The sequence below is a fragment of the Sciurus carolinensis genome, chromosome X (assembly GCF_902686445.1).
Source record: "Sciurus carolinensis chromosome X, mSciCar1.2, whole genome shotgun sequence".
Classification (NCBI taxonomy): Eukaryota; Metazoa; Chordata; class Mammalia; order Rodentia; family Sciuridae; genus Sciurus; species Sciurus carolinensis.
The window spans coordinates 78,487,787-78,559,875 of NC_062232.1; the positions used below are offsets into that span (position 1 = coordinate 78,487,787).

The 72,089-nt window shown below is 36.2% G+C and overlaps 1 pseudogene; it reads left to right on the top strand.

The window, feature by feature from the left end:
- The first annotated feature begins 20,756 nt into the window (after nucleotides 1-20,756).
- Nucleotides 20,757-51,157, top strand: LOC124971553 (ferritin light chain-like; annotated as a pseudogene).
- The last annotated feature ends 20,932 nt before the right edge of the window (nucleotides 51,158-72,089 follow it).

Sequence of the window (72,089 nt, forward strand, 5' to 3'; positions counted from 1 at the left end):
TCTACCTTGGCAGTCAAGTTTAATCGTGCCAGATGTTGTTTTTGCAAAGCTCAATCCTTCTGCACAGATAATAGCCAGGCTGACCAATTCTTCCACTCAAAGAATCACCCTCCCTCAGCAAAGTGGTATGTTCAGGGGATACTATCTGATAATGAAGCAAACTAACCTGCTTTCAATCAATTTGTGGGTTGCTATTTTACCAAAATAATTTGATCGGCATCCTCCAAATAGTAATTGTTTTATGCTAGCTAGCCTAAAATGTTCTTAGTTTATTTCTCTGGTCTTATTATGTATATCTTTAACTATAGGATAATAATCCCTCCTATAGGGAATATAAATATGAATGGCAATTATAAGGCAATGAAAGAGATTTATGTGAATCCTAGGAAACCAATAACATTGCTTTTTTATATCAGTTCCATCTATATTGATTTTTTCTTCTTTCAAATACAGGAAAAGAAGTAATTGTTTACACCGCCAATGATTCATCTTCCCCCAATAGGGTATGCACTCAGGAAAAAGTCCTATTTCTACCAGGTACATATCCTTCTGCTCCTTGATGTCCTCCTTTCTTCTGTGTCTCTACTTCTGCACATAAATGCATCCCTTTCTCAAAAAGGCACACACAGTAACATGTCACTTATCTGAAGAACAGGTTTCTAGTAACCATCAGGAAAAAAAAATGCCAAAAACCTTTACAAAAGAGAAAAAAGGCTTCTGAGAGGCCAGTTGACAGAAAGCACATACTTATTTCATAAGAAGAAAACTCAAAATGATTTCTCCTTCCTCTGAGTTCAGTATTTTTCTCATGGCACTTACAATTTCTCATTATTCTATTTATTCATGTAAACATATTATCTCCCCTAACAACCTGGAAGATCTTTGTTGAAAGGATCCATGTCTAATTTATCTTAACCTCCACAATGCCCATTTCTCCATTTTTGTTCTAAAAGGAACCATTTCTCCCTCCTTTAAAGTCTCATGAAGGTTGCAGAAAGGTCAAAGTAATGAGGACCAGGAAAAGGCTATTTGATTTGTCCAGTTTTTCACTAGTGTCTGACACTTATCACATACTTTTATTATAGGTATTTTTATACACTTCTTATATTCCCAAGTGCACCAACTAAAAAGGAAGTTTTATAAGCTCATTGAAGGAAAGTTCCATATGTTGCTCGTCTTTGTAGCTCTCAAAGCTTTTAAATAGAATCTTGCACATAACAGATACACATATAAATGAATGAACATAAATCAGATTAGAAGGATAAATAGCAGACAACCATAAGATATGACAGCTGATGGCACAGAAAGGCATTGGAATATAAAAAGGCATTTTTTATTCATTAAACTTTTATTAAATGCCTACTATATACTAAGAATTGTGCCACGTACTTAGAGAAATAAGACATGCAATTTCCCTCAGAGAACTCATAATTTAGAGGGGTAACCAGGAATGAAGCCAATAATTATAGTCTAAAATTATACAAGATTGTGCCCTATTGATATCTCCATTCCTTGAACCTTATCCTAGTACATGACATACTGGAAAAAGGTTTTTTAAAATAAAAATCTAATTTAAACATATAACCTTGAAAACTAAATGAGGTAAGATTACATTAACTGGAACACATTCTAGATAAACACAGTAATAGTCACTATATTATCATCATTTCTTAAATTCTCATAATCTCAATTAGACTGCTTTTCTAATATTCTTTTGGTGCCAAATCCCAAACAATCATAGATATGGATAGTTATTTCATATAGATTATCATCTTTTAGGAGATCTTTTAAAATACAGTCATGTGCTGCACAATGACCTTTCAGTCAAATGACAGACAGCATATATGGCAGCAGTCCCATCAATAAGGCTGAAAAATTCCAATCACCGAGGAATGCCATAACCACTGCAACGTCATGGCACAATGCTTTATTCACAGGTTTATGGCAATACTGATATAAGCAAACCTATTGCACCACCAGTGATATAAAACTATAGCACATACAATTATGTATACTGCATAATACTTGATAATGATAATAAACAGCTTACTGGTTTATGTATTTACTATACTGTACTTTCTATGATTATTTTAGAGTGTACTCCTTCTACTTATTAAAAAATAAAAAGCTTATTGTATAAAACAGTATGTAATGTTATATCAGCAGCTGTTTCATACATCTGTTGTGTTTCTTGATTGCATTGAGAGACTATTTTAGTGATTGACCTATGCCATCTTGGTTTAAGTGTCGTTATGATTTGGGTATGAGATGTTCCCCAAAAACCCCTATGTTAATGCAGGAATATTTGGAGCTGAAAAGATTGGAGTGTGAGAGCTGTAGCCTAATCAGTCCATCCTAGAATGAACTGACTGGGTGGTAGCCATATGCAGGTACAGCATGGCTAGAGGAGGTGAGTCATTGGGGACTATGCCCTAGAAGGGTACATTTGTCCTGTGGCCCCTCCCCATCTCTGCTTCCTGACCCAGCTAACAGCAAAGCAGCTTTCCTCCTCCACTGGGCCCTTCCCCCATGTTGTGTTGCCTCACTTGGGCCCAAAATAATGAAGTTAGCTATCTATAGACTGAGACCTCTGAAACCAAGAGCCTCAAATAAAGTTTTCCATTTCTAAATTGTTCTTGTTGGATATTTTGGCCAGAGCAATGAAATAGATAACTAAAATAAGTACACTGTACAATATTCACACAACAATGAAATCACCTAACAACACATTACTCAGAATGTATCCCCATTGCTAAGCAGCACATGACTATGCACCTAAACGTGTGGATATTATTAATATTAAACACTTAAAATTTTCTCTAATTTCTTTTTTTTATAATGCAATATTTATAGAAAGTTGACTAAAACACTCCCAAATCTTATTTGGTATTCTATTCAAGCACAGTTAGACAATTTCCAGGTGCTCACAGAACCATCAGGAACTACCCCAATATTTGATAGATTATAGCAGGAGTACTAGTTGGTTATTGAAATATTCAAGCATAGCCTTTTGGAATAATTTTACTCAACTTTTAAGATTCAGTAATTTAGTCCACTATTATCCTCTCTTCTTTGGAAATGATTGGGATCCTAGCTGAGTACCTAATAAATTTAATTTCCTTTCCCATGGATAATTAAAAGATACAGTATCTGCACAAGGGAGAATTTTTCCACTCCTTACAGCCTTAGAGTGTTAATGGACTGAAAGCATTTAGCAGTATTATTCAAGCATTGTCCAAAAGAAGATGCACAAAGAGAAAATGTGCCTGACTTAGGAATCCTTTAGATGGTGCTGGATTATACAATAATTCAGCTGATCCTTTGTATTATAGTTGATAGTTGACTAAAATTAACAGTAAATGACAATGTGAAATTCAGGGTATAATCCACTGCAAATATATTAGACAAGGATTATACTAGCATTTTAGGAACAGATTTTTTTCCTGTGTTTAAAAGAAATACACATTCATTATAGAAAATTTTAGAATATCAGAATAGAAAAATATTATTCTAAAAAGCATTAATTATCCTGAAACTCAGAAATTACGAGTGTCAACATTTTTATGTAATTCCCTCCTGGATGTATATATCTGTGTGCATGTGTGTGTGCACACACTTTTTATGGTATATGTGGGTTTCAGTTCTGTGTATATATGTGGTATACATATACTTCAAAATGTACTGTGGAAATTATCACTTGCAGTAGGTATAGCTCTTATTTTAAATGGTTACATAGAATCCCATTGTGTAAATGGACAGAATATATTTACCATAGACCATTGTCTTACCATAGACCATTTAAGCTATTTACAGTTTTTCATTATTATAGCTAACTGCACAATAAACAAATATTTTTGTATAACTTTGTTCATTTTCATAGGATAAACTGCTAGAAGAGGAATTAGGCAAATGTTATGAACATTTTGAAATCTCAATAAATATTAGGGCTGGGGATGTAGCTCAATGGTAGAGCATTTGCCTCATACACACAAGGCCCTGGGTTTGATCCTCATCACCATAAGAAAATAAAAATAAATTTAAAAATTAATACTAAGTTGCTTTCACAAAGGTTTTATACTATGCTCAGAAGTGTATGTTTCTCCCTCACTAACATGGCCTTGGATTGGTGAATGGTTGGATGGATGGATGGACAGACTGACAGATAAGGACTACATGCATGCATGCATACATAGATTAGTACACATGCATAGATACATACACATATTTCATTGGCTTGTGTTAAAGAAGCCAAGTAGGATATCATTATTACTCTAATTTGTTCTTCTTGGTCATTGGTGAAGTATTTCTTTTCTGTGGATAGGAATTACATATTTGTAATTTTTTATATTTCTTCTTAAGTTGTGCCTATTTTTCTATTGATTACAGCAAGCTTATCACTGTAATGAACTGTAAGTGTTGCCTGAATACAAAAATATTAAAGTGCTATGTGCTTATCAGGGTTGCAATTGTATTATGAAATTATTAAGAAATATATAAAATTACAAAGAACAATAAAATGAGTATAATTACCCATCATTAAGAACTAATAAATAATCATAATATCATATTTGCTTGACAACTTGTCTGTTTTTGAAAATAAATGAAATATTAAAGAGTTGAGGCCCTTTGTATACTTCCTCAAACCAATTCTCTTCCCTCCCTACCCAGAGCCATCCATGATTATGAGCTTGGCATGTATCCTACCCATCATGTTCTCCTATGTTACCAGCATTTATCCGTGCAACATTTTACAGTATTGTTTGGGCTGCCTTAAATAAATATGCATCATTCTTCCACTTATTTTTGTTCGCTTGTTTTTGGGGTACAGGGTATTGAACCCAAGGATGCTTAAATTTCAGCCACATCCCCAACCCTTTTTAAAAAAGGGTTGAGAGAGGATCTCCCTATGTTGCTTAAGGCCTAACTAAAGTGCTGAGGCTGGCCATGAACTTGAGATCCTCCTGCCTTAGCCTCCTGTGCTGCTGGGATTACAGGCATATGCCAACTTAAGGTTTTTTACACAGCATTAAGTTTTTGATATCTCTCCATGTTTATACATACAAATCTAGCTCATTGATTTCCACCAATCTATAATGCCAATTATATAAAGATCTATTTCATTTTTACTACTATATAATATTGACCTTCCATCAAGAGGCCACCATTGATCATTTCACTATGATAAATATTTAAATTGCTTCCTATTTTTGGTATTGCAAAACTTGACTTAACAATCAACTTTGTGTACATGTGCATGAATTTTTCTGTCATATACCTAAATATGAAGTACTGAGTCATATGGTATGGCCAATTTTGATCTTATTAGACATTACCAAATTTTTCTCAATTTTCTAATGCTTTATTTAGAACTTTTGTATTCATGTTCAAAAAAGTACTATAGTTTTTTTTTCATTGTATTTTATTTATTGTTCAGTAATAAGTTATTAATAGTTTCATAAAGTGAGCTGGGGAACATACCCTTACTTTGTACACATTGAGAGAAGGATGTAATAGGGATTATGTATTTCTTGAAGGTGTGATTGATAAAAATCACATCTACTTGGACCTGATACTTTCAGAATGGTGTGGAAATAAAGTCAATACCATTTTTGTTTCTGTTTTGCTTTCAATTCAATTTCTTTGATGGTGCATTAGTCAGCCTTCAGTCATAGTGACAAAATATCTGAGATAATCAACTTATAAGGAGGAACCATTTATTTTGGCTCACAGTTTCAGAGGTTCATGGTCAATTGGCTCCACTGCTTTTAGGCCTTTGGCAAGGCACAACATCATGGTAGGGTGCACATGATGGAGCAAAACCACTAACCTCAGGGCAACAAGGAAGCAAAGACAAGAGAGAGAGAGAGAGGAAGGAACCAGGGATAAGATATACCCTTCAAGAGCATGCCCCTAGTGACCCACTTCCTCCAAACAGGTTCCATTTTCTAAAGTTTCCACTACCTCCCAGTAGCTCATTAAGATACGAATCCATAAATGGATGATCCATTTATGAAGTCAGAACCCTTATGATCCAATCACCTCCCAAAAGACCCAGCTCTGTACACTGCTGTATTGGGGACCAAGACTTCAACACATGAAATTTTGGGGACATTTAAGAGCCAAATCATAACAAATAGTAATCAGCCTGGTCAGTTTTCTACTTATGGCATTATTCTGGTCATTTATATTTGTCAGGAAGCAGACCATTTGTTTAACCATGGGATTCATCTCTGTGTGGTAAAGTTGGACCAAGGCTCATGTGCAGATAATATATTTGGAAAGTATGATCCCAGAGGATGTGCTTGGGGGACCGGAAAAGGAATGAAAGACAGAGGAAAAAAAAGTCTATTCAAGGATGCATTATTGAGCTGATCACTACTCTGGTCAACTGGAGCTGGATTCCATTAGGGACTTTAATGAGGAGCCATAGAGAATGTACCTCAGAGTTGTTCAGAATTAACTCAATGGCTCCATTTACTCATTGGTCAAGGATGGCCCTGTGAGCTATTAAATTCTTCCTATTTACAAATTCTATATGCATATGAGTGATATAGGTTCCTGTATCCCAAAAACTAAAATGAAGTGACGACAACTATTAGGTCACACCTGTGCAAAGCAATGTCTTGAGTCAAAAATGTTTGAATGCTACAAAGTGGAGGCAGGTGTTAAATATATCATTTCATCTTAGTTTTCAAAATCATTTGGTCACCTGATATTTTCTATCTATTCTTATGTTCCCTCTTCATTTCCAATGTTATTCATGTATTTTTTTTCTTTATTTCCTCTTCTCAAGGGTTTTTCTGAATTTTTAGTATTTTCAAAGAACTATTTATTGATTGCCTTTAATTCTTCATATTCATTAATTTCTACTTCTACTTATATTATCTCTTCCTTCAAGTTACTTTTAGGTATGACCATTAAATCAAACATTTTAGAATTTTATCAACCAAGTCTTCTAAAATGTGTTAATAGACTTTCCTTCTCTCTTCCCATAACTGCTCTTTGTTTTCCTGTGACAACCTCCTGTCATATGATTCTGATGAAATCAAATTTTGCTATGACTTTAGCCACATGTCTGGAACCATAAGAAGGTGTGATCAAATACAGCACTCAACTCCTTGCCCTCAAACATAGTTCAGGAATGGGCACAAAGACCCAGCAGAGCCATTTTTTTCCCCTTAGAACTGCTAATATGGATGTTAGTAGAGACAAAGACTGACTGTCTTTTGTGAGTTTTTAAACACTGTACAATTGTTATATAAATTGAATGCATTAATCATATACTTAAATGTTTGGTAGAGCAGTGGACTTACTAGGTACCAATTTATATTAATGCCCTCTTTCCCCCTTATCTGATACAGGCTAAATGCAGGTTAAATGTCTACGAAAAAAGAAAATCCTGTTTACTTCTACAAACTTATATACAGAAAGTGATGGTAAGAACATTACATCTGACCAGGGGTATGTGTTTTAACTAGCATTGAAAAGTTTTCTAGAGGGATTTTAACAGGTCATGATGAAATCTAAGGCACTTGTTTACTATATTTGGTACAGCATAAGATATCTAGATGACCAACTGCCCTTAAGGCTGATTCTGGCTGCTATGGTAAATGAGACAGCCAATTCTTATTTAATGTAAGGGAAATTATAAACCACAAGGCTTTCAGGAAACGTGTTTAAGATGGTTATGTTTTCTAAATTGCCTATGTATTTTCAGTCCATTTAGGCAAACACTGCTATCAAGAAATTACTGTGAAATTTATAAATAGAGAATCTGCATGCATTTCTAAAATAAACTGAGGGGTTATCATAAAATGCATTTGTGCCCATTTATTCAAGGACAATTTTAAATACAAGCCAAGATTTTGCTTGCTTCTCTGTAATTCAGAAATGCAGGACATTCAGTGGACTTATGAAATTTTTGAGGGTAAAAAACAAATATCCTGATAAAGTTTCAAATAAGAAGTATAAGTCTCATCTTTGCAATAGGAAAAGTTAGGAAGAGACCTATATTATTTTAAGCGTCTACTGGGCACAAACTACAGTAAGCATTAAAGTATTCATAAAATTATAACTATTCAAAGCTGAAATGCAAGTAGCCTACACTCATCACAGTGAAAAATACCCAGAACTTTATATTCTTATCAAATCATAGTAACAAAAATTTGATTCAGGATGATTGTAATAAGAAATGTGGACATTCAGTGATCAATCCTCTAGGCAGTATGAGAAAGAAATAATGGCTGATTTACTTGAAGAATCACTGAGGACCCATTAAAAGCATAATAAGAAGTCCAATAATACTTAGCACTATATTTGACTACAAATTTCTAGATTTAGCCTAAATTGGTCACTGTATGAACTTCTTTGAGCTAAATTAAATGCACTAGGCATACACATACTGGAAAATTATGCTATCTAAGTATCAGGCACTTTTAAAAATTGTGGTAAGAATATTTAACAGGAGATCTACCATATAAATATTTAATTGTATGTTACAGTATTAACTATAGATACAATGGGTCCCTAAAACTCATTCATCTTGAATGACTAAAATTTTATACTCACTGAATAGCAATTCTTTGTTTCCCCCTTCCCTCAGCCCCTGAAAACCACCATTCTGTTCTCTGCTTCTGAGTTAGACTATTTTAGATACTTCATCAAAGTGGAAACATGCAGTATTTGTCCCCTTTGACTGGCCTATTTCTTTCTTTTGTCAGGTTGACTAATATTCCATTATATTTATATACCACATTTTCTTTACACGTTCATTCATAAATAGGTATGTAGGTTTTCTTCACATTTTGGCTTCTGGGAATAATGCCATGTTGAAATTGGTTGTGCAGAATCTCCTCAAAATCCTGATTTCAATTGTTTTGGATAAATACCCAAATATGACATTACTGAATCATATGGTGGGTCTACTTTTACTTTTTTGAGCAACCTCCAAACTGGTTTCCATAGTTGGTACATCTTTTCACATTTCCAACAATTGTGTACAAGGGTTCCAATTTTTCCACATCCGTATGAACAACATTTAGTTTTTAAATAATAGTCATCCCCATAGTTCTGAGGTGATAACTCATTGTGGACTTTTTTTTAACTTTTTTCATTGTGGTTTTGATTTGCATTTCTCTGAATATTAGTGATGCTGAGCATTTTCCCATATATCTGATGGCAATTTATATGGGCTCATCTTTGACAAGAATTTCAAGGATACATCATGGGGAAATGAGAGTCTGGCACATCCTGTGGGTAAAACCAGATATCTGCATACAAAAGAGTGAAACAGGATTCCTTATGTTATGCCATATATAAACATCAATTCTAAATAGATCGAAGGTTTTAAAATGAGATTGGAAACTATAAACTCCTAGAAGAAAACATTAGGAAAAAACGTCATGGCATAGACCTCAGCAATGATTTCTTCAAAAAGGACACCAAAAGCACAGGAAACATAAGCAAACACTGACAAATGCAACTGCATCAAACTCTAAAGTTTCTGCACCACAATTTATAAATAAGCTTTATTATCTCAATATTATAAAATTAATAAAGTTTTAGCCTGAAAATGCAATACAAATTCAACTAAGAGAGTAACACAAACTCACCTGTACAGTATCTAGTATCTACTCTAGGGGGCAGGAATATAAGAAGATATTTGACAAATACACTCATCTACTTCCTTCTATGCTTACCTGTTGTGATTTTCAGGGGAGACGGAGGTACATTACAGTATATTGCTATGCATAGTGCTTCTAGAATGGGGCAGGTACTAAAACCCAGGCCACCCCATTCTAGAGGTATTGTACATGGATACCTGCTTCAATACTGACTGTGTAATTTTATATAACAATTTTATATATTGTTTACCTTTCTCAGGACTCAGTTCCTACTCTAAAAAATGGACACAAAAAGTGTGCCTCACTCCTCAGGTTGTTGTAAGGATTAAATTTTTTGATTGTTTTAATACACTTAACACAAGTGAAAAACATACTATAAACACTGAAATATGACTAATTATGTTATTGTAATGGTGTATTATTCAAAGTTCTCCAGAGAAGTAGCAAGAAGATTTACATGTCTACAAAAAGGAATTTATTATAAGGAATGGGCTCATTCAATCATGGAGTCTGGTAGATCCCAAGATCTATAAGTTGCAGACCCTGCAGAGCCAACAGTTTAGTTCCAGTTGAAGTCCAAAAGCCTAAGAACCAGTAGACCCAATGATGTAGTTCTAGTACAAAAGTTAACAGGCTTGAAATCCAGAAGAGCCAATGTTTTAGTTCAGGTTTACAGGTAAGAAAAAAAAAAAATCTGACGCCCCAGTCTAAAGCTGTCAGGCAGGAAGAATTTTTCTTACTCAGGGAATGCCAGCCTTTCTATTCTATGCACATCTTCAACTGATTGGATAAGATTCAGCTACATTGGGAAGAGGAATCAGTTCTACTCACTCCATCAATTCAAATGTTAATATAATCTCAAAATACTCCAAATAATATTTGATCAAATATCTGGGCAACATGTGGTCCAGTCAAGTTGACAAATAAAGTTAACCATTATAAATAGTAAAATGTCATACATATATGATGCTACCATAATTCATTAAAACTACAAAATTTTCAGATGTTTTTCAGTTTTCTTGTTTATTTGTTTTATGTGGCACTGGGGATTGAACCCAGGGCCTTGTGCATGCTATAAATTGTTTTATGTTTCTATGTAATACCAGCAAATGATTTGACTGAGGATTTTTGCGTGCAGACTTTTAGTTTAGTATTATTTGGCTTTGTTTTTTTTTTAAATACAGTTCCAAGTTATCTTAATAAATTAATTGTCCTGTTCTTCTAAATAGTCAGTTAGAGCTATGGCTAAATTAAGTGGAATTTTCATAGCCCAGTAATTTTTTGAAAAGGGTCAAAGCTCTCAAACACAGAAGGTCATCACTATACAGTAGTATATTAGAAAGTCTTTGAGCAATCTCTCCTGCTGTTAATCCTAAAATTGGGTTCAAGAGCATTGCCGAATGTATCAGGCAAATACAGCAATAAAATACTACCAATATAAAATTTTATTTTTATTTTCTTCAGTTCAAGTCAATGATTTAAAGCAAGATTTAAATGCATTAAAGAGAAAACAATTTACACAATGAAAAGTAGGTCAGAATTTTCAGAGGTACTGACAGTGGTAAGGAATGCATGACATAAAAATCACAGTGAAATGTTCTAAGCTTTAATTGCAATTAATATTGCCCAGCATACCAAAGCTGAAGTCAAATCATTTTCTTTTAATTGACCACACTGTGCTTTCTTACAAATTTTTCAACAAGTAGTCATGAGAAGCTAAATTTTGTATAGATGGTTGATTATTCTATAATGCCTAAAACATGATATTAAAGGGTCATTTTTAAAACAAGTGTAGTATTGAACAAAACCAAGAAAAATTATATACCTTTAAATCTAGAAAGTTGTTCTATACATGACAGAACACAAGATATTGCTTTTCCCTTGTTCTCAGTTCATTTGTTTGACAAATGAACATTTCGTAAAAATAAAGGGTTAAGAGCTGAGATTGTGGTTCAGTGGTGGAGCGATTGCTTAGCACATGTGAGCACTGGGTTCCATCCTCGGCACCACATACAAAACCAAATAGAATAAAGTTATTGAAAAATAAGAAAAAATAAATAAATAAAGGGTTAAGCAAATACCTAGAGAATGCCTGAACTCTGTTTCTGAGAGATTGAAAAACAATATTTTTGAAACAAATGTTTTTAGTTGTTCTATCTTTTAATGGAGAGAAATTTAATGGAGAATTTCTGGGAAGCTATCAAATATGTAAATAATAATTTTCAACAAATACTAGAGCAAAATCTAGAGGCCTTCATAAAATTTATAATCTAAGTTAATAAACAAATAATGGCTATCATTTGAGGTCTTACTATGTGATAAGCAATTTAGCAGTATTATCTCCAATTGTCAAAATCACAATATTCCTCCAAGATAGATATCAACTCTTCCCCCTTCCCCAACCCTTCGGTCACACACTCAGTCTTCCCCAACTCCAAATGAGGAATCTGAAACAAATAAGATATTAAGGGCTAAGGCCTAAGGCTACAAAGCAGTCTAGATTTGAAACTAGTTTCAAACAACACCGAAACTTATTATGCCATGTTACATCTAAAGAAATACAAGCATACAGTCTTTCTTTGCCAAAGTAGTATAGAAATTTTCTCTTTGGAAAACTTTTTTTTTCTTGATCTGTTCCTACTGTTTCTAATAAGTATTACACACATTCATTGTAGAACATTCTTAAAATATCCAGGCAACAAAAAAGAAAATAGAAATAATCCGTAATTATATCAGTAACATTACGGTGAATGTGGTAGATGCTGTACTGCATCACCCAATCTCCATTCAGAGATTAATTCCCAAAAGTATTAGAGAGTTTGTGGCTGCCAGCATTCTCCCTTTAGCACTCTTTGGGAATTTCCTTGACTGAAGACAGACATCTAGCCTAAAGTCACAGTCCCTTCCCAGGGGTGATATTCATATAATGACTAATTGCTGTGTCACTATAAAGTATTCCCCTCCTTCTCTCTCCCTGCTTCCTCAAACCTGAAAGACTAGGAAGGGCCATCCCTGCAGAGTTAGATGACTGCTCATTGTGGCCAATGTTGCAGCCTAACTTTTCCCTTGGCCCCATTATGTCTCTTTCCTTTCCTGTACAGGAATTGAACCTGAAATTTGATTGAATACATGCATCAAAGTACCATACTGAGCCGGGCCTGATGAAACACACCTGTTATCCCAGACACTGGAGAGGTGAAGGCAGCAGGATCACCAAATTGGAGGCCAACCTGAGCAAATTAGTGAGACCCTGTCTCAAAAATAAAAACATAATAAGGACTGGAGATATAGCTCAGTGGCAAAGTGCCCCAGGGTTCAATTCCAAGGACCACAACAAAAATTACCAATGTACCCCAAAAGTATATACAATCATTATATGCCATTTTTTTTTTCAAAAAAAGAGAGAGTATTCCTTAATAAACAACCCTTGTGTTTATATTCATTTCAGGATGCTTTCTGGGGAACCCAAATTGCAGCAGCGTCTATCTATACAGGCTTGGAGTACGATGCACTAAGATTTCAGAATTGCTTCAGTTGTATTCTCATCAAAAGTGCTTAATCTGAAACTGATGATGAGTAACATCACATGACCCCAAATGGAGAGACGTTCTACAAAAGTACAGGCCCATATCCTTCAAAAAATGCCAATGTTGTGAAATACACATAAAGGTTCAGGAAATTTTCTATGAAAAGAAATCCAAAAAGACATTCCAATGGAACGCAGTATATGATCTTGAACTTTCTTTTGTTATAAAGCACTTTATTAGGACAATTGACAAAAAGTCAGTAAGATCTGTACACTAGATAATAGCATATCAATGATAAGATATTGATAAGTGTGCTCTAATTATGTAAGAGAATTTTCATTCTTAGAAAATATATACTAAGATGTTTGGAGAGGAGGAAGAATCACATCTACAAGTCACTCTCAAAACAGTTTGGGAAAATTTTTGTGTGAGTTGCGTGTGTGAGTATAGAGGAGGGGAGAAGAAAGAGACAGAAAATAAAACTACAAAAAATATTGATATTTGGGTATCTGGGTGAAGAATAATGCAGGAATTCTGTGTGCTATCCTTAGAACTTTCATCTAAGACCAAAATCATTTTTAAACAGTATATCCTTTATCAATAGGTTGTGATTTTTTTCTAAGTGTGTAACTTGCATTTAATTTTGTCAATGTCAGTGATTTATGTGTGGAAGTTTTAATTTGTTTTATAGTCAAATCTACCAGTGATTTTCCTATATGGCATCTGACTTTGGTGTTATGCTCGGAAGGATCTTCTTCACCCTCTGATTATATAAATATTCACTTACACAATGTTCTAGCATATTTTTGTTCTTTTCCTCAATTTTAATGTATACTTAAGGGTGTTATTTGGGGACTTAATTTAAATTTTATTAGAGCTAGTCAGTAGTTTCAATAACAGGTGTTAATTACACCATCCTTTAGCCATTGGTTTGGAATATCATACATATCTCATTCTAATTTCTTTTACAGTTTTGTATCTAGGCTTTCTGTTCAATTCATGACACTATTTTCATAAAACACTTTAAGTGTTTTAGCTAATATCTTTAAATATTTTGAAGTATAAATTCACACTGCATTATCTAATTTTTTAAAATTATTTTAGCACAATAATTATGCATATTTATAGGGGACAGCATGATATTTCAATGCATGTATACAATGTGTGATGATTATATCAGGGTAATTAGCATATCCATCACCTCAAATATTTATCACTTCTTTGTGTTGGAAACATTCAAAATTCTTCTAGCTATTATCAAATATACAAAAATTACTGTTCACTTAAAATTTTTCACATATCAGGGATTATATTACCATTCTCATTTCTAATGTTATAAATCTGAATTTTACTTTTTTTTCCTATTTTAGTTTTCAGAAATTTCTCTTTTCAAAGAATTAGTTTCCAGACTCATTTCTTGAACCTATCATTTTCTAATTCATTCATTTGCATCTTCTACCATCATTAATTCCTTCCTTTTGCTTTATTTAGGGTTATTTTTGTTACTCTTCTCATAGGTTGATGGCTTGAATGCTTAGTTTATTTTTAATTCTTACTACTTAATAAAGAAATATTTCACTACTATGATTTCTTCTGAGCACAGCTTTGACCACTTCCCATAAGTTTTTACAAGTAATATAGTTCTCATTGCTGATTTCTAAATAACCTGAAATTCTAGTTTTCATTGCCCCTTTGACTCCACAGCTATGCACAGAGAAGTAATTTGAATTTCCAAGTAGTTTTATACTTGTTATTGATTATTCTGTTATTCATTTCTAACTTTAATTCATTGAGATCACAGAATAGGAATTGCATGATTTCTACTCTTTGGAATTAACTAAGGTTTGTTTTTATCAGTGCTTCAAAATAAATATTTAACATAATTGAAAATAATTTGTGACCACTTCGAGGGTATATATTAGTAAATCCTTCAATGTCACTATTTTTTAGTCTAATGGATCTGTCAAAAACTGAGAAGTGTTTCTCCCCCTATGATTTTTTGTTTTGTAAAAATCTATCCTCAAAGTTTTAACAATATTTGCTTTAAATAGTTTAATATATGTGGTGCACAAAGGTTCACCTTCATTGCAAATCATGCCCTTTCTTAATATAATATAGTTCCCAGAAACTGAAATCACCTATAAGTTATTTTAATTGTGTATATATATATATATATTGGGGGGTGGAGGTGGTTTACTGGGGATTGAACCCAGGAGTGCTCTACCGATGAGCTACCTCCCTAGACCTTCATTTTTTAAATTTTATTTTGAGACAGGTCTCACTAAATTATCCAAGTTGGCCTTAAACTTGCAAACCTCCTACCTCTATATCCTGAGTAGCTGGGATTAGTGGGAGTGGTTGGGATTATGGTATGCACCACCATTTGGGCTTTCTATAACAGTTTTCTGATGCTGCTATTTAGAATTAAAACGCAGCAGTGTTGTTTGCAAATTTCACAGCTTCTTTTCTCCCTTCTTGTATAGATTTTAATCACAAATGCAAATTTACTTAGAAGATATTTTTTAAAACCACATTTACAGAGAAATATTGGCAAAATTTAAGGCAGCCTCTTGCAAATGTTATTTTGTTGCCATTGCTTTACTCACTAAGGAGTAACACTATCATAAGTAATGAACAGAAAATATCTAAATTGTGAATCTTTAGCTAACATGGTAAAGAGCACCTTGGGGTATGGAGAAAATGGAATTTCTAAGGAGCCATGGAGTGTAGTGATAACGATGATGATGATGATGATAGAATGGGAGCTGAAAGAAGAAGAGGCAATGCTAACATTTGTTAGTTGCTTGCTCTATATTTAGCAGGCATTCTCCTAAGTGTTTTACATATAATATCTACATTTGTACTATGACTTTATGAGGTAGCCACACAATTTCTATCTCCACTTTGCCAATGGAAGTGCAAAGGAGTTAAGTAATTAGCCAAATCCTGGGCAAGGATTTAAACCCAATCAGACTGACTCCAGAGCTACCACTCTTACTGCTATCTATAAAGACCCTAATGAAAAGAGAAAATGGAAAGGAAAACTGTGTGTACTTTGGAAAAATTGCATAGGAGTTAAAAACACAGGTTTTTGAGCTAGAAGCCTAAAGACCCATTTAACCATTCACAAGGTCAGTGACCTTGGGTAATTTTCTCAACTCCTCTTTGCTTGAATTTCCTAGCTATAAAATGAGAGTAACAATAATGCCTCAGAATTGTGAAAATTCAGAAAGACAATGAATGCATAAAAAGCACTTAGGGCAGTGAGTATCCTTTAGGCCTTATCTACTATTATTATGTATCACAATATTAGAACTGTTAAAACAAATAACAATAAAAAGTGAATAAAGGCCTCTAATAGAAAGAGTGGAAAATAACCCCGTTATGATATATTGCCCAAATTTCCCAAGAATGTACTTTCATAAATTATAAAAGAGAGAATTGAATTTACTTTAAAATTGACAAAATACATAAAATATATGATCTTACCACTCAATAATATTACTACCCAAAAGTTTTCTTCTAAAATAGAAATCTGATTTCCAAATATGGAAAAACTTTTCTAATTTTCTTCTAAAACATGTGTAACTTCTCCATATGATACATGCATACCCATGTTTATAGTTGCACAATTCACAATAGCCAAACTGTGGAACCAGCCTAGGTATCCATCAATGGATGAATGGATAAAGAAAATGTTGCATATACACACAATGGAGTTTTATGCAGCCATAAAGAAAAATGAAATTATGGCATTTATAGGAAAATGGATGGAACTTAAAAGCATTATGCTAAATGAAATCAACCAAATTCAGAAAGTCAAGGGTCATGTTATCTCACATATGTGGAAGCTAGAAAAGTAAAAGGCAAAGAAAGGTGGAGGGATCTCATGAAAATTGAAAGGAAATCAGTAGAGAAAAGGGATGGGTCTCAGGGGGGAACTGGGGAATTATATAGGCCAAATTATATTGTTATATTATGTTCATGTATGAATGTGACAGGTCCCACCATGTAGTTGTACATATACAACTATAATGCACCAATTTTTAAAAAGTGAAAAAAATTAAAATGGAAAATACTTGACTTAAAAAAATATGAAATTACAAAGATATATTTATTTATTTTTAATTATTTTTTTATTTTTTACAGACTGCATTTTGATTCATTGTACACAAATGGGGTACATCATTTCATTTCTATGGTTGTACACGATGTAGATTCGTACCATTTGTGTAATCATACATGTACATAGGGTAATGATGTCTGTCTCATTCCACCATTTTTCATACCCCACTCCCTCTCATTTCCTTCTACATAATCTAAAGTTTTTCCATTCTTCTCTCACTGCCCCCCGCCACCCCCATTATATCATCCTCCACTTAACAGGGAAAACATTCAGCCTTTGGTTTTTGGGATTGGCTTATTTCACTTACCATGATATTCTCTAATTCCATCCATTTATTTGCAAATGCCATAATATTGTTCTTTGGAAAAAGGCAACTTTTACATTGCTGGTGGAGTTGCAAATTGGTGCAGCCCACTCTAGAAAGCAGTGTGGAGACTCCTCAGGAAACTCAGAATGGACCCACCTTTTGACCCAGTTATCCCACTCTTCAGTTAATACCCAAAGGACTTAAAATTAGCATACTACAGTAATGCAGCCACGTCAATGTTTATAGCAGCTCAATTCAATAGCTAGATTGTGGAACCAACCTAGATGCCCTTTAACAGATGAATGGATAAAGAAACTGTGGTATATACACACAATGGAATATTATTCAGCCATAAGAATATTACGGCATTTGCAAATACATATATTTATTAACAAAACTTACTTCATTTCTTTATCCCAGTGAACTGGACAAGTATAGTATAACAACTACCACAGGATGTTTTAATTCAATTTAACATTAATAGCCATTAGAAGTCAGGGGGGAAAAGTATTATTTCATAGCTTTTGACCTATTCGATATTTATATATTAACTTATTTAGCGGTAATTACAAATTGAACCCACGGTCCTTTACCATCGAGCTATATCCCAAGCCCTTTTTACTTTTCATTTTGAGACAGGGTCTCCCTAAGTTACTGAAGGCCTCACTAAGTTTCCAAGACAGGCCTTGAATTTGAGATCCTCCTGCCTCGGCCTCCAGAGTCACTGGGATTACAAGCAGGCATGACTGCACCTGGCTCTATTCAATATTTTAATATATTGATTTTATGTTATATCAAATGTAGCCCTCTTTATCACCAGATACATAAATATATAAATACTATTCAGGAGTTTCAAAATTTACTCACATATGTAGTGATAGATAAAAGACCAGAAGACTTTTCCAAAGGAAGAGGTTGTATAGTTTTAGCAGAACTGTTATGCAGTTTAGAGAATCTATAAACTTTAAAACTCATCTCCAACTTTCTTTTTGTTGTCATCTTTATAGTAGATTGATTAGATTGTTATAATTTTTTATAAATATTAAGCAAGGAAGACATGGTTTTACTTCTTGTCTAATTCGTAGACATCAAATTAGTAGATATTTCACCAGTTTTCACATTCATGGAGGACTAATTATATTTCTAAGGAGACCTTCCATTTACCTCACTTTTAAGTCAAGATTTTGAGCAACACAGTATAACAAAAAAAGAAGATAAAATTTACAGATGGAACACCTAGGTTCAGTCCTAACTCTGATACTTTATTTGTTCCTTGTTCTTTGGTAAGTCATAAAATCTCTCCAAACCTTGGATTCAACAGGATACCTCAAAGGGTTAATATGCAGTTTTAGTACAAATGCATATGAAAGTGCTTCATAAGCCATAAAGATTTATAGGAATATAAAGTGGTTTTATTACTTTGTTTAGAATATTTGCTTAAATAACTTAAGGGTCTACTTTTTGATGAAATACAAATATAAATTTATAAACAACCACATCCATGTAATTTCTATTTAAATACAGGAAGAATTAATTTTCTCTTTTAAAGGAATGTTCATTTAGTTAGAGTTATCAATTCCAAGTATAAATTCATATTTATGTTCAAAGAGACTTAGGTTAGCCTTTGTTCTATTTGTATTCTAAAAAGCATTTCTGTTCTTTTTCCACACACACTCCACCCTTCTCCCAGACTTACTACTTTTGAGTTGAAAATGAATTTAGAAAGAAAAATGTTCTCTATTTCATAAAGCCAGTTGTGTTTCAACCATCGGGGCTTAATACTCTTCTGTCCCTATAGAAACTTATTTTTAGATTTGAGGGAAAGCTAACATATAAGTCTATGCTTTGATTCTTGGTTTTGTCCACAACTACTTTCATTCTTGCTTTTTAACTTGAAGCATTGGATCTGTAAAGGGGAGAACACCTGTCTTTTTTCATTCTCATGTGTTGCAAGAGGAAAATAAATTCTTTCATCAACCTCTGTCCCATTCAAACATATAAAGTGATCTTTTATATTTTGGGGCAGCTGGACATCTAACCACAAGTCAGGTGTTAAGCTAAAGAACTGACAATCAAATAATTCATAACACATCCACATTAGCTTGCTCACGCCATTTCACTCTGAGGTTTATTTATTTGGGGGGGTTCAATCATGTTAGAGCCTAAGGTGCAAATTCAATACAGTGTGAGCATCTATTCATATGGGGCCATTTCAACACTCATCAGAACTTTCAGTGAATATATGATATGAATTTTTTGTTGTTGTTTTTTGGTATTATTTTTTCCAGTGTTGGGGAAGGAACCCAGGGCCTTGCACATGCTGGGCAAGCATTCCATCAGTGAGCTACATTCCCAGCATGATATGAAAACTATCTTAAAACAAAAGTTCTTAATTGTGTGGAACATTCCAATTGTCACACACATACCCAAATAAAAATTTATGCTGATTAGATCAAGTTATACCAGGCAGTCGTGTTTCATCTAGTAAAATCTCATGTGTTTTTTTTTTTTTCAGTGCTGGAGATAGAACCAGGGTTACCTACTTGCCTTATTCACTGTATTTTTTGCTTATTCTCTGCTCTCTGGTGTAAAGATATTGTTAAAAATGTCAAAAGGGACTCAAGATATGGCTAACAGTGATAAGAAAAAGAGAAAGTACTTATGTTTACCTATAGCACAGAAAGTCAAGTTGAGCATCTTACAGAAGAGTATGATATTGGAATGTCCACCAGGTATGACCTGAAGAAACAGAAGGATAAACTGTTGTAATTCTATGCTGAAAGTGATAAACTGAAGTAAATGAAAAGCAAAAAATCACTGTACAAAGGTAAAAATGAAGCTCTTGATCCTGTATTCAAAGAGCAGATTCATCAGCATCACACTGAACACATGCCACGTAATGGTATGCTAATCATTAAGCAGAGCTCTATCAGGATGAACCACAAATTGAAGGGAATTGTGAATATTCAACACACTGGCTGTAGGAGTATAAGAAAAATCATGGCATAATTTTTTTTAAGATTTATGATGACAAAATATTATTGGCTGATCATGAAGAAGCAAAGAAATCCATTAAGTTGTCCAAGGTTGTTGCTGATGAAAATATGACACCAGAACAAGTCTAAAATGCTGATGAAACATCACTAGTTTGGCATTATTGCTCCAGAAAGACAATGACTATAGTTGATAAGACAGTTCTCATAGGAATCAAGGATAACAAGAATAGAAAAACTGTGTTGGAATGTGCAAATGTAGCAGGTAAGTATATGTTTATACTTGCTGTAATAAGCAAAAGTTTCTTTTTATCCTTGTTGTTTTAAAGGAGTTAATTTCTTACCAGTCCACAAAAGGCACACAAAAAGGCATGGATCACCAGGGACATCTTTCTAGTTAGTTTCACAACACTGGACCAGGTAATGATGGTGAGATTTTGTTATTCCTTGACATTCATTCTGCTCATCCTCCAACCAAAATTCTAATAAAAAATATTTATGTATGTATTTTCCCCCAAATGTGGTTTCATTATTCCCCCAAATGGGGCTTAATTCAGCCATGTGACCAGGATATGTTTAGATCAATGAAGAGTAAAAACACTTTCTTAAACAGCATGTTAGCAGCAGTAAACAGAGGCATGGCGGTAAAGTTTTCAAAAGGAGGTTAGGGTGAAGGATACTGTACTTGCAGTTGCCAATGTCTGAACCACAGTGACTAAGACACAGTAATTCATGCCAAGCACAACCCCTGACCTACAACTATGTTCAGTGATAATGATGAACCAAGTGATAACTTTGAAGGATTCTATATGTTGAGTAAGGAGGAAAAGATCACATCTGATCTCCTTATATGTGCAAAAAATCTTACCTTTAAGTTCATCAGTAAGATATCGAACACATTTTTAACATTGATAATGAGGTTACAGTTGTTCTTTGACCAATAGTGAAATCATTGAACTGGTTCTAAATCAAGGAGTTCATAATAATACTGATGATTCAGATGACACTGTTAACGCTACACAAAAAAATGTGTAAAAACAATAGCAAAAATGTTTGGTGGACTTTTTGAAAGAAGAAAGCAGTGTGCATTCAAAACCAAGTAAGAAATCATGTCAGTTTATAAAATCGAAGAAAGACTCTAACACACACACACACGGATACACACACACACACACACAAAAAAAAAAAAAAAAAAAAAACCTTGCTAATTGGGCAGATGACTCTGGAAGAAACATTTCTAAAAGTCATCCAGAAAAATTCCTTCTCAACCCTATAAAACCCACTTCCTGGTCCCTCAACTGCTCGTGGTGTTTCTATTCACCCAGCTAAATAAAATACAGTATACAGTAGCCTTTTAATCAAACATAGCATCACAGACAAAGACTGAATGCTTCGATTGTTTGCTATTGTTTAAAAGCTCATTACAGATCTTCTGTTGATGTTACTATGATGCTTAATTCCCTTAAACAGAATTATTTTTTTACCTTTGTCTTGGTTAGCATTTTTGCCACTGTGACCAAAAGGCCTGACAAGAATAAGTAGAGGATGTAAAGTTTATTTGTTGTTCACAGTTTCAGAGGTCTCAGTCCATAGATGGCCAGCTCCATTGCTGTGGACCCGAAGTGAGGCAGAACATCATGGTGGAGAGAAGGAAAGCAGTTTAGGACATGGCATCAGGAAGCAGAGGAAGAACTCTGCTCACCAGGAACAAAATATATACCCAAAAGGCATGCTCCCAATGGCCCATCTCCTCCAACCACACCATACCTACCTATAGTTACCACTCAGTTAATCCATTCAAGTGGATTAATGCACTGATTAGGTTAATTCACATAACCCAATCATTTCACCTTTGAACCTTCTTGTATTGTCTCACACATGAGCTTTTGGGAGACACCTCACATCTAAACCATAAGAGTAGCATATAAATTTAGAATCAGGAATGATGGTGGTACCAAACAAGCACAGATTGTCCATGTGGGTGGCTGAAATAATGACACATTTGCTTTCTGATGGTTCAGTGAACACAAACCTTGTTTCATACACAAAATTATTAAAAATATTTTATACAATTACCCTCAGGCCATATGTATAAAGTACATACACACATAAGAATAGCATGTTTCAACTTGGGTTCCATCTCTCAAATATTTCACTATATAATGGCAAATATTCCAAAATTCAAAAAAATCAGAACTGAAATATTCTGGTTCCAAGTATTTCCCAATATGGTCCCAAGATAAGGGATATTTTGCCTCTTACACATACCTGGCATATTAATCAGTCTTAAAAAGAAATAAATTCTAATACATTCTGTTTCTGAATAAAGGTTGAAAACATGATAAGTAAAATGAAATAAGCCAGACACAAAAAGACAAATACTACAAATACTACATATGAATTTTACTTTTCTAAGTACAACATGATGAAAATTCATAGGGGCAGAAAGGAGAATAATAGTTAAGTAGTTACCAGAGGTAGAAGGGAGGAGGATATGGGGCATTACTGTTTAAGGGGTACAGAGTTTGTTTGAAATGATGAAAAAGTTGTGGGGATAGACAGTGTTGATGGTTGCACAAGAATGTCAAGGTACCTAACGCCACAAAATTGTACACTTGAAAGTTGTTAAAATGTTTACTGTTATATGTATTTTACCATAAGAAAACCATAGCAGGATATAAAATCAACACACGTAAATCTAAAGCATTTTTATACATAAGTGATGAAACATCTGAAAGAGAAATTAGGAAAACAACTCCATTTGCAATAGCCTCAAAAAAAAATAAAATACTTGGGAATCAATCTAACCAAAGAAGTGAAAGATCTCTACAATGAAAACTACAAAACATTGAATAAAGAAATTGAGGAAGACCTTAGAAGATGGAAAGATCTCCCATGTTCTTGGATAGGCAGAATTAATATTATCAAAATGGCCATACTTCCAAAGGTGCTATGCAGATTTAACACAATTCAAATTAAAATCCCTATGACAGAAAAAGCAATCATGAAATTCATCTGGAAGAACAAAAGACCCAGAATAGCCAAAGCAATCCGGGGCAGGAAGAGTAATGCAGAAGGTATCACTATACCAGAACTTAAAATTTACTATAGAGCAATAGTAACAAAAACGGCATGGTACTGGCAGCAAAATAGACAGGTAAATCAATGGTACAGGATAGAAGACAAGGAGACATATCCACATAAGTACAGTTATCTCATACTAGACAAAGGTGCCAAACACTTACAAAGGAGAAAAGATAGCCTGTTCAACAAATGGTGCTGGGAAAACTGGAAATCCATATGCAGTAAAACAAAATTAAACCCCTATCTCTCACCCTGTACAAAACTCAACTCGAAATAGATCAAGGATCTAGGAATTAGATCTGAGACCTTTCACCAAATAGAAGAAAAAGTAGGCCCAAATTTCTATCATGTAGGCTTAGGACCAGACTTCCTTAATAAGACTCCCATAGTGCAAGAAATAAAAGCAAGAATCAATAAATGGGATGGATTCAAACTAAAGTTTTTTCTCAGCACAGGAAACAATAATGTGAAAAGAGAGCCTACAGAGTGGGAGAAAATCTTTTCCACACACACTTCAGAGAGAGCACTCATCTCCAAAGTTTACAAAGAACTTAAAAAACTTTACACCCAAAATACAAAGAACCCAATAAATAAACAGGCTAAGGAAATGGGCAGACACTTCACAGAAGAAGATATACAGGTGATCAACAAATATATGAAAAAGTACTCATCATCCCTAGTAATAAGAGAAATGCAAATCAAAACCACCCTAAGATTCCATCTCACCCCAATTAGAATGGCGATTATCAAGAATACAAGCAACAACAGGTGTTGGCGAGGATGTGGGGAGAAAGGTACACTCATACATTGCTGGTGGGGCTGCAAATTAGTGCAGCCACTCTGGAAAGCAGTGTGGAGATTCCTTAGAAAACTTGGAATGGAACCACCATTTGACCCAGCTATCCCACTCCTTGGTCTATACCCAAAGAACTTAAAATCAGCATACTACAGTGATGCAGCCACATCAGTGTTCATAGCAGCTCAATTCACTATAGCTAGATTGTGGAACCAACCTAGATGCCCTTCAATTGATGAATGGATAAAGAAACTGTGGTATATATACACAATGGAATATTACTCAGCCATAAAGAAGAATAAAATTATGGCATTTGCTGGTAAATGAATGAAGTCGGAAAAAATCATGCTACATGAAATAGGCCAAGCCCAAAAAACCAAAGGCCAAATGTTTTCTCTGATAAGTGCATGACAATATATAACGAGGGGGGCGGCTGCTGGGAGGAAGAGAAGAATGAAGGAATTTTGGATGGTGTAGAGGAGAAAGGGGTGGGAGCAGGTGGGGATGGAAAAACAGTAGAATGAAACAGACAGTATTACCCTATATATATGTATGATTAGATGAATGATGTGAATCTACATTGTGTACAACCATAGAAATGAAAAGTTGTACCCCGTTTGTGTACAATGAATCAAAAAAAAAGAAAACCATATTTCCTGAGATCACTCACAGGTCCTGGGGTTTGGGGGGAACACCTCTAAATCTATGCAAGGCATGACATGAAAGAAGGTTGGGGAACTGCTCATTTTGTTGGTTCTCTACATTCATCCCGCTTTTATAGCATCTTTACATTTGTACAGCTGCTTATAAATGCATACAAGTATCCGCCCTTACAGTAGACTCAACTAACAAAGACAACACAAAATAAAATGCCTAGATAACCTAGGTATGAATGTTTGCAGTCGGTGGTTTTTGTTGTTATCTTTGATTTTGCCTGAATTTGCACACAAATATTTCAATCTTTGTTTTAACAATTTTAGATTTACAAAAATAGAAACACTCTTCTTTAGATCTAAAATAATGTTGTTTTCAGTTCATTTTGTATCCTCACAAACATACAAAGCAATAATCAACTTATTATATCACTCCTCCCTACCTTTCTTTTCCCATTATTATTGACCACTGCATGCATGGACTTGCACAGGTAATTAGCACAACTTGTGCAGGAAAAATTTGTCAATTGACTCTGTCACAGAGAAAACTAATTCTGCAGGTTTCTCCCAAAGATTACATTGTGCTCCCTTTCATTGTTATTTATTTTTGTGGTACTGGGGATTGAACCCAAGGGCACTTTATCACTGAGGTACATTCCTAGTTCTTTTTATCTTGAGACAGGGCCTCACTAAGTTGCTGAGGATGGCCTCAAACTTGTGATCCTCCTGCCTCAGCCTCACAAATTGTTGGGATTACAGGCAAGGACCACCATACCAGGCTTCTATCTTTATTTTAAAGTCTATTGATGTTACATATATGGAGATAATAACACAACCTATCTCATTAGATTGTGAGAACTTACAGACTAACATATCTGTACACAGTATAACAGAAAGCAATGTATTTATTATAGTGTCTAGAGTCTATTAAATAAATAATAGTTCCCTTCCCACCTGCTCAATTATGTCTATGATGGCCATATATCTTAGAATTTCTAGGATGGCTCCAATATTAGATATAATGCTCTAACTTTACCATCTATTTTTATACATCATAATCCTCAAGTCTGTATACAGAAAATAGAGTATATATTGATATGGTGCACACATCCTTTCAGTAATAATAATACTTAATAGATTTCGAATACTTAGTACATTAACTAAGTATGTGTTCTGCATACACTACAGCACTTAATTCTTCCAGGTTCCCTATGAGATGGATATTATCACTGCAATTTAACAGATTAAAAAAAAAAAAAAAACAGATCAATTAGGTTGGCCAAGGCCACAAACCTGGTTTATCAGTTTCCTCACTCCCTCTATGGTGCTTTTTCCAATCATTCAGAGACTCATAGTGTTAGCTATCCAACCTACATGAAAACACAAGCTTTTAAAATAGTGCTAAGATATTTGTTTAGTTGTTGTGCTCTGAACAAAGGAAGCCAGCAAGCTCCATGACAGAATCATTCTCACACAATAAACACATTGTTGTGCCTCAGTTTCCTTGTCTCTATGCTTTATCTCTTATGGTGGTAAAGACTGACTGGGAAAACTGTTGTAAAAAGCCTCCAAATTTAAGGTATATAAATCCTCAGAAACATAAATACAGATACAGAGCAAGGTATCCTGAATACTTGAGCTTATACTTTGAAGAGGAATTGACAAGAAAAAGCCTGATGTTGAAAATGGCTCAGTTATAATCAGTTGCTGAAGTTATTCTGACAATCAGGTACAATGCAGAAGGGCAGACATTCTCAGGAAAGGTTAAGGTTTCCTTGGCAACTATCAAATGCATTGTTAATATCCCCTAGGAAGTTTTTGGTCAATAATGACTGAAGTGCTATAAAACTATTTTTAAACTATCTTTTCAGTTAATTCTGTTCTCCTTTCAATATTCTTTTTTCTTTAAATTTACTTTAATTGCTTAATTAATGGTTATTTGGTGAAGGTTACTGAATACCCTGCTGAAGGAAAGGTTTTGACTCCTTCTGTCAAATTGAATTAAAGATGTCAATGAACAGGGAGCTGTTTTGAAAGTATTTGAGCAAACTCTAATGTAAAGGAGGAGTCAACCCATAAAATATTCACCTAAAGTTACAATTACAAGTGTCTATCTAAAATTATTATTAATATCAATTAGAGAATTTTCATATTTGCAAACGTTTTAGTAATTCATTTGTATTAGTTATTCTACATATCAATCCAACTAAGACCTTCAGTAACTATCCTCATTCAATGGATGAAAAACTTAAGACCAATTATAGATAGCCATCCTTTTTTTTTTTTTGGCCATTTATTTGCATGTAATCATCCATAATAAGTATGGATCAGAAACAAGAGTTGAAATATTTATTTATATCATTGTAATTGATATGTCATATTTTAAAGGCTCCTTGAGTTTTGATAGAGTTAAAAACCACCATATTTTAGCCAGGTGTGGTGGCTCATGCCTGCAATTCCAGCAGCTCAGGAGGCTGAGGTAGGAGAATAGCAAGTTCAAAGTCAGCTTCATCAACTTAATGAGATCCTGTATCAAAATAAAATATAAAAAAGGGCTGAGGATGTGGCTCAGTGGTCAAGCACCAGTGGGTTTAATCCCTGGTACCAAAAATAAAAAATTAATTTTTAAAAAAACACCATATTTTAAGTCAAAAATGTATTAATACACCTAACCTGCTCAACATGGCTTGGTCTAACTTACCTTCAATGGGCTCAAAATGCTTACATTAGCATACAGTCAGGCAAAATCTCTAACACAAAGCCTAATTTTTAATAAAGTGTTGAGTATCTCACATACACACACAGATGGGCATTTTGTAGATACAATGGAATGCAAAAACAAAAACCACAATATCCAAAAAATCCTGGCAATCTGTAGAGTATGGATTATTTACCCTTGTGATCACCTGGATGACTGGGAACTACAGCTCCCTGCTACTGCCCAGCATTGTGACAGAGTATCAAATCACACATTGCCAGGCTGAGAAAAAAAAATCAAAATTCAAAACTTTAAGCATGGTTTCTATTGAATACATACCACTTTGATACCAAAGTTGAAAAACCCAAAGCCAAATCATTATAACTCAAACCATGGTGTCAGGGACCATCTGTACTTGCCATTCAATCAAGTAATACTTGGTAAGATTGTTGGGAGAAATCCTAGTTCTTGGGTGGCAGCAATGAACGTCTCAAGTATGTAAGGAAAACCTGCAGGGAAGAGCATTCCTCTTCGGCTACCTAGGAAAGTAAACTGCCTCAAGTCGACTCAGTGTTACCAAGGGAACCCGTATAGGAACCTGGTGGTCTGATCCCCTATGGCACATTGTGATTGGGCAAGAAACCTATAAAATATATAGCTGTTCCTGCAATAAACGAGTTTGCAGGCTGCTCGCCACAAGCCTGCTTCCACCCAACTCTTGGAGTCTGGGTCTTGACCCCGTGCCCTTACCCCACGTATGAGCTAGCCTGGCACAAGAGAAACTATATAAGATTCTTGGTATATCCCAAGAAAATGGTAGTGCACATGATAAATCAATCAAGCATCTAGGAAGACTCAAGACAGGAGAATATTTAGAGACCACTGACATTAAAATTACTAATGACAGCTTCTTCGGTTGTTACCTTCAACTAAAGTCATGGGTATTTGTGGAGTCTGCTCTCAACTCTACCAAGAATGAGCAGTTATTTTAAAGTATCTCCTTCAAGAAATACACTTCTAGTCCAGATGTTTTCCTGACCAGTTGAAGACATTAAAAGTATGGCTAGTTTTGCTAAGCAGAATAACTATTTGGTAGCATGAATTGTATTATTAATTAACTATAACTGAATATTGCCAAGAACACTCTATTGATTTTTAAAACTTTCTAATACAAAGGTAATTATCTCAGAAAGGTAATTGAACAAGTAACTTCAATAATGCAATTCCAGGCTTACATCTACATCTTAGTGACAGACACAATAATACAGTAAGAAGAAAAATAGACAGAAATAAATATGGATATGAATTCTATAGTTATTTAAGAATAGCCTTGAGATAGATATTGTTTTACATATAAGTGGCCCCATCTCCATCCCCTTTTCTTTGTCTTACAAATCTATGTGAGAATGCCTACCTGCTTCCTGGTTTGGAGATTTTTTTTTCTTATTTTCTAAAAGTAAATTTTCTTTAACCAATTTCTAAGTCTGGAAATCAGCCCTTATAGGACTGTAAACAATCTTTTTAAATTGCAAGATTGGATGCTTTAATTACTTCAAAGTATAACTCTTCTAGAAAGTGCATGTTCATTTCAGCACCTGGTATATTCAAGATGTTAACAGAAACTAAATAATCAGAGAAGGTGGCAAGGAAAAGAACTATGCTAAGAATATTTACCTTGGCTTCTTTTCTTTCCTTCTTTATTGTTTTTTTTTTTAACAGGAATGAAAAATTCAGTGTTCAAAGTGACTGGGAAAGGGGTTAAAAGGAATATAATATTAACAGTATCATTCTGAATATATTTGGAAGGCTTTTAGGGAAAATAAATTCCATTTACAATTTAGCACTACAAACACAGATGACAACAAGAAAAATACTTCATCATCATAATCACAAAAAATAATATTTAAATGCCCAGTATGGGCATTTCATGCCTACAATGATGCCATTTTACTACCACACAAAGTACTTTGTATGGTTACTAAGTACATGTTAATTCTTTCTATACATACTAGTACACCTATAAGAACTTCCAGTTGTTGGACACAAATATGCACTTGTCATGTTTTGACCAAAAGAATACAAGTGATCATGATCAGAGTGGAAAATTAGAAAGTGTGGTGTGGTAGCTATTCATGGAATCTAGAGAGAAGGGAAGCTCCTGGTAAGCGGTTGGCTAGACTAATGGAGAGCTCATTGGCCAAATGAAAATAGAAAATGAAAGAGAAAGAAGCAGTGGAGGAAGAAGAAATCATGACACCATTGGAAGGATGGGTGCTTCCAAAGGAGGTCAAGGCTAGGTATCACATTTCCTGGTTTCCTAATATACTAAATAAGTTATGACACTGATATTCTAAAGCATCTGTGACATGCATTCATCTTTTGAACAAAACAGCCAAAAAAAGTATCCTCTAAACAAATCTCCACTTTTGTGTTATATGACATTGCAGCCTAGCCACATAGATTGAAGAAATTATGTAACTGACCTAAAGGCAGTTGGACTTGAGCAGATACCAGCAGCTTATGGCAAAGTGGCAAGAGAACTTGGCTCATTGGGAGTTTTGTTTTGGATAATGGCCCCATCTTAAGTATCTTCATGGTTCACATTTGTAAGGAAGCCATTTCCTTACCTGAAGATTTGAAACTCCCAACACCATGGAAACAGTTGAGAGAAAATAAAGACAGAAACTGAAAGATACATGAAGAAAAGGCTATAAGCAGAATCCATAAGGCAATGGAAAACCATGAAGTTGAGAGCTGAGAATCTTTACCAACAACAGAAACAGACAGAATTATGGTAGAAAGAAGTAAAAACAGAAGGTATAACCTGAATCAAGAGAATTTTTACTACTAGAGTTGCCTTTGGTGCACTAGAGGTTTATAGTATCCTAAATATGATCTTCTCAACCATCTGTGAGGACGGATTGCCCAAGTACTGAAATGGTTTCTTGTGCCTTCTTACTTTCTGACATATCTTTACAACAACCACATTGCCTGAGGAAAACTGAGATTGCTGCTATTTCTTGCAATATGAAGTTACCAACAAACACATCTAAGCACAGGGAAGTAACCACCTAGCCACTGTTTATATCTTCCTCAACACTGTTCCAGTGTTATCTGTCAGAGAAGGAGGGACATTGTAATTCAAGAGACCTGGGAGTTGTAGCAGGTTGCCTCTGGTTGCAAGTAACAGAAAACCCTACATAAATAAACCTTTAAATATAAGATGTTTGAAATCTCACATACTAAGAAATCCATATGTAGAGCAGGCACTGGTATAGTATGTCATGGTCCTATCTTTCCTACTTTGTGGTTCCCTGGTCTCTACCCTTCTCTATCTGTGGATTTCCCCCCCTCCCCAGGCTTGTAGCATGATGGTCAAGGGATGATCAGTTCCCAGAGAAGAATGAACACACATTATCCAGAAGTGTTTCCAAAACTGGAACTTATTCCTAAACCAAGCAATCTTTAGCAAGAAGAATGGGACTGTGACATACCCACTGTGGTCTATAATGGGATCCTCATCAAGGAAGACTGCAACATAGACAAAATCTGGGTTCTGTTCATGAAGAAGGAAAAAAGGAAGCACATGATGGGGTGAGCCATTAACAGTAACTGTTTCAGGAGCCACATCACACCATACTTGAAAGCAAAGACAAAGAGACCATTGGGTATACTTTTAGAATCTGAAACACACAGGGATACCTCCTGTTTTATTTCTACCAGTAACAAGTTTCTGGCAACAAAAGTCTATAATTAGAACACCTTTTCCTTGTTATCGACAGTCCTCAAATTATAGTATAACAGTTTCCAATGATCCATTTGCTATTCACATATTATTTAGGGCATTTAAAGCTAACAGGCACTAACCAGATTTATTAATCAAATATTGACTGAGTGCCTACTATATACTACCGTGCTAGGTACTAGAGATAGAGAAGCAAACAATTCACACTTTTACCCCTTATAAGCTAAAAGTATTTGTCTCAGTGTGCTTCCAGGGAGGCCCATATCTCCTCTATCCTTGCTAGGCATTAAGGGAGAAGTTTATTCACCCAGAACCCAATGCATGGTTGATATTAATTGTTAAAAGAATGAGAAATATAAAGGAATAATAAGGTGAATGGAGGGGATAAGAGACTTATCCTGTCACTATCCTGGTTTTACTGGGTTTGTGTTGCTGGCAAACTATCTCTAAATCAATTTAACAAAGGTTTAAAAAGTGCTTGAATTATGGCAATATCATTTTAAATGTTTATCTTTGCCCAGTGCAATTACTTTTAAGGGAAATACTTACTTAAATGTAGAAGTTATGGCACATTTGTCACCAATAAAGCATCGTTATGCTATTGTATTCAAACTTTAAGATTATTTCTAAAAAGGGAAAACAGTACTCTGTTGACAGTTACAATCTACCACTAACCAACATCATGTGGAACTTGTGCCTGTGATGGAAAAGCTTTCTTTTCTGTAGATTTGAGATCAAGCTCAGCTCTGTGTGCCTTTAGTGTGGCCAAGCCAAGGCTTTGAAGCTTTTTGACAGTGAGAAGCAGGAACAAGGTAAGGATCAAAGGATGAAAATTTCAGGGCAAATAGGTTTATTCATAAGATCTACCTTTGCATAATGTCAGGACATGAATGAAATGGCTGGTACTGATGAGGCAGCAGCTCAACTTAGCCTTTCTAAGGCAGCAGAACAGGCAAGAAATTGTTGGTTTCATGGCCATTTCCATTAGCGTAAAAAAATAAAAAACCAGACACCTCTATGACTGTCTTAGCCATACATACCCCCAAAATCTCCTTAAAAATGTCTACAAAAAACTTCCCAAGGCAGAACATCTGAATGAACCTATTCTAATGAAGATATTACTTCTAATTCTCATTTGTTTTATCATAAAAGTAAGGTGAAAATTATGAGGAGTAAGCCAAAAATTGTAATTTTATTACTAAACACAATTTTCTATATTATCGTGGTTGATCAATTTATATGCACTTTTAAATCTTTATAATATGCAGGTTTATAATTTTAATTAATGAAACACAGTGTCTGTGGTAATTTGCCCCCAAAAGTAGGAGCAGATCTTTAGTTAGGAAGGCCCCACTGTTTGATTAAAATGTCATATTTAACTTAAATAATTTTGATTTACAGACCATTTCAGGAATAAAATTTATCATAAGCCCAAGAGTTCCTGTATTACATGCTTTTGTTGCTACTGTTTTACTTTAAATTGGTACATAATGATTGCATATATTTATGGGATATATTATAATATTTCAATATATGTATACAATGCGTAGCGATCAAATAGGGATTATTAGCATATCCATCACCTCAAACATTTATCATTTCATTGTATTGAGAACACTCAATGTCTTCCCTTCTTGCTATTTTGAAATAGACAAATTATTATTAACTATGATTACCCTACTGTGCTAAAAAACACTGGAACTTATTCCTCCTATCTAACCGCAATCTTATACCTGTTAACCAACTGTATTGTCTTGAGGTTAAAATAAGGCCTTCAACATCTACAACCCACAAAACAAATAGTTTTAAAAAAAAGAAAATCCATTTGTATGTGGTTTTGTTTTTGTTTTTGTTTTTGGTATAGGGGTTGAACCCCGGGGGTCTTAACCACTGAGTCACACTCCAGTCCTTTTCAAAAAAATATTTTATTTAGAGAAAGGGTCTCTCTGAGTTGCTTAGGGCTTCACTAAGTTGCTGAAGCTGCTTTGAACTTGTGATCCTCCTGCCTCAGCCTCCCCAATCCTGGGATTACAGGCATATACCACCCAGCTGGGCCTGAAAATTCATTTGTTTGAAAAGTCTTGCTTTTACAACCAAAGTGATTTAGTTGTGTATTTAACACCCCTTTCCCTTCCATCCTCCCTCCTCATCACCATGCCAAACCTTGTCCACACCCCCACTTCTACCTCAGTTAACAGGATATGATAAAATACCCCTGACCAACATGCTCTTTGGCATCCCTGCTGATTTACTATATCTCTTCTCCTTTTCTAATCCACTGATTGAGGCCACCTCCATCTAATAGTCGACAGCTCTATTTGATTGCAGTCCTCTCCATTCAAGGGGAGACAGAGTATTCCTTAAATCACCTCTATCTTAATGAAAAAGAAGGACAGAAACATTTTGACCCTAATTTTGGAAGTAAAAAAGAGCCACTGGAGCCTGGAATTAATACCTTCCTTAGTATCTCTTCCTTCCTTTTTGTCCTTCCTGCTCTTCAAGTCATTCAATCATTCAACAATTTTTTTCACTGTTAAATGTGCCAAATAATATTCAAAACACCAGAACAACAATGAACATGACAGACAAAAATCCCTCCACTTATAGAACTTACATTCTAGTAAGTTACACATAGAATAAACATGTTACACACACAAACACACACACACACACACACACACATTCTACACAACTAAAGCAGGGAAGAAGAGATAAAATATGTGTGGGGAAGCTATATGTGTCAGGATAGGACAAGTTAAAAATTTAAATGGAATGGTCTACAAGACCTCAGTGTTAAGGTGACAGTAAGTAAATTCCTGATGGAGATGAGGAGAAAGTCAAACGATTGTTTTGGGAAAGGATTTCCTGAAAGAGAAAAGATTAAGTTGTGATCCTTTTTTAAAAAGCATAATTGATTGAGAAAAAGAGAAGTAGGAGCCAGGTGTGGTAGCACATATGCCTATAATCCCAGAAACCTGAGAGCCTGAGGCAGGAGGATTGCAAGTTGGAGGCCAGCCTGGGTAATTTAGTGAGATCCTGTCTCAAAATCAAAAATTTATAACAGGACTTGGAATGGGGATGTAGCTCAGTGATAATACACTCCTGAGTTCAAGCCCCAGTACCAAAATATAAGCAGTTACCAGACAAGAGGTGACATATTGCCAGGCATGGTGGTGTACACCAAGGGCTCAGGAGGCTGAAGCAGGAGGATTTCAAGTTCAAATCCATCCTCAGCCACAGCGAGGCACAAGGCAACTCAGTGAGACCCTGTCTGTAAATGAAATATGAAAAGGGATGTGGCTCAGTGGTTAAGCATCCCAGGTTCAATCCCTGGTACAAAAAATAAAAGGTGATATACTCCCCTAAAACCTATAATGATACAGGCCTATCTAAAGTTCTCCCACATTAATGGTAGCTCCTTGAAACCCATTATTAAAAGGAGTCATCCTTGCTCAAACACCCATAAAAACAAGTACTAAGAATCCCTATCTGCCATTCCACATTAACTATTAGTTTTCAGGTAGCATCTTTCAGTCTGCAATTTACTCTGTCACCTACAGGCTATGTGCTGTAGACAGCTGTGGATTAGACTTCTAATTTGCCACTTGTCCAAGGATGGAGTAAGTATCTAACAGGCTTGTATTCTCTGTCAAGTATTATTAAGTTGGGCCAGAAAGTTTCTCAAGATGAGAGAACTCAGCCACCCCTAAAATACAACTTGACAAAATGCTCAATTGGGTGGTTGTAGCTTAGGCATTAACACAGACTAATAATGGAACATATATGAATTCTTTATTGAAATGGCTGTCAATACACTGAAAAGTATACACATAAGAAAAATGTCAAGCATCAATCATATAAGCATTAAGGAAAATGATATGTGTCTAGAGTATAGAAATTTAAAAATAGCCCCCACTCCTTCATTGTTCTCAAAAAAGTTTTGTGATTGAAGAGATTCAGCCAATTATGGGGGTGTTTTCTCCCGGAAAAAAAATACCACTTCTAATTTGTATTATTCTTCCTCAATAAATATGTGGGTGTAATAATCTGTAACAAAATGTTGAAACTGTTGATTGTGTTCCCCACCAACCACAGAACTTCCATCTCTAATTATCTTGTGGTAATCAAATGTGAAATCACTATATTAAATGAAGAGGAGAATACATATTTAACTCTGAGGTAAATTTAGCAATGTACAATCAAATCCCACATAATTAATCTAAGAGTAGAAAATGAAATCACATACCTTATCCAAGATCACAGAAGAGACCCTGCCAAGGCAGAATATATCTGCAAGAGGGAACACAGAAGTTGCAGTTAACTGGGCCAACCATACATTGATAGTCTTTATCCTTGTCGTATGATTTTTATTTTATGTTTTCAAGCAGTGAAAAGATAGTCCTAACCTAGAATGGCTTCCCTCTTGAGTAGCACTGAACAGGTAGAAACTGCATTGCTTCAAACCTATGTCATGTCTCAAAAAGGTGCCATATTGTCTGCTCAAAGGCACTGAAATATAATGAAAACACAAATATATTCCATGTCACGTACTTGCAAAGGGATGAAATGAAACCACTGCTGCACTAGTATATGGATTAATGTTGCCTTTTGCTGTCAATTCCAGCAAACACTACATCAAATTTGTAGCTAGGACTGATTCATGTTATAACATTCACTCTCAGATTTTTGTCCCCAGAAAGCCTATTCCATAGTATATGAAGCTGGATAGACAAGAGTTATACATAACCTCAGAAAAGCTAAGGGGCATCACATTCACTGGTACGGATCAGTGGTCAAAGAGCTAATTATTTTCCTCACAGCAAAGAAGGAAGATTTTTTTCCATTTGAAGATTTTTATCCTATGTACAATAGATTTGGGAATGTGCAGTCTTGTCCATCACTTGGTTTAGAAAAGAAAACTACTAAAATGAAACTCTTAAAAACAGTCATTGTTAAGGCTTATTACATTGTTTTTAATCTTGCTAAAATTCTGTAAAAAAAGCCAGATAAAGTTCAGTTAAGAATAAATTCAAAATCCTTGGACTATGAATCATTAAACATGCATACATAATACCCAGACATCCCCTCAAAACACTGGGATTAAAGAGAAGAGGCTGTGATTTCTATAGAGAAATGTAAAATCAAAACACTGCCTTTTATCTGAAGTATAGACTACCAGAAGCACAGACTTAAGGGACTATAAAGCAGCATAAATCAGTCAGCAGACTGCAACCAACCACCTGACCTACCTGTCAGAACCAAAGCAGAAGGTACTGCCCAGGTCTATGGGGGAAGAGGAGGAGAGACATGCAGGGCCCTGGCCATGCAGCAGTAATTGCACTGTCATCCTGCTGGGCAGGACAGAGCTCAGGGAGACAGTAAAAGGTGTTTGGAGCTCACCCACTGAAGATCTAAGTAGCCAAATAGCTCTCTTCTTAGCCCTACAGCTGGCTCCATGCTACCAAGGAACACCATGGTTTCTATCAGTGTGATCAGGTTAAATCTTCCCTGTGAATAATCCAAGTTGCAGCTCACAGTAGCTGAACAGACTTTCAGAAACTTAGGACCCAGCTATAAACCTTTAAAACAGGTTAAAAATTATATATACGTATAATTAGAGTATTATGAATTATGCAAACATACGTATCTCCTACAAAGTGTTTGTGTTTAATTTTGTGGTGATTCCTACCTGTTTTGGCAGTAACAGTGCAGATAATGCAGTAGCCAAGAGATTTTGCTACCTTTCCACTAGGAGGAGCTACAGGAACACAAGGATCAAGACTTTAAATGCTAGAGCTCTGGTTGTCAGGCTGTAGTTTATGAGAAGTTTATCTTCCAATTTGCTTCAGGTAGGCACTGTTCAACATTATTTTGAAGCTCCACAAATACATTCCAATTAATTTCAACCAATACCATCTGAGCACCTACTATGAGCAAAGCTCACTGTCAGATGCAATGAGGGGCATTGAGCTAAGTAACACGCAACCCCTGTTAAGTGACTCACGAGTGAGTGATAGGGGGAGGAGGAATGAGGAACAGGTGAATAAAATATGTTCAGAACTGTTTATATTACAGCATATAACGTGATAAGCTACATAATGACAGATGTGAAAATAAAGTGATATCAATAGAGGAGATAAATCATACTTGGGTTGGAGAAGAAACCGAAATTAGGAAACAGTATTGGGGACAGTCTCAGCACTGTAACTGATAGGAAGCATGCCCCCGTTTACTACAGTGATCACAGGGATAGAAATCACTCAGGAGTTTAGGACCTACTTTGGTTGGATGGTTTCAAATGCCCAAAAGAGGAGCAGATGGTTGCCAACTAAAGAAACCTTCCATATGTCAGGCACCTAGCTCCAGTGGATTCACTGCCCCACACCAAGCTGATCCTCTATAGTAGAAAAGGGGAAACTATGATTTATATGATGTTTAATTTTATGCATCAACTTGGAGGGTGTTTTTGAGAGCTTGTTTAGAGGTTCCAGCAGGGGAGCTCAGCTATTTATATGTGCTTGACCAAATGATCCTCCTCTATCAAGGAAAGTCATATTCTTAAAAACAACACACAGCTTCAGGAGGGACACACGTGGAGTGGTATGGGAGGAAGGAGACACCCACCTAGCCAGCCAGATCAGCCGAATCAACACTAGTGATCAATGGAGGGACATGTCTCAGCCAGATCACCCTCACGTCCTAGAAGGTGATTTGGCATCATATAACATTTAAATTGGCAAACACTGAAAATTGCAGATTGCCCTCCATAATGTGGGTGAGCCTCCTCCAGTTAACTGAGGGCCTGAATATAACAAAAAAATTTGCTTACAGAGCCAAGGAGGAGTACCCCCTCCAACTACCTTTGGAATTGATCTGCATTATCAGCTCTCCTGGATGCAGAACTGCTCTCGACCTTACTTGCAAAGAAAGTCAAACTCAAGTTGGTTAAGTTATTAGATGACAATATCCTAGCCCATATCCTTTGAAAGACTGAAATCTACAAGATCCAAAGGAGCAAATTCTTCTACAGAGGAAATGTTGGTACTATGTCAAGCAATGGAGGGAGCAGAGGTCTTTACTAGCACACCTCAAATCAGATGGGGCGGCAGAGGATTTGCCTTCTTGTGAGGCTGGCCATGACCCAGAAGTTCAGAACTTGCTCAAGAGGGTTCATTAACATTGAGTTAGTTGCACTTGCTATCTCTTCTTCCATCCTGCAAAATACTAAGGAGGCAATGTGGAGAGTGACTTAATGAAATAATATTCTGAACTGGTAAGTTTGCCTGCAGCCAACTATGACTTCCTTAGAAAAGTAGAAGCCATGTCTAGCAGTATAAATTAACTGAATGAGACTGTGACCCATGTTCTGAACAGATGTCTCAGCATACTAAGGCACACTGACATTAATTCAGACAACTGAAACATACCACCTCACAAGTTAAACTCTTAATTAAGAGGAATTTTGTCCTTGAAAGGTGGATAGAGGGAAGTGAAGAAGACTGTGACATTTGTAATTTCTCATAGGGAAAAGTACCTCTAGGCCTGTTGGTGTGATATAAACAGGACTTTTAAACAGTGCATTTTAATGTAAACATGGGGTTTTCTTTGTGTTGGAAAAATGCTATCACTGAGAAAATGGAGGACAAAAAAAATTTGGAATTGAAAATAATGTGCTGTGATGCTTTAAGGAAAGGAATTAATTTGAAATGTATGGAAACTCACTGCTATTACTTAGACTTTGTTTGAAATTAGATGTGGGTCCCTATTCACATCAATAGAGAAAATGCATGGCGATGAGGGTAGCCAAAGGTGTCCATTACACTCTGAGCACCATGCCAGCACCCTAACATCTGAAATCTGATGAAATGGTGCAAATTTAACCATCTCAGTTTTAATATGTCTTATTGATGTGCCTTAACACCTCACAGACCTCAGCAAATTAAATTACATGATTTTTGCTCTACTTATTCTAAAGCACATCCAAATTTCCATATTCAAAAATAACATGACTACACAGTTAACAGTACTTATGCTTTAAATTTCATTCCTAGGGGCTGGGGGTGTGGCTCAGTGGCAGAGCACTTACTAGTATGTGTGAGGCACTGGGTTCTATCCTTAGCACCACATAAAAATAAACAAATAAAATAAAGGCATACTGTTCATCTATAACCACCAAAAAAAGTTAAAAATAAATAAATAAATTTCTATTAATTTGGCTATCTCTAAACTGCGCTCTATGGACACTGGTATTTGGCAAGATGTTACCAAAAAACTACCTTACCACACACACTTACAAACATTCAGACAGTAAATGATTGCTATGGTTTTGAGAGCAAAGACAGGAACTTTTGACTCAGTGTGGATAAAAATTGACTCCAAGCCAAGTAAGCGTGACCATTTGGGCAAAGTTTTATTTTTTGTTTGTGGTACTGGGGATTGAACCCAGTGGGGTTTAACCACTGAGCCACATCCCCAGTCAGTTTTTATTTTTTATTTTGAGACAGGGTCTCACTAAGTTTCTCAGGGCCTCGCTAAGTTGCTGAGGCTGGCTTTAAAACTTCCTATATCTAGCCTATGAGTCGCTGGGACCACAGGTGGCATGTCACCATACCAGGCCAGGCAAAGGTTTAATAGGAAAGAGAAAAAGGGGGAAAGGGACTTCAACTTGAAAAGAGAAACAAAACAAAGTGGACCATAGATCAGCACTGCCTGGAATAAAAGGATGAGTTAGCCTCTTATCAAAGGCTGGGAGTGGGGAAGGGTCTGGCATTTTCATGAAAATTATTTCAGGAAGTTTTCTTCTTCTTTTTTCTTTTCTTGTGGAGGAAACCAGTATCTCTTGGTATTACCCTATACCTGGTGTTTACGGTTGATCTGATTAAGAACAAGAGGGTATGAAAAGGCACATTCCATACATTGTAAAAGTAGGGGAGAGGGAAAAGACTTTTAGCAACAGAATATTATTAAGGCACTCCAAGAGTTTATCTGCCAATTTGTCCCCTGTCTGGTCCCTGTCTGTCTCAGTTTGGACATGATTTGAGTGTGTCCACCAAGTGTTTGTGTGCTGAAATTTAATCCAGTATGGGAGTTATCAAGAGGATGGAAACTGACTAAGTGTTCAGAGGTGGGGCCTTTGAAAAGTGATTATGATTAGATAAAGTCATGAGATTGCGTTACTGAAAGCAAGGTCCTTGTCCTGGATGCCAACTTAATAAAGGAGGATACAGTAGTGAGAAAAAGAAAAAAGAAGCTTTATTGCTTTGCTAGCAAAGGAGAAGCACAGGGGACTCCTATCCTGGAGGCTATGATTCTGCCCATCCCTGAGAACAGGGGGCTTTTAAAGAAGCTATTCAAAGACTCCCTTCCACTTGTTTCCCTTAGAGGGATTGTGATTCACTTGTTAATTTGATAGTCATTCCTAGATCTGGGGCCCTCTCTTTCCTGTAGGTGGTGTGTGCTCAAGGACAGATAACTAGAAAAGATAACCCTGTCTCTCTAATCCTATAAGGAAGGGGAAGAGGGAGAAGAGAGAAAAAAAATATTCCTTTTAAAATAAGCCTCAGAGCAGCAAGGACTATGTTCAAAAGGTAAAGTGGACCACTGTTACATTTGGAACCTTCAAATTGAATACTGGTGGCTTTGTAAGAGGAGAGAGACCAGAGACACAGAATGTCTCTTAATGTTGGGGACAGACAGATGAGGATGGGGGGAACACGAGGTTAAGAGAATAATTCTATAAAATGGGCCCACTGTGCCAACCCCCACCTGCTTTCTTTTCCAGGAAACGATTTACTTGCCTGGCCTAAGTGGACAGGATATGTCACATTCCTCAGCAAACTACCTTTTAATTGCAGGAGAAATGCAGGCCCAAAATAATGTTGATAAGAGGAACCCAAGTTACCCTGAAGAGACTTTTGTGACCAGATCCTGAAACTCTAGGAGATAAGGATAATACCTCTTAACCATAAAGTCTGTCAGAATTTACGAAGAGGAATCCAATTAGAACTTATCCACATGGGTCAAAGTAACCTAGAGTTGTCATGGCAGTGGGGAATTGAAAGTTCGATGTCATCTTGCTGTCAGTCAAAAGTCAAGAGATGGACATGGGTGGAACTCTCTGGAAACTTCACTGGGATCACCAATAAAACTGGAGTGCAGGAGAGGCATGTTGTCCCTCTCCTCTCTGAGAGGACCCACTCTCACCCTTGAGAGTGTCCCCTTTCCCTTTTCCTATACCTTCAATAAACTCATTCCTGTCACTCTGAGCAATATGTCTGAAATCTTTCTGACAAAAATCAGGGTTTGAAGGGGGTGGTTATTAGCATTGCCTCCATTTTCTGGAAGGTCCCAGGTCTGTAACATTGCCATGTAATGCCCTACACCAGCTAGGGACTCTGCTGTCAAGAAAACTATCACTAGATATAGGCCCTTGAAACTTCAGAACTAAATAAACCTCTTTTCTTTATAAAGTTACCAGTTTCAGGTATTTTATATTAGAATGAGGAACAGACTAACAGAATAATCAAATAAATTTTAGAAAGAGGATATAATCCTTCCCCATCTAGGAGTCACAGTTCCCCTTAGCATAGAAATACTACTACAACTTATGTAATAATCTATTTAGCTTCACTTCACATAGGTCTTCTTTCTTTAAAATGCTATTTACACTCCTTTCTCAGGGTTTACCCCTTGGCATTTGGATGGTTTGGTATTCATTCTTTGGTACAACATATCACAGCTATAGTAGAGAGATGCTTCTGACTCCTCTTCCAGCCCTATGGAGCTCATCTGAGCCTTCCTCAGCTTCTACACCAGGGAAGAAAGATCAGAGTAGTGATCACTCATTTACATAGAATCCCCCTATGCCCAGCTTCGCATATCCACAGGACAGCTAGATACAGTTGTTTGAACAGCCTGTAGACAGAAAACAGATTGTTTCTCTGTGGGAAGGAAAACCCACAGGAGAGGGTTTAAGAAAAGGTAAATTGTTTAATTTGTGTTAGAAAAACTAAATTAAGAATTTAGGTTTGAGAATTATAGATGGATCAGGAGATGGATTTTATAGTCCAAACACCCTTTATCTGACTTCCTATGATATAACCAAACCATGTTATGGCTTTTAGCTATATACTTAAAAAAGGGAATGAAATAACCTTCCAGTCTCTAAACAGAGCTAAGAAGTATACTTTGGAAGACCAAATGGAAAACATTACATGGTAAGCCAATTATCTCTATACCATTTATTACCAACAGCCAAAACTGGATCGATTTCAAAAATAGAATAAAGAAAGCAGTTATCATACTTGCTCCTGTTGTTACTAAGTAATTTTCCAAATTCAACCCCTGGATAGTTGACTCAACAATCCTGACACTGACTCTACCTATAGACTTGGTACAGGTTGAGCATCCCTTACCTGAAATACTTGGGAACAGAATGCTTCAGATTTCAGATTTTTCCTTTTTCCTTTTTTTTTGAATATTTTCATATACATAATGATATATCTGGGGTTGGAATCAAGACTAAACACAAAATTAATTTATGTTTCATATATACTTGATATATACAGCCTAAAGGTAATTTTATACAATATCCTTAATAATTTTGTGCCTGAAACAAAGTTTTATGGCATGGAGTTTTCCACTTGTGACCACTGGTCAGTACTCAATGTGAGAAATAGAAAGTTCAGTGGTCCATTTTCAGAATATAGTATTTACCCTTAATTGGGATGTAAGATCCAATCGAAGCCATTTTGAGATCCAATTGTAACCATTTTAACTATGACCTTTCCCTTTGCCCACTGCAATTTAAAATTAGCCAATCACTTAGATTGTAACCCCCAGCTCTTCCTTTCAGATCAAGGGGCAGTGCTGTGTTAGGGATAAAACAGGTGCACTGCCCGCCCAAGTGTGCTTGCTGACCAGACCTTGTTGGAGCTACTTCCAAGCACGTGTTTGATTCCTTGCAGCACCCCAGTATTTCTAACATCAAAAAGTTTCAGACTTTAGAGTATTTTGGATTTTCAGATTAGTGATTTTCATCCTTTATTTGTGTATGCTTCTCTAAATGTTTTAATTCCAACTTATTCTCTTTTACTTGGCTCTCCAGTCCTGCTTTTTTCAATTTCTTTTTTCGTGGGCAGAAATTCCCTGCTGCAGTTAAAAACACACAGTACCCAAGCCTCACCATTTCCCGTTAATCAGTGGCCATTTGGGCCAGCCCTCCTATCTCCATCTCCCATGACAAACTTCAAAGGAGAAACATGATGTAGGGTGACCGAAAATGATACATCATACCACTACCATTTCCGTAACAGCCCGTTTAAAATTACAAGGTCAGATCTGGAAAGGGGACTCTGGGGAACCATTTTGGGAATTAAGTCAGCAAAAGCAATGAAGTTACAATCTATAATCATCAAGCTCTAATCCAGGAGTTCCCAATCTATGTACCATAGATGCTTGGGGAGCTAATCAACTCTTACAAAGAGTTTGCATATCTATCTATAAACTAATCCGCTAACTAAATAATCTGTACTGCCATTTTTTTCTATGCAGAAATTTTTATGGTTATTAATGAAAGGTAAATTCACAATACTGAATTAATATAGGCTATATGACATTAAAACAGAAAAAAAAAAAACAGAAGAGAAGAGCCTTTTTCTTGGTGACAAGAATGGAGGGGAAGAGTAGCTCCAAGAAGTATTTTGATAAATGCAAGAAATCTTCATCCTTGAAAATGTTGGAAGCAACTACTCTAATCCATTGAGAGGATTGTAAAAGTCAACCATTTAACAAATGCATTATCCTATAGATTTGTAGAAATATATTATGCAAAATGTGATAAAATGCACTTTAGTTTTATATAATGAAAAAGTTAGGAAGTGAACTGTAATTTTGTTTTAAGGAAACTGAGGACAAAAGGCTACTATGTAATGTATGGTAAAATTGTTGAAAGCCTTCTATAGTTGCATAATCAAAAGTAATTCCAAAGAACAAATGTATTCAAGTTACTATGACAACTCAAAAGCTAAGTTTGCAATTTAAGCAACCAAGATCAATAGATTTTCTAATTAAGACCTTCCAAATATTATTTATCCCTATAAACATAATTTATAAGAAACTACCCAATTTCTACATTGGTTTTGGAGAATTCCACTATCTTTTCTGATTATTTCCAAAGACTTTTTCATTAATTCAGTCTCTTTTTATTTATTTTATGTTTCTTTCCTGACATGAGGTCAACCACAATTGCAATGACAGAATCTTGTATGGAAATCTTTAAACATATGATTCTAGATTTCTATTTCAAACTGTGTTCTTTATTTTATTAGCCTGGCTTTCTTTTAATGAAAAACTAAAAAGAAAAAAAATACCCAGAATCTACAAGGTGAATAAATAAGGAAATAACAAAGAGTAGAACTGATAAAATGCAAAGGAATAGAGAAACTTGCAAAAGAATATATTACAGTAAACTAAAGATCTTTTGACTCTACAGTTTCTCTCTCTCTCTCTCTCTCTCTCTCTCTCTCTCACACACACACACACACACACACACACACACACATACACACACACATATACACAAATGCATGCACCCAATTCAATATGATAAGAGCAACCCAAAATTGAAAGGACCTTGCATGAATAAGGATTTTTAAAGTATGCATATAAGGTATGTGTATATTGTGGTTACATTGTAATTCATACTATGCATGAGGGTTTAACAGTGGAGCATATAGCTTTCTAGACCTTATACTCATTTTACTTGGAAAAAAGTCTCTAAATATATTTCATCATTACACACTTTAGATTCACATGAAATTTCTAGCTCCATATAAAACCATCTCTAATGGGTACTTTTCTAGATGGACATCCAGTTATTATTCTCCTAGCTGTGTCTTCCTTCCTTCTAAAACTTTGTTGTTAAAGAAAATTCAGGCCAAAAAATACTTTATGAAAAAAGGAAGCCAACTGGTTTTGTAAGCTATAAAGGTTAAAATGCTTCTATGAGACATTCCCCTAGTAGCTTTGTAAGCAACACTTTTCTCCCAAACTTTATGACAGCTGGTACAGCATGAAACCATATGCCTTTTTATATCTCCTAAATAAAAATGACTAATTTGACTTATTAGCATTGATTCTCTGGAGAGAGAGCTAAGAGAGTTCCTGTAGATTTATCTGGTTTTTATTATATTTTAACAATGTCTGCTTTTACACCAGAAACAATTATGCTAGCCATCTGTTTGCAAATATTTGTGAAGAAAATTATAAACTTTTACCTTTATGTACTTCAATATCTTCTAAAAGTAGAACATTTGGAGTAACTCACATCACAAAACTATTTGTAATTACATGGCATTACCTATGAGAGAGAGCAGAGGACATCTCCAGAGTGGCTTTTAAATAATAGAATCATCAACTATTAGGTTCAGAAGGACCCCCAGAAACCTTTACTGCCCAACTTTCTCATTTTAGAGCTAAAATCCTAGGCCCAAAGTGACCATAATCACAAGACTATTTATCAACCAGGACAAAACTAGAAGCCAAGTTTTCTGCAAATGTTTCCATTGTTATTCGCATTAGCCCTACCATTCTACTGAAAACCCCTTCTCCCTAGAGAGACTCAACTGTGGAAAAAGCTAATGATACCCAGAAATTTAAATTGGGACTGAAGGTTCATTAAAAAACTCCAGATTCTATCTTTAACAACACTAGCATAGCAAGAGAGAACTCTATCAAGAATGACCACTCACCAGATATTCCAAGTAAGTAGTAGGCTCAGAAGAGACCATGTCTATCATGAGAATTTGGTGCTGATTCTGTACAGCCAAAGACCACCAAGAACACAAGTTGGCCTATTATTTGTTGTAGTGAGGGACAATATATATCAAGGAAGCAGTGGTTTTGTTAGTCAGCTTTACGTTGCCATAACCAAAATACCTCACAGAACAACAGAAGAGGAAAAGTTTACTTTGGCTCACTGTTCTAGAGGTTTAGTACATGGCCAGGCAAGTCCACTGCTCTGGGCCTAAGGTGAGGCAGAACATTATGGCAGAAGGGCATAGTAAAGGAGCACTGCTCCATTCATGGCATCCAGGAAGTACCAAAAGGGAAGAGGTAGAGGCCACAGGGAAGAGGGAGCCTACCAGAACATGCCCTCTTGACCCCCATCTTCCAACCACACCACGCCTGCCTACGGTAACCTCCCAATTAGTCCATTCAGACTAGGATGGACTCATTAGGTTATAGCTCTCACAATCTAATCATTTCACCTCCAAACATTCCTGCATTAACACAGGAGCTTTGGAGACATACTCATATCTAAAGCTTAACAGTGGTACTTCTCAGAAAGACAGTGTAAGAAAGAACCTATAAAATGAATTGGGATTAGGTTGCATAATTTTGGGACTGATCTAAGGAAAAAGAGGTTCCCTCTAGATTAGATGCTACTAGAAAATGGTATCTTTATCATTGGTATCTCAATGAAATGGATCTACAAAGAGGAGAGATGAGGTTAAAGTTATAATTGGTAAACGAATAATAATCATTCATTCAGTTCAAACAGAAAGAAGTATTTGATATTGTACGTGTTGCCCAGTGACTTTTTTTGTCTCACTGCATCATGGTCTCAGAGTAACCTCATCTAGTGTTGATGTTCTATGATGTTTTCCAACAGGAAAACAAATCCTAGTAGTACATGACAGTCCAGCATGTAGTAATATGAATAAGAGCTAGTTGTATGCATCAGACCAGTTCCTTGATAGTAGGGGTCACTTTTTAAAATTTCTCAATATGAATCATTGGAATGAGGTAGATGAGCAGATCTATGATTCCAAGGTGCCAATATTGCCTAGCTCTCAAATGGAATGCCTAAGTCACTATAAAGAAAACTTGGAAATCCACTTTAATGAAATTGAACAACCAGATCAAAGCAGTACAAAACAGCATTTACTCTCTACTCATGTCGTAGTAACTGTAAATTGGAAAGCAAGATGAATTTGACACCTGAAAGAATTAGATTGGAATCCTAGAACTACTTCTTGATAGATATGTGACTCTGACATTCTCAAAATCATCAAGGATTGAATAAGATAATATAATTTGTATTAAGAGATGCACAATCAGGCCATTTCAAAATAATGTCTCTTTCTCACTTTTTAGTCCCAAGGAGTATTTCCCTTTGCAAGACTTCCTGGCTGTAACCAGGGAGCATTTACCATGACAAGCACTGAATGGGCCCTGATTGTATATGTCCCATTTTGGCTTAAAACAAAGAGTAGTTAGATTAACTTTTTAAGTCATAGTTAAACTTTACCTTTGCTTCAGGTTCACACTGAAAGAATTCTGACTGTCAAAATTTAAAAACAAAACAAAACAAAAACAAAAACAAAAACTGATAAGGAAATGTTTGCCAAATGGGGAGAATGGCATGAACAAAGTTAAGCCTGGAATTAGCAACTGTGTATGGAAAAGTCAAAGGATAAAATGTTCAAACTTACAGAACTTACTTTAATATACTGATCCCAGGAATAAAGTGACTTTTAACAGCATTGATAGATGAAACAGTGAAAACTTGTCATTAAAGTCAATACTTCAAAATGCCCATGACCTACAAAGCTCCTTTTGACTAGACTTCTCTGACCTCATAGAATTAGAATATTAGGGAAAAGAAGAAGCAGAAGGAGAAATAATAATCATGGAAGTGGATAATACAGAGGGGAAAAGTATATTTGAACTTCTAAGAATTTGGAAACCTCTTTAGAGAAAGTTAGAAAGAAGCTTCCAGGCAGAAAGCAGGAAGGAAATGGCATTTCGTGCAACAATGACTTAAAACAAAGGAGCAGTTACTCTCCTCTTGGATTGCCTTTGGTCATTTGGACACCTTAAGGTTCAGGGAAAATTTTAAAGTTTCACAAATGTCTCTTAACATTTTCACTTCGTGGAGTCTTGTTTACCTTTCTAACAAGATTGCAAAATTTCTAAAAACTAGTATTGGCAATTCTTCTCCAGGTGTTTAACTATTGAGCATCCCTAAACCTCAATTTTTCAGACACACATTTGAAAGGGGCACCCAAATACATAACATAAAATGCCAATCTTCTGCAGGAAATTCTGTTAACATTACAAGTCCAAGTTCCTGAGATGCACACATCAATATAACAAGAAAGGCAAGGACCTGGAACCGAGTTTGAGAGAAATTCTAGTAAATGAGGGCATTGGAGTTGCTGTATACAGACCATTGTAGCTCTCACACTATTTGACTTAATAACTAGTTCAATGGGATATAAAGTAGGAGAAGAAACAAATGTCAAGAACAACATAATGTCAAGAGCCTCATTAGCTCAGTTGGCTAGAAATAAGTGACAAGAACCCTGGAGCACAGGGTCATGGATGTGATTGCTTCTTAGGCTAGGTGGCTGCCACAAACCTTCCCTATAATTCCACTTAGCACTCCTACTCCTATTGGTTACGGGGAAACAGTATGAATGAATCAGTATAATAAACCCCCACTGTAAGGAATAGGGTAGAAATCTGTATTATCTAGCTCATTATGCTGCATTGTACTGAAGACCTAATTGTCCTTCAGATGAAAGAGAACACAAAAGACAATACTTGCCAAACTCATCTCCATGCCAATGGCACAGTGAATGTACATGACCAGGAGATTTTCATGGTCATGGATGCCTTGAGCTGTTTACCAAGAGCCAGGTGCAATTATCACAAGCCCATTGATGCTAACTGTGCTTTGTATGTTACATTAAATGGCAAAGAGAAACCAAGGAGGTTCATTTCCATGAAAACTACATTGCTACTCAGAAAAGGCAAGTTACAAGACAGAAAGAGGGGGGCTGGCAAATTAAATGCAATTGAAACAACTACAAAAGATTGGTTAGGAGTGGGAGCCATAAACATCCAAAACAATTCTACACTCAAATTTCTTAACAATTCCTGTTAAATTGGTGCTCTGCTTCAAAGAAATCAAAACTGGAAATCATAGTGGATGCATTATACTGTGGATTTTTTTTTTTTTTTTTTTTTTTTTTTTTTTTTTTTTGGCTATACTAAGGATCCAACTCAGGGCCTCACACATGCTAGCCAAGGGCTCTACCACTGAGCTACATCCCAGCCCTTATATTGTGGAATATGAAAGAAAAACAAAACCAGTAATGCATTGGTTCACAAAAGCCAATTATTAAATTTTCAAGAATTTTGAGACTGTTATTAAATGCTGCCATTTAAATGATAGAAACATGTGAGAGTAAAAACAAATATCTTAAATACTGAAGACTCATTGCTTCCTATTTTGCCACATTTTATAATTTCTTATTCTTGAGGTTGTTTAAATTTATTTTATCTGTATAGCGGAAATATTGTACAATAGGGTACCACTGTACATTTCTTCCCAATTCTGTATTCAGTGGAACATTAGTAGCTTAAAAGCAGCCATGGTGAGAGTATTGACACCATGGAAATCATGAAACACCAAAATCAGGGCCATTTTTCACCCCAAAAAATTGGTTATTCAACATGTATTGACACATTATTAAAAAACAAATGGAACACGAGAACATACTCAAAGAACTATCCTTAAATCTATATCAGGCTGAGAAATGCACATATGTATTCATGAATTTTAAATTAAAATAAGAAACTATGCGTGTAAAAATATGTGTGTCTGTATGTATTTATCTTCTAATTTTTTCAGTTCATATACAATTGTTGACCCTGATTCAGAGAAGGATTTCTACAGAGATGGTAAAAAAAAACTAGAATAAATGTCTATAACCCTTGGGAAAGTAGTTCGGCAACATTTATTGAGAAATTTAAAAATCCATACCCTTTTACCTAGAAACTTTACTTCTATTAAGAAAATCATAATTGAGACCATCGCTCCCAGAAGTCCCATGGATTTGTCTCTTGCTTTAACAGTGTTTGAATGGAACAGACCTAGGGACTCCCTTTCTTCCAGTTTCCAACCGCCTTCCAATCTTATCTCCATTTGCAACCTCCAGGACCATCTTCTCACCTATCTCCTGCTTTCAGAACTATTCAACTCTGGTTTTTGTGGTTAGCTCCTTATTGCCAATCAACCTTGACTTCCCAGATTTGTCAGAATTATTCCACCGCGGTGGAGGCTGCTATCAGCCTGGTCAATTTGCATTGGTACACCTCCTACACCTACCTCTTTCTTGGCTACTATTTTAAGACCTTGACCACATAACTCTGAAAGGCATGGCTACCTCTTCTGAGACTTGGCGGAAGAGAAGTACCAGGACATTGGGGTTACTAAAAATGCAAAACCAGCAAAGCAACCTCTTCCAAGACATGCAGAAACCTTTTTAAGATGAGTGGAGCAACACCCTGGACACCATGGAAGCTGCCTTGGCTGTGGAGAACCTGAACCCAGCCATTTTGTATCTTCACACCTTGGGTTCTACCAGCACAGACTCACATCTCTGTGACTTCCTAGAGAACCACTTCCTCAATGAAGAGGTGAATATCATCAAAAAGATAGGGTCGCATCTGACTAACTTACCCCGTCTGGTGGGCCCCCAGCTCTACCTAGGCAAGTATTTCTTTGAAAAACTCACCCTCCAGCATGACTAGGAGACCCTGGAGCCGAGGGGTCCTTTGCATCTCCTGGCATCAGGGCTTTGACTCTCTGGTCCCTAGGCAACTTTTTTGTTGTTGTTGTTCTAACCTAGGCAACTTTTTAACCACCTTGAAGTCTCTCCTAAGCCTTGAACCAAATTTTAAAAAAAGTTTTTTCCAGGAAATAAAAACATAATTGATACAGTCAAATATGTATAAAATACTAATCAGACTGCTTAAAATGACAATAAGTAAATAACCTAAATGCACAACAGTAGGAAAATGAATAAAGCTTAATATATCATAATATATCTATGAAATAGAGTATGATATACATGAGTAAAATCATGTTTTTAAAGAATATTTAATGACTAGGAAGAAATCTGTGAAATACAATAGTGATTGTCACTGGGTCATGGGACTTAAGTTGAGTCAATGTTTTGTAAAAAATAATGTATATGCATTAGTTAAGTATTAGAAAACAGAGATAAATCTAAGAAAATAATCATTCATAATTGCACAGAACAAAGGTAACTACTTTAAATCTTTTGTTGTTTATCTTTCCTTTGGTGGGTTTTTTGTTTGCTTGTTTCATTTTGGTTTTGGCACTGGGGATTGAACCCAGGGGCACTCTACCACTAAGCTAAACCCCTAGTCCTTTTTATTGTTTTTATTTTAAGACAGGTTCTCCCTCAATTGCTAAGGCTGACCTGTGATCGCCTGCCTCAACAATGCCTGCTCCTGGCTGGGATTTGCTGGGATTACAGGTGTGCACCACCCTACCCTATCATTGCATGTTCTTACCATGCATATACACACAGTATGCGCACATGCACATTTCAACCAAAATAGTATTCTAAGGAGCATATTATTTTGTAACTATTCTGTCATAGTAAGTTATGTTATCCATACATAATTTTGTTTTATTTTTGACAATTTCCCACATTTCCTAATTTAAAAAAAATGAATATAAGTAGTACAGCTCTAAAGATGATCCTTAGTGAATTTTTCTCTGTGAAGGTTGTCTGGTCTGTGACCCTTTAATCAATGAAGCAGAAGTGACACTGTGTGAGTTCCAAAGTCAAAGACTTAAGAAGGCCTAGAAGCTTTTACTTTTGTGCTTTGGGGAGCCCTGGACCATTAGGTAAGAAGTCCAGCTACCCTCATGGAGAGACTAGGTGGAGAGGTCACATGAAAAGAGAGAGGCCCCAGGATTACATGGAGAAAAGAAAGGCCCAGTCTTTCCAATGTCCTAGCTAAACCCATCCCCAGCAGTGCCCACTAAGGCATGTGAGCAAAACCATCTTGAACTACCTAACCCAGCAAGCCCTTAGATGACTGCACCCTCTGCCAACATTATGTGGAGTAGAAGAACCATCCACTTGAGACCAAGTCATCCAACAAGAGATGATAAAAAATAAATATTGTTGCTTAAGACACCAAGTTCTGGTAGTTTGTTAAGCAATATTAAATAACTAAAACAGGACACGTATTTTTCATATTGTGGAAAAACAATATTATTTTTAAAGACATTATGTCACATGAGAGTACTATTGCATATGCACACACATATATACATATAGCTTATTTTCAACCAAATAAATAACTACTATTGTCCAATACATCCTTTAGTCTACATGTTATGCACCTATTTTAACCATTCAATATCAATCTGCATAGAGGAAAGAAAATGCCTGACATTATAAATTACTTTTGGAATCTAATCTAAAAACCAAACAGACTCATGTGGTTTTCTTTTTCACATAAGGAGACTGAGACTCACAGAGAGTAAGTGAAGTGACTAGTGCAAGGTTATCAAAGTCACATTAGTAGTTGGTAGGTGAGTTAGCACTTGAAAGCAAGTCTCTGATTCCCAGGTCAATGCCCCTTCCTTTATACTACATTGTCTCTAAAAAAAAAAAAAAAAATGCACCACCTTGTTTCAGACAAACAGTGGAACTGAAAATACTTATCTACCAGAAGATAGATGCAGTCTCCACTTGACTAAAAACTACAAGAATCGTAAATCTTACAGAATAGCCTGGTCTTTGGGGATTTCTAGTCTGATAGATTTGGGCAGGCCAGGGAAGTTCAGACATGTTGCAAGAATCTATGGATAAGCACTGAAAATATTATTGCTTGGAGTGGAGGCCATATGACAGAAAATCTACTTGCTTATCCACCTAGCACTATTCATTTAAATTTATGAGCCAGCCATTCCCACATGAACACAGCCGCAGATGGCATGAGGGGAACCAAAAATTGAAAGTGGTAGAAGAGAGTGGCAAAAGAGAAAAGGAAAAAATAAGAAAATTGAAATAACAAAAATATATATAATACACTAGTCCCTTCTTCTTCCTGTCCTGTGAGCCATGAAATACCAAAGAAATACTTCTAAGGGAAATGGAGTCTGATTCAGTGGCAGGTAACCCATGAACCATAACATACCAAGACAACTCTTTCATCTTATAGACTCATCATACTAACCTAGTAAGGCACTACAGAGCTGGAAGCTACCTAATTTCAACTTTCCCTCTGCTTTTCTTCCCTTGGGCAATCTCTAATGTTAATGTGTTAAATAAGCAATATACCTTTCCAGGACACAGCTAGAGAAAAACAGCCATTTCAATTTTATCAGTTATTCCATACTGAGAAATATATTAATTTTTTTCTATAAGTATAGGAAGATCAGAAGAGGCACTAGTTACTAAGAATTCTTTCCCTTTGTCCTCAAAATGAGATCGTCGCCACAAGCACTAACCTGTACAACCATGCCAAAGGGGCAGAGAGCATTTACACAATGTTTAGAACTGAAAAGAACTCTCTGGCTTTGGAAATTGGCCCAAAGTGAAGACCCATGTTGACATATGTATGAACACCTCACTGATGCCAAGATTTGAACTCCACCACAGGTACATTTCCTTGCTGCAGTAACCGCCTCATCCAACAACATAGAAACTACAGTTTCTAAATGAAACTAGGAAAAAGAGTACATTCCTTAGAATGAAGAAATTAAAGTTATTTGCTTAATTTTCTCAGTACAATGAGTCTATTAATTTACCTCATGCTCCCAAATAAAATCATGTAGCACCAATGCCATGCCCTTATTGGTGAGCCCAGGGGAAATTCTAAGCTTCCTTTGGTGGAGTTCTGATAATCACATGGAAGGTGAGAACTAGTTTTTCCACCTTTCTTGATCTTTCTGTATGCACTAAACTTGAAAAGGAGTTCCAGCACAAGGTACTATAGATGGTACTTATGTCGCCCACTATTTATTTGTCTTATGTCAGATGTTTTCCAGATTTCTCAGGTCAAACCTCTTCCTAATCTTATTTGTTTGTGCATGGGTCCTATTGGACGCAAGCTGCACCTAGCCTAAGAACGCCATGTTTGGAGTATAATGAGGTGGCATACAGATACTTAAACTCAGTGACATTATTCTGGCTTTCCTCCTGGAACAGAAAACAATTACTTTGACAATATGTGCTGCCCCTCCCCTTCAGAAAAGTATCCTGTGTGTTTTCTTTACAGGTTGTTTATTTCACTCTGATACAGATCCTTGAGTTTCTTTTCTTCCTTAAAAAACAAGGGAATTTTTCTAAGAGTCTTCTGAATAACACTTGAAAAATCCACAGTTTGCATGTGTCAAATCCTCGCCTACACATATAAACTAGAGTACAAAAAAACTGGTTTCTCCTCCAGAAAGAAGTCACTTCTTTACAAACAAAAAGTAATCAAGACTCAAAATTTGCTGTGCAGAATATACTTTAGTGAGAATACTAAAATTTCAAACTCACATTATTTGTGAATACCCTAAGAGAGGCAATTATGGAAAGCCGTACTGTCATATTCTCACCTTCAAGGGGGACAAATGAAAGTAATCAAAGACTTTCTATTTTCTGTATCATTTCTAGTTGACTCAGTTTCTCCTTTCAGAAGAAGAAATGAAATCAGTTTTTTGTACACTAGTTGACCTAGAGCAAAATTTTGCTCATAAAATCAAAGAATTTAGAGTTGAAAGCGTCATTGGAGCCTTTAATTACAGGTAAAACTTTATAACCCTTTCCCTGAATTCTCTTTAAAAAGTAATTTGTGGTGCTGGGAGTGTAGCTCAGTGGTGGTGCTTTTCTAGTATGTACGAGGCCCTGGGTTCCATCCCCAGCAACACACATGCACACACACGCACACACACACACACACACAAAACCAATTCGTTATTTTCATGATTTCTTTGAAAAATTACATGATATTCTAAGGGACTTGCAATGACAACCTTAGAAGTACAAAAATGCTGTTTATACGTAGAACAAGTATCACAAGAAATAAAATAATACAAACTTTCCTGCAATGTACTTTGTGCTAACCTGGAGGGCTGCATTTATGAGAAAGGGCAATGATATATGTACTAGATTTGTAAAAATGAGTCCATCATCAAAAGCTTCAGGGTACATGTGAGTGCAAAACACTAAAGCATGAAAAAAAGAAAAACTTTTAAAGGAACATGCAGTTTAATTCCAAACCTAAAAGCACTGGATCTACATTTTCAGAGAAATACAGAAAATGAACATTCCCTCAGTTTTCTAGAGTAGTTCTCAATCATTGAGGTTATGACACATCATTGTGTGTCACAGATAAATTTTGGACTGTGACAAAAGTAATATGTTTTTAATAATATTTTAAAAAGAATAGTCACAGTTGATTTATTCTTTTTTTTAATAAGTCTGAGCCAATTCACAGAGATTCTTATTCACTAGCATTCCAATATGCTTTTCTTGAGAGGAAGAGAAAAGGTGAGTGAGATTACTACATGTTTCCAGAGAGTTACACCTTTTACACACGAATGAGTTCATTTAGTCACTGATTTAACAAATGCTTTTTAAGTTTCTAGAATGTTCCAGACACCATGCCAAGTGTTATGAATGCAAAGATGATTAAAGCCCCTGCCCTTTGGAGAGCACATAGGTCTAGTGCAGAAGGCATATATGTGAAAAAGTAAGTGAAATCCAAAGAGATGAATTCTAACACAATTAAATATGAAGTGATGAGGAAACACTAGAAAGAAAATAACTTTTCCTGGATGAGTTAAGGAAGATTCCATATGCTTAGGTTAGTTGAGCTAGGTGTTACAGGATTACTGGGAATATACCCAGAGACAATCAGGGACTTTAGAATTTATTCTCTAAATAAATAAAGTAGGAAGACATTGGAGTTGTTCTTTTGTTGTTTCTGACATTTTTACAGTAAGAGAGCAGTATGGCTAGGTTTGTCTTTCAAAAAGCTCAACTTGAAGCTGAGAGTATAGCTTAGTGATAAAGTGCTTGCTTACAGTATGCAAGGTAAGACCCTGGGTTCAATCCCAAGCACTGCACCCCCAAAAAAACAAAAAGCTAAACTTGATCATTTGGAAGATGTCTGTAAGACAACGGAAACTGGGGATCTGGAAGCTGCAATACCAGTTAGGAGTTTATCATGAGTCAAGGCAAAAGATGGTGAAAACCACAATCAATCAGCACCCATAAGAATGAAAAGGCTGAAAGAGTCAGGTGATCTTTAAAAGTCAGGATAATCCATGGAATGTGATGACTGATTGGATTGAAGAGCTGAGGAAAAGAAAAATTAGTCAAATTGACCCCAGGTCTTTAGCCTGGGCAATTTAATAGGCATTGCTATTAATAACCAAAGAGAATGTAGAAGGAAAAATGGGTTTTGTGGAGAGAAGATAACGTTTTAGACTTTTTAGGCTTGAAAAGTCAATGTGTCATTCAAGTAGAGTATCCGATTACAAGAAATTAATGTTGGTTATCAACATAGATGGAGAGTCATTGATACACAGCTAAAAGCACAGGACTTGATGAGAACACCCAAGAAAGTGAAAATGAAAAGAGGTTGAAGCCAGAACTTCAAGAAACACAAAGTCTTGGGGAGTGGGCAGAAGAGGAGAGGGGAAAGCTGAGAAAAAGAAGGCACTAGACAGACAGAAAAAAGAAAAGTGCTTTGGAAAGAGTTTAAAGTGTGAGGAAGTTGTTGGCAATATTACGTGCCAAAGAAAATCAGAATGAGCACAGAAAAGAGGCCACTGGATTTGGCAAACAGGGAGTTATTAAGTGATCTTAGAGCAATCTCAGTGGAGTGGTAGAAGCAGAATCCAAGAATCCATTAAGCTCGAAGACATAAAGGATATCCCCTGAAGATCATGAAAGAGGATTTGAAACATAAAATATTACGATTCTACCACCTCCCACAGAAATAATTGTTCCTTCTGCTGTGAACCACATGGGAGAGTACAAATATGTTCGTGGAAATGGGGGTGGCTACAGGAGAGGGAAACCTCTGTCTTTCTTCTATGATCCCCGGTGCCATTTATTAAGTTAATGTCTCCCAGACTCACCTTCTGTGTTCTGTTTTGTGATGCCTCCTCACTTTGCAGTGCCTGAACCACGCAAACCACTGCTAACCACATTACCTTCTGACTTCTTTACGGCTGGTTTCTCCTTGGACGCTGGCACTAGGGGGCGGTGTAGGGAGACCGCAAGGATAGAGGAAGAGAAGAGAGCATTGCTCAGTCTTGTGGGTTTCCTGGTCCCTTGGGTGCCAGCTCTGATAAGGCTGTTCACCAAACCAAGACTTTAATTCTAGTAGGCCCCATTGCTCCCAATTCCAGATTCTATCTTATTGTGGTCCTTAAGAGACACCAAGTTAGGTGTGTTGGTGCAAGCCTGTAATCCGGCAACTTGGGAAGCTGAAGCAGGAGGATCCCAAGTTGGAGGTTGGCTTCAGCAACTTAGAGAAGCCCTGTCTCACAATCAAAAATAAAAAGGACTGGGGAGGGAACTCAGTGGTAAAGCATTCCTGAGTTCAATCCCCAGTACCGGGGTCGGGGTGGGAGCAGACACCATCACCAGTGAACCAGTTCCCACCTCAAGAATCTGAATTCCAGCTCTAATTTCCAGTTTCTGATAACCCCAGTCTTCTCTTTGTTCCTTCCAGCTCTAATTTCCAGTTTCTGATAACCCCAGTCTTCTCTTTGTTCCCTAGCCCTAAGGGTGGTAGCTATTTCTTGAGATAGGTAATAGTAGGTCAAGAACAGGTTTGGAGGGAGAAACACCAGGGTTCTGTTTTGGATATATGCAAGGCTTATTTGAGATTAATATAGTGCTTGTAATGCTCCAGGCACTTTTTATCCATCATTTATTCAACCTCAGTGTGACCAGGGGTGTGTGTGTCCCATCATAAGGGAACATAAGTGTTGTGAGTTGTTTTCCCTGTAGCGAGATAGCATTGCACTGCACAAGCAGAAGATCTGAACTGATGTTTAAACAGCAGCTTCTAATTAGCTAAGTGACCTTGACCAGGTCATTTCTTCCTTCTCTTTTCATAGTTTTAAAATGAGTAAGCTCATTATACTTTGATAATCACACTAAAAAGTCATTATTGATGATCTTGGTGGGAGGTAGAAAAACGGGTGAGGATGGCAAATGGCAATCAAGGGGTATAGGGTGGAAGGAACTACTGTGATTCCTTTTAAGAGTCCAACTTGGTCTTGTAGAAACTGGCAGTCTGCTTCTGGGTACAGTGGCGTTTGCCTATAATTCCAGCAACTCAGGAGGCTGAGGTAGGAGGATCACAAGTTCAAGTCCAGCCTGGGCAACATAGCAAGACCCTGTCTCAAGATAAAAAACCAAAAAGGACTGGGGGATGTAGCTCATTAGTAAAGCGTCCCTGGGTTCAATCCCCAGTATAAAAAGAAAGAAATAGACAGTTCACTGAAATATTGAGTGACTTTTTGCATGAGATGTAGGACAATGCAGTAATTAAGAACACTGGCTTAGATATAAAACAAACTCATTTTCTTGTTTTCAAACCAAGTTTTAAATCCTGTATCTATACCTATTAGCTCTAGTATGATATATAAATCATTTGAGCTTTCTGAGTCTCACCATCATTAAAATCAGCATACCTCTTTTGTAAAAAGAGATCTAGGGCTGCTAGATATGAAGGAGTAGGAAGAACAACTATTTGCAGCATTAGGAGCTTTATATGTTTATTGAAACCACTTAAAAAGCTACATCTCCATTTCTCCATGTAGAAAGAAATGTTTCAGCTCCTTGCCTGAGTTAAAAGGAACAGAAGTCTCAGATAGATGCTATTATTAGGCATTGATATTTTAATAATGAGGAATTTGGTTTGAATCCTTATACTCATTGTTGGATTCATTTGGAAAGAATGAAATATTCCTGAATTTCTTCAAATTACATATACTAAAAGCATGTATCCTGGTGAATACTCAGTTAGTCTATTTACTTTCCTCTGAGATGCATTTAAAAAAGCATCTAAAGGACTTTTTCTTAAGGTACTGGAATATATCCACAGATGTCAAGAAAAAAATTAGGATGAGTACATCAGGATCTATACTGAATATAAGAAACTATATTCATAGATGCATGAGTGATGGTTTTTCCATTACAAGATTCATTTGCATAGACTACTGTGGCACATAGAACGATTTTCCCCCTAAAGATTCTGCCTTTCTTAGCATTTCTAACCAGTGAAAAAGGATGGAAAAAAATTAAGAGCAAGACCATCTTTCTGACAAAAGGAGACAATTGTTTAAACTCCCTGTGCTTACTTGCTAAATATTATTCTGCTGTGCTAGCTCATCTCTTGACCTTAAAATAGAATTTTGCAAGTACCATTTGCCATTTATATCAGTCCCTTACTACAAAACAGGTGAAAATTAAATATGCAATCCATGGGTTCAAAAACCTCAAGGTAGATTTGTAAGGTCAAAAACAAGACAACGGTTCATCTCCTAAGGTTAACACACTTTTAGATATATTAACAGGATACTCCACCCATCCCACACCTGAACAGCCACACTCACGTGCACATTTCTCCCTAAAATTGAGGTGTCTTTAAGTAATACAGATGACTCTGCATCCTGAAGATGCTAGAATAGAAATTTGACTCCTTTGGCAATTGCAGTAACTTTATCAGGTAACAGATTATTATTTTAAGTGTCTGGTTCATCAAATATGATATGGTATATAAGGAAAGGAGTAGGAGGGAAAAGGTGGTAGAGACAAGTATTTGAACCAATTTGAAAATATATCTCTTTTGAATGACTAATGCAATGTTCCAAGGTTGAATTTTGCCATTTCTTAAATGCTTTGCTCTAAAAACATATTTACAACCTGTACTCAGAATGAAAAGGTGAATATGAGGAATATGTGAGACAGCAACAAATCTTTATTTCAGAATTTTTGTGCAGGCTTTTAAGAACCAACCTTAAATTTAAATGCTAGCTCTTGCATATTCTAGGTGGAATAATAAGTAGGTTTTCATGTTCTTTGAAAAAGAAAAGAAAGGGGGGGAAATCTGTGGTTTTAGTCATCAAAGAGAAATCCTGCAGTGAGACATTTAACTCTAATGGTTTGGGCACAGGCTTACGCTTTTCCAGTTTCTATAATGGTTGATTGAATAGTGTCTCTTTGTTTTCTAAAGAAAACACAATTGTAGTAAACAGTATCTTTTTTCCTTAAAAGACATTAATATCTATCCTCTTTTTTTCTCCCTGAACACTTATAGTCAAAATGTTCTCATGTGCATTTCCCATATGTGTGAACCTCCTAATGTCTCTGTGTGGTAAGTAAAAGGGGGAATCATTCTCTTTTGCAGAAGAATTGAGATTTAGAGAGATCATGACTTGCCCAAGGTTATATAATGTATCTATTTATTGTTATGTGATTACAAGCAAAATAAACCCAACTCAAATTGACTTAGGGAATAAACAAGTTGTTCCTTGGTTCATGTAAGTAAAAATATGTTAGGGTAGGGATGGAGGGAAAAGAGGGTGTGAACTTCCTACACCCATGGCTAGTTCCAGAGGCTGAATGATGTCACCATTTCTCTTCTCTTATCTTGGTTCATCAACTCTGCTTTCCTCTGAATTGCCTGTGTTCTCAGATGGGCTTGATCCTGGTTGTATAAATATGAAAGCCAGAAATTCCATTCTTACTCCCCATCCTCTCAACAGATAGAGAGCTTCATTCTCTCAGTTGATGCTCATCAGTCTGGCTTTAGTCAGAGATATGGAATATATTTGTCTGAAATCTTTTTTCTGCTTCTATGACAGAATGCCACAGACTGAGTAATCTATAACCAACAAAAATTAATTACTGTTAGTTCTAGAGGCTAGCAAGTCCAAGAGCAACATAGCAGCATGTGGTGATGGTGTTCTTGCTGCATCATAACATGGCAGAGGGCATCTTATGGTCAGAGTGAGGGAGAGGGAATAGGTATGCTCAGATCTCTCTTCCTCTTCTTATATAAGCACTAACCCCATCGTGGGGGTCCTGCCTTCATGATCTCCCACAGGCCCCACCTCCAAATATCATCAACATATGAATTTGAAGATTAAGTTCCCAACACAAGAACTTTGAAGAACATATTCAAACCATAGCAGTGTTGATTGTCCAGGCTTTGGGCATATGCCTTCCCTTAGAGCTGGGGACGGGAGTGTTGTAAGCCCCATGAATTAGTAACAGAAAAGAAATAATTCTCTACAAGAAAAATCAGTCTGTAATCACCAAAAGAAGAATGAATAGGTATTGAGCCGGCAGAAAAATTACACATTGCTACTAAGTAAGAGGACAAGGATTTAAATCCACGTCTGTTTGCCTTTAAAGGGTTCCCTCTTTATTCTGCTGTCACCTGTTTATATTATTTTGCAAATATTATATGATTCTGCTCAGTAAACTTATAACTCAAAATGAATCACAAAATATATTAGTACTACAATAGGAAATCTGTTAATTGGGCATAAATGGTGATGAAAACCACTGGTATGTGTCAAAATTAGCATTAAAGATTAAATGATTCAATGAGAGGTCTTCAGGACAAAAGTTGACCTCTTATTAGCAAGCTCTTTCAGTGATGCCCCCCCAGCTACATCTGTCCCTCACCTCATTTTAATGCTGCTTCAGTCCACATCGATACTGGTGTATGCTGAGTTCTTAAGGAGTTTAAAAAAAATCAGAAGTATCCAGATTCTATTTACAAGTAATTTGAAATTTTGTGGGGGTTAAAATATGAGTGTGGGCATTAGGTCCAATTATAAATAACTGCATTATAAATTTGTTTAGGAGTTCCCAAGTACCATGGAAAGTAATAGAAGTGAGAAAATCCAGTTTGGGAAGAGGGGGACAAGAGTCTTTATAGAGAAGGTGGTGTTCCAAATAGTTCTTAAAACAGAGGGTAAGATTTTGACATAGATCAAAGTGAAAGTGGAGGAAATATCTATGAGCAGAGGAATGGAAATTAGAAAATATACAGGGTGATAATGAAACAGTTCCTAGTCTAAGAACATGTGACAAGTACATGTGACAAGGATACAGTTTCTGCCACCATCATGTCTTTCCAACTCACAATAAGGCCACTATCTAACTTCAAGATGTATTGCAAAATCTGCATTAAAATCTTAGGCAAGCTTTAAGGTCCAGATAATAATAATGCTCCTCTATGAAGCATTCCCATATCAACCCAATCTGTAGGCAAACATGCTTATTCTTAAAACCTGCAAATCTTATTAGTAATATCACTCTTCTAGAAATTACCATACAGTGTATGTTATTTGAATGTTACAGTTGTAAGTTCCTTGAGGATAGTGATCATATCAAATAACCCAACTATGTTAACTGAGCACCAAGCATGTTCAAGATGCTATTAGAAACTGTGGGGAAAATAAAAATCAAACAAAACAAACAAGACAGCCCCCTGTTCCCTGCCCTTAAAGAGGCTTTGTTTTATTGAACTTACACAGAAAATTAGTGGTGCTAATTTTGATTGATTGAAAAATCAATGTCAACATCCATGGACTCCCTAGTCTTTCTACTACTTCAATGCAGTTTCTCTGTTACTACATCTACTGTCTCATCCTTTCTCCAGCTTCAGAGGAAAGAAGACCTTTTTCCTTTAAAATTTCACACTCATGGGCTAGGAGCTATCACTCAGTGGCAGAGTGCTTGCCTAACACACGCAAGGTCCTAGGTTCTTTCACAGCACTGAAAAAATAAATCACTCTAATACTTGTGATCTCAACCACATGTCTCAGTATGCTGCACATTCTTAGTCTTTAAATTATCCCCTAATCTTTGGAGCAGTTTCCAAACATTTTCAGTTGCCTCCTTTTGCCCTCCCACCTGCCCTTCTGCTTCCCCTTACTCCATGTTCAAATCCAAATTCCCACAGGTCTCAACTAGTCTGAAAAAACCCTTGCTTGACTTTCTAGTCTTCTACCAATCATTCTACTCAATTCGCCCATTAACTAACAAATTTTCAGCAATGGGGTCTCTATCCACCTCTTGCTCATTACTTTTTATGGAAGTTACAATTTCAGAATGGTTTCCTACTCCCAAATATATAGGCCTATTCTCAGCTCTCATCCCTTCCTAAGATGTTTTGGGCATGTAACAATGTTGGCCAGACTATTTTGTGATATACTCCCATCGATGGATTTGCTTGACACCTTTCCTACTTCTCTGAATCTTCCTTTTTCCTCTTAGCTGCCTCCTCTTTGGTCATTCTACCCTAATGATGTGCACTCCCTAAGAATCAGCCTTCACCTTATTTCTGTGTTTATGCTCTCTCCTTCTGAGCATGCATCTGTTCTCAAAGTTTAATTATCGGCTTTATATCATCTACAGGAAGCTAAAAGGTAAATTAGATCAGTTTATTGACCTCAGTTCAAAATCTTTCAATAACTTTCTATTATAAGAAGAATGGAATTCAAGTTCTGTAAGTGGTTTTCAAGGTCCTTCCTGATCTGGCTTCTGCCTTTCTCTCTAGCTTCATATTGTGCCACTGTGCCCTTTGCTCAGTAAACTCCACCCATTTTGGCCTTCTTTCTGTTCATACAGCACATCAAGATCTTTTCCACATCCAATCCTCTTTGTGTCCTCTTCCTAGAATGTTCTTTCCACTCTGTCTGTCCAGTCCCTTCACATCTATCACTTCTCAGGTAAATAGAATATCTCTCATATTTCCTTTGACCACTTAATCTAAAGTAGGCCCTCCTTCATAGAATTAGCATGGTTTATAATTATAAGCTCCTTGTTTATTATGTGTCTTTCCCTCTTAAACATAAGCATCTTGAAGGCCAGTGCCATGTCTGTCATTCCCAGTCTAGCCCCAATGTTTAGCATAGTGCCTAACATAGAATAGATGCTCATTAAATACTTCATGAATGAATGGTTATGGTTCTCAATTCCCAATCCCTACCTGATTTGTTCCAGAGTTTCTATCTCATATTTCATCTCCAGCTACATTTTGGTCCTTTACATTTTTTTATTTGTTCTTTTTAGATATACATGATAGTAGAGTATATTTTGACATATTCTACATACATGGAGTATAACTTATTCTAATTAGGATCCCATTCTTGTGATTGTACTGGTCCTTTACATTTGGATGTTCCTTCCTTGAACATACTATATCTCAAAATTATCTTACCCTCCAAACTGTTCTCCTCTCCTAATGATAACTATACATATCAATGTTGTAGTAACCTCACCCAGCACTGAAGTCCCGAAGTAATCTTTAACTCCTTCCTCTCCATTCCCTCCCCCCGCAAAAAATTCTTTAATCTGCTGTAATATCACTTGAAGATATCTTTTTCTTCACATCTCATAGTTAACACCCTTATTCAGGCTGTTATTACCTATAGTCTAGGGAGCGATCTCTAATTTTTTTTGATCTTGTACTCCACCCAGGTTTTCGATAAATGAACAGTCATCCTCAACATATATGTATCTACATATTAGATACATATAATCCAGTAATAATGTACTGTCATTCTTCACTGTATTCCTTCTACTTTAGCCATTCAGATATATTTTGTAGTTCTGAAAACATATCAAGTTATGTTTCACTCTGCAACTTTGTGAGTGTTCTCTCTACACGACAATCCCCATTTTACCTCCTCTTTCTGTAGAATTCTCCATGAAATTTTTTCTGAGGTCCTCCCCATACATACACAAGTTCCACCAGCACCACCACCACCATGAAAGATACTTGTCTATTAGTATAGATATCTATGAGTGGGTACAACACTGAATTACAACTATCTGCTTATGTTTATTTTTCCCCCTGGACCAGAAGTTTTCAAACACACACAAATAGCAGTAAAAGTGCGTACTTGCCCCCTATTATGTGTGTGTGTGTGTGTGTGTGTGTATTACTATGTATATATGTTATTGTATATTTCCATATTATATATAATACCATATGTATTACTATAATATGTACATTATGAAATATTAAAAATATAAAAATAATTGGAAAAGGATGAGTTAAAGCATAAACATGATGAGAAGTTATAACCTGTTTTTCTTCCTCCCAATATGTCATTTTGAACACAGTCCTGAGGTAGCACGGTTAGTCCTGTTTGGAGGTCTGTGGTCTGCTCTACACCAGAGAAGTAGTCTCTAACCTGTGTTAATCTCTCCCTGTGGTCTACCTCTAGAGAACTTAATTGACATTTTCAGTACTTCTTATACAGCTATCTGATTTGAAATTTAAAAAATCTTTTAATGATTATTTTCATCCAGCAATATTTACTGAATACCTGTAACATACCGGAAAATTTTCTGGGACCTGGGGTTATAGCAGTGGTCAAGACAAAGTCTCTGTTCTTATGAAGCTTACATACTGGGGTAGGGGAGAGAGATAATTGTATCACATGATTATAAGCAGTTTGAAGATCTACAGTGCATTAAAGTGAGAAAATAATAAACTTTCAAATTAGGCAGACCTGGATTCAAATCCTGGGCTGACCATATATAAAGTCTATGATTTAAGCAAAGAATTTAATCACTCTGATTTTATTTTCTCATCTGTTTAAATAAGATTAGTAATTCTTTTCTCAAATGGGTGCTTGTGAGAATTAATAAGATAATATATAACATTTCTAGTGTGAATTTCTGACCAGTGATATCTTAAAAATATATTTTGCAAAATACTCATAGCTAAACCAGTTTATGTACAATGATATGGCTCTATTTAGAGACATTTATAGTAATTCTAGAAATAGGAAATGGGACTTCTATTTTTGCCTCACCTTACCTGGATATATTTGAAGGTAGATTTGAATGTGAAAGGAATATAATTTGGAAAATGTTAAGAAAGGGGTGTTTGGAGCTAATTATCTGCTTATGATAAGAAAAATAATTGCTGTTGACAATTTACCTACCTCACAACTTTTCTGGAAGGTTAAGAATTGGCAATTCATCTTTACTGACTATTAGGTGCCCTTGAGGCAGCCTTGAGCTTCACAAATTAGAACAGAGTAGATAGAAGCAAACATAAAAGAAGAACAAAAGGAACCCACAATTGTCTTTCATGTTCAATCTCTCACCTTCCTATATAAAATGGTCTCAGTCTACTGAGTGAAGATATTTACCATTTTCTTCCTGTGAGTTTTCCATCTGAAAGATGTTCACAATATAGCAAAGCCTAATACAGCCTCTGCTCCCACACTTACCACAGAGATAGTTAAAGACAGAATACTAATAGCCAGGACAATAAAAGGCTATAACACCTGAACTCAATTAAGCAAGTAGTGGTGACTGGGGCATAGGAGTCACAAGTTTCAGTGTGACTTCTGAGAAGACAATAGTATTAAACAAAGACTAACAACGATTATGAATATGCACACTTGGGTGACAAAAACACACTGAAGGAGCATATGTCCCTCTTCATTTAAAGTCACTCTCATGGCCATTCTGAGCCAATATTTCATTTGATTACAGTTATATAATTTTTATTAAAACATTCTATTTTCAAATTGTACCAGAACTGATATGTCCATGTAATAACATTAGCAATTAATGTCATTTGTATGTTTTATAGATAACTAATAAACAAACCCCCCTGGGGTGCCTCTCTCTCTCTCTCCTCTCTCTCTTCTCTCTCTCTCTCTCTCTCTCTCTCTCTCTCTCTCTCTCTCATTCCATTTCTTAATTATTAAACAAACAAACAAACAAACCCTAAGACTGAAAAATAACAATTTTAATGCTGAGCTAACCAGGATTTTCTGAATCCTATCTGTCTTTTTCTGAGACTTTGTGTACGTTAAATTCTGGCTTCTCATCACTTGTCTGTAAGGAAATAATTGATAAAAATGCATATCTGCCAAGGAACTTTTTAAAATTTTTAATATTCATAAGCTTTAACCTTTATGACTAATGTCATGTCACCTAGGTAACTGTGCATTAAACTTCATAAATATTAGACCAGTCCTTTCAAGCTCAGTCTTTCCAAGCCTATCATGAATGATCAAAACCAGAAAACAGAAATGAGTAACTGAAAACTGCCCTTTGATACTCCAAGAATGATGACTTACCTGGTAAGTTGTATGATGTTAAAAGAAAATTACCAGTATTGTCAGCAATTCATTCCCACTGCTAGGGTAACAAGGTTCACCCAAAGCATGAAACAACAAATGGAAGGTCTAATTTTATTTTTATTCATGAATGCAAGAGAATCACCTTAAGTTCAAATATAGCAAAGGAAGACTTTAGTTATGGTACAGAGTTGAAAGAGAGTGTAGCTCATGCACAATCATTTCATTTGAAGCCGGGGTTGATATATTTTGACCACGTCTCTACGGCATACTTGAAATGAATCGTGGTTTTATGTGATAGGAAACAATAATGCAGAAAAGTAATTAGTTGACCAGGAATTAAAGAACACAAATAGACAATTAGGAATTTTATTGTGAGTCTAACTGTGGAGTAAGTTTTGACTCTCTGTACTTACTAATGTTAAACTTTATTAGTCATTTGAATATAAGTCATTAAGCATTCCTACTCAAATTAAGTGTTTGGTATTCATTAATTAAATTTATTAACATGATGCTTGCCATTCCCACTGTTCTTCTAAGATAATCACAGGCAGCTCCTGACTGATTTCAATGTCTCTGTTTTCTCATATACCCAATCCAGAATTATGATCTCCATCATAATATTAATAATAACAATTGCTATCATTAAATGAGTACATATGATGTTCTGGGTATATAATATAGGTTTTAATTTAATCCTCACAACATTATATAGTCACTACTCTATTGATCCATTTATGTTGCTATAATTTATAGAGAGGAAATTTATTTCTTATTGTTCTGGAGACTAGGAAGTTCAAGGTCAAGGGGCTTGCATCTGATGCTGGCCTTCTTGCTGTATCATCCAACAACAGGTGGGTGAAGGGCAAGAGAGCACACACATGAGAGCAAAAGGAAGTGGGCGGGACTCATTCTTTTATCCAGGAATCCACTCCTAGGATAACTAACTCACTCTCTCTCTCTTTTTTTTTCCTCCATACTAGGGATTGAACCCAGGAGCACTTATCCACTGAGCCACATCCCCAGCTCTTTTTAATTTTTTTTATTTTGAGACATGGTTTCACTAAGTTGCTTAGGGCCTCTCTAAATCGCTGAGACTTGCCTTGAACTTGCAATCCTCCTGCCTCAGCCTCCCAAGCCACTGGGATTACAGGCCTGTGCCACTGCGCCTAGCACTCACTCACTCTTGAGATATCAGCATCAATTCATTCACGAGGGCGGAGCCCTTATGTCCTATGCATCTCTCAAAGGTGTCTCTTCTCAACATTTGCACTGGGAACTAAGTTTACAACACATACCTTTGGGGGGTACCTTCAGTACTATTATCATCCCCTTTTCACAGTTGAGAGCATTGAGGCTGAGATGAAGTTAGATATTTTATTCAGGGTCAAATAACTAGAAAACAGGAGGCCTCAAATAAGTTTTTGCCTGCTTTACCTTTACAACATATCCCAAGTCCTCCACTTCTGTCTATACCCCCTACAAATTTAACACATATCAGGTAGAACTAACTTTTTAAAAATATGAACCTAAGTCATGTCATGTCCAACCCTGCTTGCAACCTCTACTGGCTTCCCATTACAATTATAATTAAACCAAACTCCTACTCTGGTCTACAAAGACATAATCAGACCCCTGCCTCCTTCTAGAACCTAATCTCATGTATGTCTCTCCTTTATTCATTCCAGTCCAGCCACACCAGCCTTCTGTCTATTTCTAGAACACATCAAGGTTTTTTTCTACATAAAGGATTTAAAATCCACTATTTCCTTTAATTAGAAGACTTTGCTCCAGATATTCACCTGGCTAATTCCATCATTAAATGCAAGTTTCAACTCAAATTTCAACTCATCAGTAAGGCTTTCTCTGACTGCTCAATCTAAAGTAGCTTCCCTGCCCACTTGCAGCAATTATCATATTGCCTTATTTCATCCTCTTAATAGTGCTTATCGCCATCTGAAAAATTTATTTTTATGTCATTATCATCTGCTTCTCCTGCTCCATACTAAAACTAAGTACCATGAGTGCAGAGGCCATCACTACTATGGCCCCAGTGACTAGTACAGTGCCTGGAATGGAGGAACTCAAGAAATCTTCTGTAATCAAATCCAGTTTTGTCTGACTTGAGAGTACTAGCTCTCAACCACCATGATAAACCACATCCTCAGGATAGGCTCGTTCACCATCTTTCTTCAAAACTCGTCAGTAGTGCCATTATCTACAATAAAGTTCTAGCTGCTCAATGTTGCTTTAGAGTGTCTTCATGTCACATCTAGACTGTCTTTCCACCTGACCTCCTCCTGCACCCTATCATAGGTATTATGACTGAAATGCATCACAGAATCTGAATATTCCCTACACTTCTCCCTACAAAATTCCTACCTGGAAAATAGATACATCCTTCCCATCCAAGCTCAAATCATATGTCTTCTCCAAAACTTACCTTGCCCTTCTCACTCAAAATCAATTTCTGCCTACAGAATTTCCCCTGTGGTACTTTATAGATTTTATTTAAAAAAATTTTTTTTTGGTACCAGGGATTGAACACAGAGGTGTTTATCCACTGAGTCACATTCCCAGCCCTATCTTGTATTTTATTTAGAGACAGGGTCTCACTGAGTTGCTTAGGGCCTCACTTTTGCTGAGACTGGCTTTGAATTCACAATCCTCCTGCCTCAGCCTCCTGAGCCGCTGGGATTACAGGCATGTGCCAGTACGCCCAGCTACTTCACATTCAGCAGTGTGCCTCATAATAAAGTTATGTGTCTATCTCTGCCTCCAGATTGCTATCTCTGTTTTCTTCTTTTCTTTTGAAATGTGCCTCCTCCTTACTGGGAATTGAACCAAGAGCACTTTTCCACTGATCTACATCCCCAACCCTTTTTATTCTTTATTTTGAGACAGGGTCTTGTTCAGTTGCTGAGGCTGACCTCAAACTAGTGATCTTACTGCCTACAGAGCATGCATGCACCCCACACCCAGCTCCACACTGAGTTTGTTAGAGAGTCTAGAACACAATATCTTCTCTCAAATGTTGAACTGAATTAAATATATGTGGGCTCTCCCATCCCTATCACCACTCATATATAGTGTTTACATTCATTTTTTAGCTGTTGCTTTTTAATTGCTTTAATTTATTTGACTTGGGTATGTTATTTTCCCCAGCTAGACTTTAAGGCAGTAAACTTTCCATTTCTTGAAGGTCATTCTTTGCCCTTTCTGTTCAGTCCTATTCACCATTGCTTTGTACTCCCCCATTATTATTCCATTATACTTTACATGTTGCCGAAGATATCATCTAAGTATATTCTATATAAACAATGAGTGAAGAATATCTGACTAAACAAATAAATAAATGTATTAAATGAAAGACTTCCACTAAGTTTAGTCTGAAAAGTTAAAAGAGGTAGCATGAAAGAGGTCCAACTAGTTTTTCCCTTTCTCTGTTTCCAGTGGAACATGCTCACATGGGGAGACGAGTTATGTTAGTAGCTTTAGGCTGCTGACCAGAGGCAGTAACAGGGATTCAGAATCCTTCGGGTCATGACTGACAGAAGATTTACAGTGAGATTTAAGAGTAAAGAGAGGATTAAGCAAGCAAAGCAGAGTTGGGGTATTATACTTGCCTTCCCTTCCCTCCATCCCCCCACAACCCCTAACAAAGACACAAACAATTTTGGGATGCATAAAGGTACAAATTGATTTTTCCTTTGCATTATTCCTTCAAATTGCTAGGGAAGGCTTGAAAATGGGTAGTTCTCAAGAGTAACTGTTAGGCAAATAGCAAAAAATGATTGTGTTCATGAGGTTTATGCATATCCTTAGGAAGAAAAACAACTATCACAATATTAGAGGACTGGTAAATATTTAGTGGTGAATTAAGAGGTTTCATTGGCCATGTTTATTTGTATCATAAACACAAAATTTAGTTTCAATAAGCATCAATATTTAAGACATCTTCTCTTTTTTTGCCCAAGATGAATTATGGCATATTCTAGATGAGTCAGACCAAACAAATGTCTCCTGTGTTTTTCTAGAATAAACATTTCCCAGAGGCAGAACTCTGCCCTTGGTCCTGCCTATTAACACACAAGACTGCTTGAGTTTTTCTATAAACATGAGAAAGAGGAAGAGAAGTCTAAGGAGGAGGGAGAGAAACACAAGCCAAAAAATTTTAATGAATAAATTAAACATTGAACCCCTTGAGGAAAACTAGTAGGTTTGACTGTTTCTGTGTTTGGTGTGTTGTATGATTGTTGTAGAAAGACCTCCTCTAGCCGTAGGCAAAAAACAAAACAACAACAATAGCAAAGAAAAACGCAGGAATTGGAGAAATGACTCAGCCTCATTAGACTACCTAGAACAACCACACCGATCAAGCAGTAGTTAGGAAGCCTTGGGCAAGTAAGAAAAATTAAAAATAAAACAAAACTTCACCAAGATGCCTAAGCATGTGTGGTAGAGTCTCCAGGGGAACTTTTCTTGATCCAGACCGTGAAGCAGAGAAAGAAAAGAATGATGAATAATGAACAATGAAGCATGTCAATTCTG